The sequence below is a fragment of the Achroia grisella genome, unplaced genomic scaffold (genome assembly GCF_030625045.1).
Source record: "Achroia grisella isolate CSIRO2021 unplaced genomic scaffold, CSIRO_AGI_Agris_v1 utg971, whole genome shotgun sequence".
Taxonomy (NCBI): Eukaryota; Metazoa; Arthropoda; class Insecta; order Lepidoptera; family Pyralidae; genus Achroia; species Achroia grisella.
In genome coordinates this window covers 213,836-285,924 of record NW_026713077.1, presented here as the reverse complement: position 1 = coordinate 285,924, position 72,089 = coordinate 213,836, and the positions used below count along the sequence as shown (strand labels likewise).

Genomic DNA, 72,089 nt, shown 5'->3' with positions numbered 1-72,089 from the left:
TGTTTTAACAGGTATTTCACTAATTAGCTAGGCAGCCGTGTTTGCAGAGATGCTGACTAGTACCTGGTGTGAAAAATTAAGTGATACAACTTAAGGCGGAAAAATATAACAAAGACTGAAGTCATGATGTTGAAATGTAATGTGTAGTTGTCAGTGGCAACTTTCATATTTTAAGTATGTAAAGTATCTCAAACTAAATTTTATATGATTTTAATTTTATTATATTACCCGATGTTAACTGTTATGATAATATCGAATGAGGCCCTTCGATAACGTTGGATGGCCGAAGTGGCTACGAATACCATCGATAAAATATAAAGTGAATAGTAGGCTTACTAAACTCACGTTCGTTTGACGAAAGTTAGTAATTCGTTTTATGGAAATTGCGCAAGGTTTTACAACAAACTCCCAGAGTCTGTACTCAATTTGCTAGAAAAAGAAATCAAAAGTGTCATAAAATATTTTCTTTGTAAAAAAAAAAAAAGCTTATTATAAAATTGAAAAATTTATAAATGTCATCATTTATAAATCAGTGTTTTTTTTTTAGAAAATATCTAACTTGAAATTCATAGCGCTGTCAATGTTGTCTGATTGAACGGAGATTAAGTGCGTAGCGGTTTTTATGTTGATTGCCGCACGCCTAATCCTTGTTGTTAATTAAATATAAGTAAATCAATATTTATTTAAAAGAGCAACACACAGGTTTCTTGTTTATTCTTCTTGTGATAAATCTGCGTTCCGAATAAGCGATAGATTCAAAAATCTTGACTGCTCAAAAGTGCTTATGTTAAGTTTGTTTGAATAAAGATTATTTCTATTTCACATTAATCTGGAACAGTGGGTTTTTGTTTATGTTAAACTGGTGTTGTAAAGAAAATTGATATCAGTATCTACAATCATTTATAGTTCCCTAAATGTACAGGGTTCAAAGGGTGCAATAGATTACTTGACCAGCGAGCTGATGGTATTGTTAAGTAAATCATAACTGAAATTCAATGAATTATGTTATATTAAAATAATTCTCTGGTAAATCAAGAGTATCGTCGAAGTAAAATAGTAGTAGTAGTATTCAGGGTATTAGAACCACTTGAATAATATTGACCTGTTATTTTCTATTGGTTAGGTGAAGGCAGGCAGCGATTTTGTTCTAATTTTATGTCACGAGAATAATACTTTCTCTTTATATTTTTTTCTCTATATATGTAGGTAATTAAGTTTTACCTTTTGTAATGTGATATGTTAAATTTATCCGTTAAAATATTCATGATGAGAAATGTCAAGTTCTATTTTGGAGGTATAAAAAAAAATGCAATGTTCATAAGATCGGAAACTTACATTGTGATGGTGATATGTTACAGTCTGACTCATAGAAGTCAATCACCGCCAAATAATTGTTTGTTACTCTAAAAGGTTGTTCATGTTTTTGGGTGATTTGGATTATGTAAATTAATATATGTTATGTTATATTTTGTGCATTCTGAATGCATGCCGAAACTTAGCTCTGTTAGTATTGATTTTAGATTGTAAACCTTTGACAGTATACTAAGATAGTCAATGTTATGAAAGTAATGTGTATCTTTAGTTTATTTAGTTAAGTATTTGTTATATGATCCTGTAGACACTATATCCTTTGATAAGCATGACTACGCTCATCAGTTACCTATGTGTCTGGGCCAGACACTATTGCAGGATGGCCGACTGTTAACTATCGTGTGACGCACCATTAATTAAAAATGGTAAAGTCAATAATCATGTAACCTGAAACGGAACGTCAGAGGCCAGAGCCAAAGTAATCTATGTGACATTGACAAGTGGATGACGGACGATTGAACGTAGGCAGCGGGAGTTTTGGAGCGAAAGTGTTGATATTATTATAAAAACAAATAAGAGATAGATAATTGTGAATATTGTAGGCATTGAGGTGTTTCTTTCCCTGACTAACCGGCATTACGCCTAAGTCGTCAGGATACTAGTGATTTTAAAAATATACATTATTTAATATCTGAAACTTCGTATTGACACGTTATAGTTCGTAAAGACGATTATGTAACAAATTGACTGTTATCTATTGAATTCTCAAGAAAACAATTTGTTACCAATGAGTTCTCATTCTCGAGTTAACTATACATTCCTACTTATAACTATACTAAAATTGTTATTAATTTTTGGTTTAAACTATTGTCTATACCATACGTATTTACTAAAATAATGTAATAATAATATAACCACAAATATATAAGTATAATTTAAGAAAGCTATAAATTTCGTAGCATAAATCGCAACCTTATAGGTTAGATATCGAGAAACAAAACATTGAGACATATGAGGGCGGCTGCCATTCGCTCGGACAGGTTCGCGTCAACGTTTTATCGCACCGCTCCCACACGGCGCCGCCGCGGCGCCCTATACCGAAATGTCTATTATTTAATAATTATTTATAAAAATAATGATTTTACACTATCGATGTGCGCTAAATATTGAAATAATAATTAATACCAAATCTCAGTTAATAACATAATAAATACGAAATTCGACTATACTCCTAGTTATAAGTACGAGTATATTTTAGACAGAATCTAAATTATAGCAACTAGTGTTTACCGCTCAATGCAATATTTGAAGTTTGCTAGTTATCGACACTGATGTGAAGGGGTCAACGTAAATTGGTAATGATCGACGTTTTCATACAATATTACTTTCCGTCCAGTACAAGATGAAATTTTTCGCCAGGGATCAATGTCAATTGGTGGCTATCGACGTTTTCATAGAATTTTAGTAATCGTCCAGTATAAGTTGAAATATAATCAATTAAAGTGAAAAATTGTAGTAAAATGATAACAATTTACCAGTTTCAGATTTTTTCCTTTATATTCACCTAATTACCTATCTGCATGCCAAATTTGAACTTCCTAGGTCATCTGGAAGTGGGTTATAATTTTGATCTATAGTTGATCAGTGATAAAAATGACGATTTTTGGACATTAATATCTAAATAACCGTTTGAGATATGTTTATGAAATTTGGAACACATATTTATCTAGTAAGTCTCAATATATGAACCAAATTTGACAGGTTTATGTGAAAGAGTTTTTGAGTTATGCGGGGGTCAAAAGTGGCTCCAAATGGTTCGTGTAAATATACACACGGTGCTGCAGGCCAGGTCTCTTACTTGAAACTCGGCTTGACACGCTACCACGTGTCTAGATATGATAGAGATACTGGGAACTCATAAAGTCATGGAGGCGAACTGTATGTTAGCAATCAATTAGTAACTTAAGCCTAAAGGACGTATGGAGCTAATTTTCATTAGCGACAGCCCTTCTGTAACGAGCCTTTGTTACGAGTTTAATGGATGCCAAAAGTGACGCTTTAATTTTATTAAGTACAAACTTACTTTACGACTGTTTTACATGTGGGATGGCCAGAAAGGTATAGTACATATGCCTACTGTATTTTTTTAAATTTTATAGTTATATCTGCCGATTTTTTTTGGAGCGACATCCTTTAGGCCTATTTTTTTTATTCATATATTTAAATAATATGTGCCTACTTTTATGTGGTAACCATTTTATAAAAGTTTTCTTTAAATGCACCTAGTCATCAGGAATACTAGTGATCCGTCCCGGCTTCGCGCGGATGAATTGCAAATCTTTGAATTTCTCGGCTAGTTCTATTGTATTACACACATGTATTATACATATAAACCTCCCTCTTGAAATTCTGAAATCACTCTATCTATTGCTGAAAACTGCATTAAGATCAGTTGCGTAATTTAAAAGATATCAACAGCATCGTCGACTTTGCTTTATAGTATATCTATACTAATATTATAAAGTTGAAGAGTTTGTTTATTTGTTTGTTTGAATGCGCTAATCTCAGGAACTACTGGTTCGAATTGAAAAAAATATTTTGTGTTGGATAGTCCATTTGTCGAGGAAGGCATTAAACTATATAACATTACACTACGGCCAATATGAGCGGAACTGCAATGAAAGATATTGCAAATATATTGCGCGAGTCAGCTAGTGAAATATAATATCTCAGTATAATTCACACAGCGTTGTTTTCATGGGTATCATATCGGTCTCGGTGTTTTCTATGTATAATAATATCCATAACACAAGGTCTGCTTAGCTTGGGCTAACTAGATGGCGCTGTGTGAATTGTCTAGGAATATTATTATTACTTAAGGTAGGGCATATATTATTTCTGTATACATATACTGAAATAAAATATGGCCTACTTTTAAGCCGAATTTAATGACACTCGGGCAAAGAGAATACAGCTATCCGTAAATAAACCGTATCGCCCGAGCACAATGTAAGATTCGACTGAGACCAACTAAAATGGAAAGTACATAAAATTTTCCGCAAATTCCCATCCGTCTTTACGATATAAGACGACAATAAAACCAAGCATAAAATACTTTATCGTAACCATTGAAAAACACATTAAACTGCAGACAAAGCAACGCATTGCGAACATAACAAAAAGAAAATGCACATGTCGAGATGAAACAAAGATGATTTACAAATGTGACTCTATTGTTGTTAGCATAGCATTTAAAATAGCTTATATCGATATGGTATTCAATTTTGATGTATTACAAGCTAGCAAAGAAGATCACATTGTAGATAAAAGTCATTTAGAGCCAAGAAATTACGAATCAAATATATTTAGTGAAGATCATGACAATCATATGCTATTTGGCGAGCCAGTGCCAGAGCAAGATCACGGATATGATAGTAAAGAAGATATAAAAACAATATTAGAAGAGAAATATAGATTTCAGAATGATGAAACTTCCACTAGATTTAAGATATCTCACGATGATGGGGAATATCCAGGTGCTAAACAAATTTATGCTTCACTAAATATTATGTACGAGTATATAGTTAATAATTTTATTGTAAATGATTTGTTAAAATATTGTAAGAAAATAATAATACGTTAATCATTTTTAAAGGCTAAGTTCTTAAAGATTGTATATCAATTTTACGAGAAGAAAAACGAGCCTTATCAGCACCGCCGTCTTAAACTAGGCTGAGGCCCTTGGGCACACAAGAATTCAGGGCCCTTTTGGAAAGTAAAAAAAAAGCTCATTAGGTACTTATACCTAATGAGCTTTTTTAGGTACGCCTATTCCTATGTTCTTAAACATAGGAATAGGCGAAGTAATCGGTATAATGGCGTAGTATATGCCTTGTAAATACCTTCTGATAACATTACTGATTTGTGAAAAAAGTGTAGTAGTGTGCCCGACAAAAATCTTTTGAGAATAAATGTTTGAGAAAAATTAACAGTCTTTCGGGGGCCCCCTGAGAGGGGCACGGGTCTCGTGTGCCCTTATAGTAAAGACGGTATTGCTATCAGCATTGATATTTAAGCTTACTCATTCAATAACAACTTCTTAACATTCCTTGATGTAGCAGACGTGTAGGTTTAAGGGGCCCCTTGACGTACGTACCTACTCGTACGTACGTACTCACCATCACCGCTCCGCGTTTCTCTCCCTGCCCAGACAAATCTGAAATCTGGTACCGCGGTTTGCCTGCTTTAGATACACGTTCTAGTATAAAACTTACTGCAGTTCTAGTCGGGCCATGATCTTTTAGAAGATTGTAGAGATCTCTGCTATACTTCTCACTTTCAATTCAACCTCGAAAATTAACCATATAGCCATTTTTTTTAATTTATTTCAGTATTCAAAGAAGGTTCTAATGATCGCCATATTGCTTGGGCATTCCGTTCCTACGCTGCACGGAGGATAGTTGGCGGTATGGAGACCAGTATCAGCATGTACCCCTACAACGTGGCCATATCCAGGAATGGGAAGCACTGGTGCGGGGGTTCCATCATCGATGAACAGTGGGTGCTGACTGCCGGTCACTGTTTTGAATCGTGAGTAAATAAGATCTCTCATAAGTACTATTTACGGTTAAAGTTACGCAAAAAATATGTATGACGGAATTGTTCTCCTCTAAATTTCTAAAAAATAGTCCGGGACAATATGTGTCTAACTTTTATGGTTAACCTAACCTAACTTAAGGTCACTATAACCTTTTTTTTGGTAATGAATTTTGTTCTAAAAGTAATACATTATTTGAAAAGATGTTCCAGTATGTCCCTGGGCATTGTCCGAAAAGCTATCCCGGCAAACGGTGTTTTGCCTTAAAATAAAAAAAAAATTAGGGGTGGACTACCCCTAACATTTAGGGGGATGAAAAATAGATGTTGGCCGATTCTCAGACCTACTCAATACGTTAATTTTAAACTTTCGTGTTTAATACGCTCACAAAATTTCATGAGAATCGGTCAAGCCGTTTCGGAGGAGTATGGGAACGAAAACTGTGACACGAGAATTTTATATATAAGATAAATAGCAACATATATATATATATATACTGTACATAAATACATATCTCATAATCTGACAATGAAAAATCGGGTACAGCCACAAATTATGGTAGAAAAAAAAAAATAGAAAGACGTGGCACAGAAGAAAGGTCAATTAAGTCCAGATAATATTCCAATAATTTACGTTAGAAGGAAAATCTACTCGTAGCGTATTTGATATGATATACCTACGAGTTAAAGAGTGCAAACGTCTTTCAGTAATAGAATTTAGGAAACCTACCGAAATTACTGAAAAAATATATTAAACAAATAGAAATTACAACTTTTTTCAGAGCATTTGACGGGAACAAAAAGAAACTGCAACCGTACGTAGTAAGAGCTGGGAGTTCGTTCCACAACCGCGGGGGATATCAAGCACGTGTAAATAAGGTAAAAAATAACATACCGAGATATTTAGAAGATTTTTGACTATATCTTTGTCGCAAGTTAAGCAGAGTTTATGTTATGGGTACTAGACAACTGATAGATATACTTAGATAAACATGTGTTTGTAAATACGTACATAATATACATAGAAAACACCCAAAACAATACATACAATCATAATCATGAATACAAATGTTTGCACCGTGCGAGGAATCAAAACCGCGACCATCGGCAGTAAAACGGTATGTTACCGCTAGATATAGCAGCTAGTATATTTTTTATAGCATAGGGTCCAAACGAGCCTGCAACCTACCTGATGGTAAGTAATTACCGCCGCCCATGAGCTGCGGGTGCTACGTACGCCAGGGGAATTACAAGTGCGTTGCCGGCCTTTTAAGAAGGAATAAGCTCTTTGAAGTTTTCTATATCGTATCTGTTCGGAAATACAATTTCTGGTTATATTACTTCATTTAAATTCTTTCCTGTAGGTTTTCTTTCCAGAAAACTATTCTCCGGGTAGCGCAGACTTCGACTATTGTTTATTGAGATTGGACCGGCCGATGCCCGTCGGTCGGAACATAGCTGTTCTCAATCTACCCTCCAAGGGTTACGTGATGAAGGAAGGCGATATACTGATCGTCACAGGCTGGGGAAGTATTGATGTAAGTTGGTATTTGTTTATTTTACATACTTGTAATGATAAACAAGCTGACAGCACAGCTATTTCTATTTCTCACACACATACACATTTACACAAACCCACAGATATGCTCACCACTCTCACCCGTATTCTGCCATTATCCTTCCCCTATAATATATTTACAAACTTATTATTTTTTGTCTAACTCTAAACATTATGATTATAGTTTATTAGGAGAACCTAGTTCAGGCATTGTAATTTATTTAAAGTACATATCACATGTGCCTGCGGTTGTACCTATTTCAGACACCAGCTTCTCACAATAATTGATTGTAATAGTAAAATGCAATGTACCATCAAAAATACATGTATTTGTTGCCAATGTATTGTTGTACAATGTTTGTGAGGAGAAATAAATAACATTATTATTATTATATTTCTATTTATATTCCTAGGAGTCAGGATATGGCCACATCCCAGATAGGATGCGGTTCGTGCCCGTGCCGGTGATGGGGCTGACCGACTGCCAGAAGTCCTACAGATTCTACATCACCCCCAGGATGCTGTGCGCCGGATACGCAACTGGTGGAAAGGATGCTTGTAATGTATGGATTTATTCTTCCTAGAACAAAATAGACGAGGAAAAATGTTAGGACACTTGATACACGACACTTGAGGCACGATGATTTCATGAAAATTATTATTGAGGGGAAAATAAAAGGAAAGAGGGGGAGGGGAAGACCAAGGAATAGCTACATCAAACAAACTGAGGACAAAATGGGAGTCGTGTCGTATCAAGAATTAAAGAGCATGATGGAAGATCGCGGAAAGTGGCAAGAGCTCCACCGACAAGAGCGTAGCTCTTAAATTATGAATGAATGAAGAACAAAATAAATACTTTAGTTTTAAATCTACAATATAATAGTATAATAATGAAATATTGTTTTAACTGTGATAATGAATAACTAGTAGTCACTCAGTGGTCGAAATCCGGGACATAATTAATTTAAATTAATATTTGCACATTATTAAGATTCTATTGTCAAAGACTATATACCCTACTTCTATAATCATCTGCACTGGCAGTTGCGCAGGCAATGATAAAAGAGTAATGTTTTTCATTGATTTTTATGCATACTTTTATAAAAAATATTAGTACTCTGCACTTCTTATATAAACAATAAGTGTGCTAAATTTCTACTGTTACGTCTGCGCGTCGTCTATCTTCAAAAAAGGTGTACAAAGTATTTGCTTTAATAGTTAATATAATGACTTCTAAGATACAGATTTCCTCTCTACTTTAGGGTTCAGTCTCCTACAAATTTATAAATAAACAAAAATGAATTTAAAGAAATATTTTACAAATAACTCTGCACAATTCACACGTCGCCCTCTAGTCCCAAGCTAAGCAGAGCTTGCATTATGGGTACTAGACTTTAAATACTGATATAAACTAAAAAAGGACGCAGGCTACTTTTTAATGTGAACCAAATGCCGTACCGTAAGGGTTTGAAAGTTGAAGCTTGAAACTTATTTTTCAGTCTGTAGGGTAAAATTTTAACAAATTAAATGTAAAACCAAATAGGGGATGAAAGTTTGTGTAAAAATTCGTCATTCGTCGTCAATTCCACGTGGAGAAAGTCGCGGGTACAGCTAGTTAAACTGACTACAAAAGGTGGTCTTATCGCTAACATAATTTCTTACAGCCTTTATGTTTTATAACCTTTTTTTTAAATATAGCATGACTCCGGGGGGCCGGCAGTCCGCGACGGGGTACTATTGGGTATAGTCTCGTTTGGTGGCAAAAAGTGCGGGGACCCGAGGTCCCCCGGCGTCTACAGTCGGGTCTCGCAAATTACAGACTGGGTTGAAAGAACTATAACCTCCAACGAGGCCTATAAAGAACCTGAACTGGTGCCGAAGATCAAGAAGGCACGGCAAAGAGAGAAGGAGCTACAGAAGTAAGTTTATTTGTAGAATTCACGACGGTATATACATGTATATTATACATATAAACCTTTCTCTTGAATCACACTGTCTATAGCTGAAAACTGCATTAAAATCCGTTGCGTAGTTTAAAAGATCTAAGCGAACAAACTTATTTTTATACTATGTAAAGATTATTATTAGCTTAACTAAAGTAAGTAGTTTGGCTAAAGTTAGTAATTCGTTTTATGGCAATTGCGTAAGGTTTTACAATAAAATACCAGAGTCTGTTATAAATCTGCCAGAAAAAAGATTTAAATGTCAAATAAAACACTTCCTTTGCAAAAAAGCTTACTATAAAATTGAAGAATTCGTTAACGATAATAATGTTTTTATAGAAAAACTTTAAATCCATAGCACTGACAATTTTATCTGATTACACTAATACTGAGTGCGTAGCGATTTCTATGTTGATTATCGCATGCCTCTTACTTGTTATACTGTACATCTATTAAAAAGAGCAACACACAAGTTTCTTGCTCATTCTTCTTGTGATGATGAGTGGTATAAAAATGACTATTCAAAAGTGCTTGTAATGGTTTATTTGAATAAAGATTATTTCTATTTCTATTTCCACGACTTCGTCCACGTGGAATTTTACTTTTTCTAAAATAAAATTAGCCTTAGTAACTCCTTATAACATTATTTTTACTGCAAGTGTAAGTCCCTCGCCATAGCCAGGTCAGAACAAGAACAAACAAAAAAAAATAACATTATTCTTCATATTTTTGTGCATTTAGTGACAAGTGGTTAATATTACAAACAGACACTTTAATTTTATATATTTGTATAGATTTATTATAAAATTAGATTTGTATTAATTTATGTATTGTGTATATCATCTATACATATAAATATTTTTTGTTGGAGTGTCTGTTTGTAACATTGAAAAAACCGTTAAAATACAAATATGGTACCTACATACACTAATATAACATTTTCTTCAATTTTTGTCTGTCTGTGTGTTTGTTCTGGCTAATCTCTGAAATGACTAGACCGATTTTGACGAGACTTTTATTGGCAGGTAGCCGATGTAATAAGGAGTAACTTCGGTTACTTTTATTTTAGAAAAATAAAGTTAAATTCCACGCGGAAGAAGTCGCGGGAACAGCTAGTGTAAGATAGTTTGTAAATGGATATATTTGTATCCATTCTATTTCAGATTTAAAGCACGGGTAGAGGATAAAAAGAATAAAATAAAGGGTTGGCTCAGGGAGACGCTAAAGTCACAATCCTTCATAGAACTAGCCAAGAAGAAGCTTAAAGAAGCTGGATTTGATACACGCAGGTTAATCCATTGCTTACTTGTAACAGGAGTTCATGAATACACAACAAGCAAATGGTTTTGTATTGTTTTCTATAGATCCCCCGTCAAATTCAAACGGGGATCGAAATTACGACGGTCTGAGCTGAGTTTCAAAATCCTAGCTGTACCCTCAGACTAAAGTTTTATCCATCAGACATGAGTTAGTCTTCAACCGCTCCATAAGTAGATCTGCGGGTTTGGAGTACCATCTGTACTCGCCCACTACAGTTCGATGAAGCTATAAAGACCAGCTGCGGCCAACAGCATCAGAATAGTTATAAAAAAAATATAAGCTGTGTTTCAATAGATATTTTCTGCTGCATTTTTCCACTTCTGGTTGTCTGTAAGACATTACTTTAAGCATAAAGAGTTATACATTTTATATGTTCCTATTACAGGACTTTACCTGCCCCTGAAATCAACGCTAGTATCTTAGACGACAAGACTATAGATGAAATTAATTTAACTAATCTGTTATACGAAAGAATTTTCGAGGTAGATGACAATAATGAATCTGACAAAATGTTGCGGATGCTGGCTATGCAGGAGGTGATGTTAAACGATGCTCCTAGTACAAAACGCGGTCACAGTGACGAGGAGATCAGCAAGAGTGTGGAGGCATTTTTTGTTTATGTCAGTAACGTTTAAATATCATATATTATGTAGTATATAAATTAGTATTGAGATCAAAATTGTTTTATTTTATCAATAGATTTTTGTTTTAATATAAGTGCGCTATCTGGAGATTTTTTTTAGAAACTGCTTACTAAATACTTTTGAATACAAAAATAAATAAAATTATTTATTCTTGATTGTGTTTCATAAGAACTTTATAAAAGTGCATTGGATTGAAAATAACTTTGGGATAACATTCAAACTAGGTCTGCAAAAACTTGTAGATAAATTTCTAGTAACGTCTATTACAAGATATCGAATATTATACATATATTACTGCCATCTCTGTAACACAAAATGAACTACAATATGTAGTACAGAACAACTAATTAGCTAAAAGTAATTCTAACAATCGAAAATTAAATAAATAATAATTATTATAATAATAACAAACAATATTATTAATACTTCGATTTAACAAAAGTTTGTTCTAATTACAAAATTGTTTAAAACATATTTTATGAATGTGTTTAGCATTCTCACTATTCAACGCTAGATGGCGATAGTAATAATTTCACCAAGGTAAACTAGATGGCGCTGTATTTAGTACAACAATTAATTTTATAATTTAGATTCAAATTAAACACAAATTTTTAAATTACTCTCTTATTAGAAAAATAAACTCCTTAATAGTTTACTGTTTTGTATAAATACAATGATTTATCTTATTGTGAGATACCAGTTTTATCGTTATGGTTTCTTAAATAAAACTACCTACTAGATATTTTCAATAATAGAAAATAAATATATGAAAGCCTCAACCCTTAGGCCGTAGTCTTACTAATATTGTTCCCGGATTCGATTCCTCGTAATCCTTAATAAGTTTGAAATCGGCATAGAGAATATGTCAAGTAAATAAATAACTTCTTAATGCAACGGTACTAACGCCTCTAGCGGTGAGTTGTCAAACTATTTTATCATAATTATGTTTCATATCTATCGTGGTATGGACATGTAATGCGTAGGAATGAAGATCATATCCTAAGGACGGTGTTACATATGAATGTGGATGGTTATAAGGGTAGAGGAAGGCCGAAAAAGAGATGGATGGACTGTGTGAAAGATGATATGGTGAGAAAGGGAGTAAATAACGGGATGACTGCGAACAGAGATGAATGGAAGAGAAAAACATATTACGACGACCACAAATAAATGGGATAAGGAAGAAGCAGGTGATGATGATGTTTCATGTTTACAATTTTAAAATGGTTTGCTTTCATGACTTAATGGAAGCTCACCATTTTTGTCAAACAGACAACTAAATCATATTGATTAATTCTATAATTTGTTAATTTGTACATATCTGTATTTATTATAATATTACGTGATTTCATGTAACAATAATAATTGATATCATTACAAGCATTCCTTGTATAGTATGAGCTCCTGGTATGTAAGTACAATGTTACTATTTCAGTTATGCATACAACAAAGTTATTTTATTTAAACCACCATATCTAGTTTATATTTAAACGGTTAAAAACGCTTTTGTTAACTTTAGCCACTTCAAGATATTTTCTCACACTTTAAAAATATTGTTAGTTTATTATTCATTAAACTTAAGAACTAATAAGTATGCGTCAATCACTAGTCAATGATAGGATTTGAGTGATGAGTCATTTTGTCGTAAATGAAGAGGTATAACATTTTTCAAGTGACAATGATATTAGGAAGATATTAGGAATTCCAGAATGGAATCCTAACAAATGACGGGCAACGATGGGCATTATAGTATTTATACTAATACTAGCTGACGCGGCAAACGTTGTTTTGACATATAAATTAATAACGCTATAAAAAAATAGGGGTTGTGATAGAGGGGTGAAAATTTAGGGTTGTATGTATTTTTTAATGACACATAAAAAATTTGAAATAAAAAGTTTTGCCTAAAAAATAAAAAATAATGTTAGGTATGAAAAATAGATAGTAGCCGATTCTCAGAACTATTGAATATGCATATAAAATTTCATAAAAACCGGTCAAGCCGTTTCGGAGGAGTATGGTACCTAACATTGTGATACGAGAATTTTATATATAAGATTATAAAAGGATGATTTTTTTTTTTAATGATAATGAGCATGCTGGCGGGGCACCGGATGATAAGATGAGCATGAGGTCAGGTCAGTTAGCACATCGTAACAAATTCACCAGGCATTTATTACGATGGTTTCCGGGGGGAACCACGTGGAGGTCAACCTGACGTAGTACATTGCTAGCAATGGGGTCATCAATCCACAACCCCCCCCCCCCGGGGTGTACCATGTCAATTGATATCCACGTGATTCCCCCCCATCCTGGTAAATGCCTGTGAATTTGTCATGTTGGGCTAACTGACCAGACCTCATCTTCTCATCCTCCACTGGTGTCACGCCAGCGTAAACTGTTAACGCAGCGGGGGCACTACTCCATTAACAACCAATTAAAAAAAATACTAGCGACTTCATTCGACAAGAATAATAATAATAATAATCTCAGGACAATTCACACAGCGCCATCTAGACCCAAGTTAAGCTAGCTAAAGCTTGTGTTATGGGTACTAGACAACTGATACATATACATAGATATTTTTTTTTGTAAATACATACATATTATACATAGAAAACACCCAGACCGACAATCATACTCATGAATACAATTGTGTGTGCCGTGCGAGGAATCGAACCCGCGACCATCGGTCGTAAAGCGGTGTACTAGACCGCTAGACCACCGAGGTCGTCATCAAGAATAGGGACCGTAGATACCATTTTTAATGTTTTAATTTAATTATTTTAAAAATAAGACACATACGTATAAATACTTACTTTAATAAGGTAGGTATTTGAAGCGAACTGCAAATAGCTTCTTGAAATGAAATGAAATGAAATGTATTTATGAAATGAAATGTATTTATTTGCATGAAATATGGCACCTAACTAAATTCGAAAGAAATCTACTTTTGATGCATGAAATAAACAAAACAATAACCCAAATAAAGAAGAAAATGTTTAATACTCTTACTCAAGAATACCAAAGAATAAAGTTGCAACGTTCTAGCTTCATTAATGACGAATTTCTATACAAATTTTCATCCGCTTCCATTTTATTTTATCCTTACAAGAGTATTTTTTTAAAATTTTTTTACAAACGGAACGTCATATTTATTTATAGCTGCACCCGAAACTTCGTTCGCGTGGAATTTTACTTTATTTTTCTAAAATAAAAGATTTTATCTATAATAAAGGTAAGTTACTCTTTATTACATCAGCTACCTGCCAATAAAAGTACCGTCAGCCGGTCCAGCCATTTCAGAGATTAGCCGGAACAAACAGAAAGACATACAGACAGACAAAAATTGTAAAAAATGTTATTTTAGTGTATGTACCATATATATATATTCATATGCATGTAGTAAAAACGGTTTTTTTTCAATATTACAATAAGACACTCCAATTTGATTTATATGTATAGATTATTAATCAACAGCCTAAAAAATAAGTTACAAGTTTCTAGATTTAAAAACGTCGTTTCCAACAATCTTTCTCTCTTCTCCCGTTTCAACCCGTTAGATTCCTTTTTTTACAATAAATTGTGCCTATGTCCTCTGGGTATACCTGTTTCATGTAAATCGGTTCAGTAGTTTTGACGTAATGAATTCGTCATTTTCGAAGCTAGAAAATTGCAACGTTCTAGCTTAAATATTAAAATAATTAGCCTAAATATTTAGAAACCCTATCCGAGGTTACTATTCCACGCGAACGAAGTCTCGCGCACAGCTAGTATATAATATAATGGGCTGGTTTGTTTACAACGAAATGGTCAGCGGAGTGGATCATTCAAATTCCACCAAGTTACATAATTCTGTACAATGTCGCAAATAGAGTTATGTGATGGAAAAATATATAAAATCATAGACGTGTTATGAAAGAGTTTTCAGAGAAAATACTACGTAGAGGGAAGACTAAATAATGTGAATACTTATTAATATGTATTTACGTATTTACTTAGAATAGCATTTATTTAAAGAGCACACCCAAGCTCCTTGCTGATTCTTCTTGTGATGCGACTGCGATCCGAATGAGTAGTAGTATAAAAAAATATTAGAAAGAGAAATAGAAATACAAATAATCTTTAGTCAAATAAACTTAATATAAGCACTTTTGAATAGTCAAGTTTTTTTTTATTCTACCGCTTATTCGGAATGCAGATTCAACACAAGAAGAATAAGCAAGAAACTTGTAACACACAAGCTCTTTTAAATAAATATTGATTTACTTATATTTAATTAACAACAAGGATTAGGCATGCGACAATCAACATAGAAACCGCTACGCACTTAATCTCTGTTCAATCAGATAACATTGTCAGCGCTATGAATTTTAAGTTAGATATTTTCTACAAAAACATTTTTTATTTATAAATTCTTTAATTACGATTCAAAATTATATTAAGTTTATTTGAATAAAGATTATTCAAGTGCCTACTATAAATATAATATTGTTTCAAAATATTTATATGTTGCTTTCGGATATAAAAAAAATTACATATAAAGGAGTTCAAACAAGAATTGCAGGCATTTCTACTACCTGTACTAATATTTTTATATTCTAATGAGCTGTAATAATGGCATGTATAATATAAGTAGCGGTTTTTAAGAACAAGCTCTAAAATTGTACTAAGTAATGTATTTTATAATATAGTTTGAAAAAACATGTTTGTCTGTCACTTTATTCTCGTTAATATCTATAACTGTTAAACCGATTTCGATTTTTGAAAGGGGTTTTACGTTATATGATATATTTATTTTATGTTATACAGGGTTAATAACTATAACAATAGGTCAATAGCTGCTGAATTTCAAAATCGCACTACCCGCCAGAAACTAGAATAGACTATATCATAACGTTCATTTGAATGAACAGCGGTCCTTCACAGTGCAATGGTATTTCCGAACCGAGACGATATTGAAACCTTCAAAAAAAGACCTTATTCCATCTTAAAGGCCGGCAACGCACATGCAATTCCCCTAGTGTTGATTGTTATTATCTCAGGACAATTCACATAGCGCCATTTAGTCTCAAGCTAAGCAGAGATTTTGTTGTGTACTAGACAACTAATAGAGACGTTTTTGTGGTAAATGCATAAATATATGTTATATGTGCATTTACTACAAAAATACAAAATCCCCAACCGATACAAACAATCATACTCATGAGTACAAATATTTGTACTGTACGAGGAATCCGCGACCATCGGAAGTAAAGCAGCGGTGTGATAAACCGCTACACCGCCGAGGTCGTCAAATATATGCACAGCTTCGAAGAATCTAAAAGAGCCACTTTTCAAGTTACCTCGTCTTCATTGTAAATTGAACTTGTACACTGGCGTTACGATTCGCACGACCAACAAATTCATGCCAACGTCGCTGCGCTCTAGCACCAGCTTGCCATACAACAGTTTCGCATTCTCCCCAAATTAAGACCAAAATCCCCATATTCCTTGGATTATGTTGTTTTGAAGGTGAATAACAAGAGTTCAACTTTAACTGTTACTATAATAAGAGTTTAATCTACTTTACAACTGTCTCTAATATTTAATAAGCTTCATATGACACTATGTCTACAATATTAGTAAGCATAAGAATGAGAGAGGGCTGCGGAACGTATAAAAATCCTTGTTTGTACCGTTGAAAAATGTACGAGGTTTTTAGCCTTTGGTATGAACATAGTCATAAGATAATTGGGAACGTCTTTATAGAACGTCATTATTTACCTAGTAATCTCATAGAAGAATAGTACAGTAAGCTGTCACAATACGTCATGCTGCTTGTGAGCCATACTACCAGTTAATAGTTTAAAGGTATAAATTTTCTATAGTTTTATTTACGCAACGCATTTTAATTCGGCAAAAGATAGAGTGATTCAAGAGGAAGGTTTATATAATAATTAATATATGCGTGTTATAACATGGTAATCATCCGTGCAAAGCCGGGACGGCTTGCTAGTTTTCTATGTACGTTAGTTTTAAGGCAATTTCTTATAATTTAATATAGGCAAATATTCTTAAATTTATTATTTAAATATCCTTAAATTTGGGGAGAAAATCTCCAACCTGACAACACTGCGGGGTAACCACGAGCGGTTTACATAACGTATTTGTTATATAACGTTTGATTTAGGAGAACGTGTCACGGTTAACAGGAAAGTGATCGGTTTTACTCCACTTAAAAATACAAAAAGCATTAGACATCATACCAGAGAACGCTCGTCATTTTACTTACGTAATAACAGTTCTCATGGAATCATTCATGATGATTTTAATAGATATGGGTGACCTTTGTAGTTTTTATATAATTGAAAACTAACTGACGGCTCACCTTATGGTAAGTGGTAACCGTCGCTTATATATGTTACACTAGCTATGTCCGCGGTGTTAGCCGCGTGAAACTTGCAGCCTAAGTGTTATTCTGATGTATAAGCTATTTTATTGTAAAGTTTCATTAAAATCCATTCACTAGTCTTTCCGTGAAAGAGTAACAAACCACCATCCATGCATACTCACATACTTTCGCGTTTATAATATTAGTAAGATGTATAACACTACGGATCATTTCTGCCCTTCTTTCGTTGACACTTCGAAATACTACGACTTCTAACTTCCATATCTGGCAATTTCACTCCTTTATCTCACATTGTAACCGAAACTCATCGTAAAAAGCAAGACTGTAACAATAAGACTTGAATAGGTGAGATTGAGGTAGAGTTGGCAACTGTCCTGTTTCTCAGGAGATATCTGTTTTTTTATAGTCCTAGGACGTCCTCAATAGTTTTAAACGGCATCCTAGGTATTCAAAATAAAAATTTAGTTTTAAATACAGAAAATAAAACAAATATGATTATTTGAATTACTTTAATTTCATGACTATTATTGCTGTTTTTAAAATAAATTGTCATCTTTTTTCCAACATTAATTCCTATTTTATTTAAATTATAGCGTTGGCAAACCTAGGCTGAGATACCCGCGATGTCAACTTTTCACTAAATCTACTTCCGCTGAAATGGATATTGTAATTTTTTTCCTTCTCGCGCGCTTTCATGCGAAAAGTACTTGACCGCTTGAAATGAAATTTAGTACACAGATAGATAGATAGATAAAAATTTTATTCACGTTAAAAGCACACACACACACACAATAGGAACTGTAATAATAAGAACAAAAATAAAACAGATATACACATTACATTAGTGAAGTCAAACAAAATACAATACACAACAATTATACAGATAAAATAAAATGCAATACAGATAACAAAAAACGGTATGAGTAACGTAGATAGTCTAGACCCTGGGAAAGGATATAGGCTACTTTTTAATTCGAAAAAAGAGCATTAAGGGGTTAAAAGGTTGAAAGAAGTATCGTCCTGCTGGAAACCAGTTTGCAGGTTTTCAGGGCTAAACTGGGCATTCATGATCATTTTATAATTCTGTATCCATGCCCTGCCAGCGTAAACCGTTAGCGTAGGCGGACTACCATAAAAAACATGCGACCCCCGTGAGACGGTATGCTATACCGTTAGAACACCGAAGCCGTCAAATAAGTTCATATAGGTTTATTATATAGGTTAATTATAACCAAATGGATGTCCAACTGAACTATGTATACATTAAAGACAGTGGGTTATGTATCATTGACCCACTAACTTTTATACATTGAGTCGCCGTAAAAATGCAAGCGTTTGTTTACATTTACAAAGTGTATTTATATATATAAACAGTTTGGGCAATTCGTCGTTAATTACTATGCAAACTTTGTTAATGTTTTTATTAGTTTTATGCGTAACAGTTCGCGGAGCGATCAAGTTAGTTTATCTCATGGGATGTAGTTATTTTAGTTCGTTCGTTGTCCATCTCTACTAAGGCTAAAGGTGTTTTTTATGTTCTCAATATGAATGCATTTCTTTAGGTCTCAAATACTGGATTTAAAGAGCAACACACAAGTTTCTTGCTCGTTTTTCTTGTGATCAGTCTGCGTTTTGTATGAGTGGTAGAATAGACAAAATATGACTATTCAAAAGTGTTCATATTATGTTTATTGGATTAAAGTTTATGTCTATTCTTTCATTTTTGCTTTTAATAAAGACAAAATACTATACATATACTCGTACGTGAAGTTGGATAGGTTAATGATAGACTTAGAGAAAGAGAAATAGGAAGCAAGCGGCAAAAACAAAAGAAGGAAGTAGAACGAAAAGCAAGAGGATAAAGATGGAGAAATAAATGTATAAGAGCAGACTATAGTGAAAACTATTATTCTCCCACTATATGCATAACACTACGTACACGAATATTAGGTAGATTTGTATGTTTGAATGTTCGGGGTAATATCCGGTACTACTAATACGATGTAGAAAATTGTTATAGGTTTTCGAGAATGCCTTTTCGCTATATTGAATGAAAAATGTTGCAAAAATATGGCCTGTCGAAGTTGTCAGTTTGTATATAATAATTATTATAAATAGAGACATACAAATACATATTAATAAGTATATATAGTACCTACATTATAATATATTTACCATTGTGTGTTGTATACATTTCTAATTGACATAACTTTGTCCAGTAAACATTTTTGATTCTCCTTTTTCTTTCTGCTTTAAAAAAAAGTCACTAACAAATGTTTTATTGTATTGTACTTCCCTAGCCTATCAAGTGAACTGGCTAACTGATGAGCGAAAGATCTGCTAACTGGATCGTTCAGTCGTCGTTCAGAACGCTCTTCAAAACTATTTAGTGTGCGAACTATACAACACTAGATTGTTATTAGATGCTCTCATAAGATGACTTACATTTGTTGATTACTATTAGTCAATAATTACGTTTTTTTTATGTTACTATACGTATACGTTCTGTACTTCTTCATGTGACTGCAATTATTGTAGGAGTCTCTATTTTAATAATAACAATATTTATACAACGATATCTAGTCCCACGCTTAACAGAGCTTGTGTTATGGGCATTAGACAACTGATACAAATACATAGATATATTTTTTGTAAGTACATACATAATATACATATAGAAAAAAACCAGATCAATACATACAACCATAACACATCAAGAAATGAATTAGTGAAATCGACCCAACCCTTTTTGTATAGGTCAATTTTTTTTTTTGATTTGTGAAGTAACTTACTAATATTATAAACACGAGAGTTTATTAATATGGATGGATAGATTGATGTTGCTATTTCACGCAAAAACTACTGAACGGATTTTGATGAAACTTTACTGTATTATAGCTTATACATCAGAATAATATATATGCCATAAATTTCATGTAAAACCGCGGGTACAACTAGTTATAAATATATATCCACTACAAACAAATAAACAAACATACGTAAAATCAAATCAGTCCACTTAACATTTTAATATTAGTTTAAACAACAACAAAGTTATATAAAACTAATGTAACATTAGATATAATAGATTACATTAAATTATTACAGGAAAAAACAGCGTCTTCTGCGTCTGCGCACTATCAACACACACGCGCACAGTGTGCGTACACGAGACCACACATACGGTGTGTGCATGTGTGCAGCCCTATGTTGCAATCCCTTAAATAGGTCGAGCCCAGATACTAATAGAAAGAGACAGGGCCGTCGCCAGGGCGATGTCAATCTCACGTAAATAAAGAAAGGTTTACTTTCATTGTCAATTCCATATTATGCGCATAAAATTGTTGACAATAGCGATCGAAAGGATTGATTAGATTCTTGATTTTATGGTTTCCTGGTACGGTTCTGGTTATGTCGTATTATTAATTATTAATATTTTTTAAAGGAGAGTCTGCTTAGATGTGACGGCTGATTGAGATCAGTGGAAGAGAATGGCATACTGCGTCAAACCCAAATAATGGGATAGAAGCAAGGTAATGATTATTTTATTTATTGAGGGTTTTGGGCTATTTTCAGGTTCTTTAGACCAGTAGCATTGTGACCTACATAGATCTCTTGTGCTCGCTTTTTCAAAGTTCGCTACCTAGACTAGACTAAACTTTTTGCCACGCACTACCACATTGTGGAATCACCTTCCAGCAATGGTATTTCCGAACTGATACGATATTGAAACCTTAATAGAAAAGAGCTTATTCCTTTTTAAAAGGCCGACATCGTACTTGCAGTTCCCCTGGTGATGCGGGTGCTCATGGGCTGCGGTAATCACTTACCATCAGGTGAGCCGCATCCTCGTTTGTCCCCTGTGTTATAAAAAAAACATAGACCCGTCAGGTACAAGAATTGAAGGGTATTCTTAGGAGTGATGGTTTTTACCCTTCTATTCTAAGAGTACATATTATTCAAAGAAGATATTAAGTTTATGCTTGAATGGGCTACAGCCACATAGAATGACATGTGTAGTTATGTAGGAACAATGGCGAAGGGAGGGAAAAGGCGTTACTTTATTGGCGAATAGCCCAACGAGCAGGCTGGAACAGACAAAGGGTCAGGATGGGGACCGTCCCAGTCGTCTTAGGTCACGTAGGTGGCCTGCTCCTGCTGTGACCCTGCCTGTTGTAGCTCTGGCTGCCTGAGAACTGCAAGTCTACCGATCACACAGAGCCGCGCCGCACGTGTCTCTACAACAGGCAGAATCATGACAGAAACCGAGATGAGGGAAAGCGCATTTCGACGCATTTCCCTATGGTGGGCGATGGCGGGAAAACTGGCAGTTCTCCCCACGCGTTGAGGAGGGCTCGCTTGCAACCGTTGCTAGGATCGCGGTAGAATGCGAACTCATTCCCGGAACCCTGGCACTATGGCGGCGACGAGGAATCCCATAAGGTTTTTAGTGAGTAGGAATCTCATATCACCGTCCAACCCTTGAGGTCGGTCTCCATGAGGGATTTCCCCACCCAAAAAGAAGTGCAAACATCTCTTATATATATATATATACGAACAGCATCACAGAGATTATGTCATTGTGCTCGTGATACTGCTTATGTATCCAAGTTTAAAATAACTATACGTTGCCATTCCGTAGGACTAAGATATCGTAGCTTTACTGTCATATTATCAACCAAAACAGGTTCTAAAGCAAACAGCTTAAAATCTAAAATAGGTGAGCCAGAGGCTCACGCAGACGACTTGTACAAAGTCTGTTCGTACCATACGGTACGTTACGGTAATACGATAATGTGACATTTTAATTATTATGTCAAAAGGTCGATAATAAATAAACGACAAGTACTTAAATAAAGCAGTAAAGTCATAGGTTAACGAGCCTACTAAGAGTTTTGATCGGTCGTAATAGTTTATTGTACAGAAAAAATACTTATAACGAAAGGATACAACGATCTAATAAATAAATTATACAATGGCGGACTTATTACAAATATGTCTTTTTGTATATATATGATAATGGAATGGTGTGATAATGGGCGGGTGGTGCCCGCGCTAACAGCTTAGCTGGCGGGGCACCAGTGGAGGTTGATAAAATGAGTACGAGGTCAGATCAGTTAGCCCGTCTTAACACGTTCACAAGAAATTTAGGACGATGATTTCCAGGGGAAACCGCGTGGACCTGACACCTAGTCAGGTTGCTAGCGATTGAGTAATTAATTCACATGACTAATAATCCATTTCCCCCTAAATGAGGGATTTCTTTACAAACCATCGTGATAAATTTGCATACTGGTAAATTTTCTACGATGGGCTGACTGACCTAACCTCATTGTTTGTCTTATCATCATCCAATGGTGCCCCGCCAGCGTAAACCATTTGCGCAGGCGGGTGCACCAATCCTTTACCACCTATTAAAACAAATAGACTCACTTTCGAATTGGTATTGTTGTTGTAGGGTAACCAAACAAAGTCCGTCCCTGGTATCAGAACTTAAAAAGATTGTTTGCATCTTTTAGTTAACAATTTTAGGTCACATACCCTTCCCGCCTATGTGTGCGTACGTCCTATGCGTTGATAACTTTATCACACACTAATAAATACGGTAGCTCATTTTAAACCATCACTATGTAGGTAGCGAATGGTTTATAAGAGATCTTTCTGTATATACTGCTGTATTAATATGATTAGGTATGTTTAAATTATGTTACAAAAATAACATAATGTAATGTAATCTAAGTTGGACGGATTTAGCCTCTCATTTGGGCCATAGTATATATAGAGCCGAGACTACTAAAGTAGCCAGCCAGGCTGCTCCCAGAAGCGCAGAGCCTCTGGTGTCTTCACAGGTTTCACGGAACGACCTCATCGTTCCGAGTATTTGTCTTCATTGTGTGGTCACTCATCCACTCCAGGATTACGTGACCTGCCGTTCCTTTGGTTACAAAGCAGCCCCAACAAAGAAGACTGTCTGCTGTGTACAATACAAGTCTAAGGAACCGTGACCCGTTATTGTCGTATCATTATTATAAGGTTTTCCCTAATTAAGTTTAGTAGACGTTTTATAAATCGTTAATGATCTCTCATTTTTTTTTAGTAAATGCATACATTTTGTACATAAAAACATTCAGACTGATACAAATAATCAGACTCATGAATACAAATGTGTGTACCGTGCGAGGAATCAAACCCGCGACCATCGAAAGCTAGGCGGTGTCCTAACCCGCTAGATCATCAAAGTGTTGGTTTGTTTTTGGACGAAGCCCGATATAGAGCGATCTACAAAAGTATATCAATATAAGTTTATTTGAATAAATGATTTTCTATTCTTCTTTTTCCTCCCCCAAGATTAGTCACAGCTAATGATGATCTAATGATGAGAGCACCTTCTCCTAAGTGAGTGTGTGCGAGCGTTTCTTTTTTATTCTTAGACTATGCAAAAAAAAATATTCTGCTATGAGCATAGTCCTCCGTCTTTACAACCATTAATGACTCGTATATCGGAATTAGGTATACCTATTAGAAAACATTAAATTCCAAGTAAACTAGATAATGTCTAATTAACATACAATGTATTGCCGGGTTATAGAAATTTGTTGGTCAATGAAGTGACCCATCGGCCTGCGCCGGCATTGAGACGGCCTTGCGCCTGTTCGAGTTAGAACGCAGTTTTGGAGGAGTAACGATAATTCTTTAAATTTATGATAACCTAGTCCATCATATGTTTAACTAATAAATAATCTGTATCAACTAGTGACAACCGATGTTAATTGACCGTCTATGTAAGTCTGAATAGACCTATATAAATAACGATAATTCTTTAAATTTATGATGACTTAGTATATCTTAGATTTGACTCATTCTACTTTTATTTATTGTCAAATCTACCATCTTTTCTAGCTAAGAAAAACTGACAAGAAACTCAGCTCTTTCTTTTGAAATGAGCTTATACATGAGTAGAGAAATACAGATTATTCAATAAGGGAAAATAAAGTGATTATAACCAATTTTTTTAGGCTTTCCTTAATATGATCGGAATAGTAAACAAGTTGAAGGGCTAGTGACAACCTGAAGGTGAGGGATAACCGTCGACTATACATATGAAGCACTTTAAGTAATTTTGATAAATTCCACCTCTAAGGGGATAAATTAAGCTAGTTAATTCATATATTAGAAACAAACTAAACGTGTAATACTGGTAAAGCTCACTGTATCATGGGAAACAAAGACAATGCAATAAATATTACTCACTGATAAATGAATTAATGAAAAATGGTTTTGTGGTTCATTTATATGCGGTCGAAGTGGGAGCGAGAGTTATACCAGCGATATATCTCTACAATCTTCTATAAGCCAGGACTTCAGTAAGATTAATACTAGGACCTGATCTAGCAGGCTCCTACCAGATTTGTCTGGGCAGGGAAATACGAGCGGTGAAGGTCAGTGTTGACGTATATCGGCAAGGGGTCCCTTAAACCTACACCCGGGTCACAAGTCCCGGGAACTGCTCGGAGTTTCCCTCTTTGCCACACGATGGACCCGGCACCCGCACGGTGAATGCATGGTATGATAAGAAGTTCTTCTTTCTTTCCGTAACAAAGTTTTAAGAGGCGATACAAGATATTCACTGATAATATCGTAAGGTGATTACAGATAATGATTGTAACAGTTATCTTAAAAGTATTCGGAAGTTGTATTGTCTAGTTTGATTGATAGACTTCCGTTTGTAAATGATTCACTGATATTTTATCTGTATTTTCACGCTGAGTATCAACACACTCACAGCTAACCGTTTCACTTTTATTTCTTTACTGTTTATTATATTTACGGTTCAAAGTTTAAAAAAGTGCTGGAAAGCAGCGCTGCAGCGACACAAGTGCTGCAGCGATGTATTAAGCGTTTGATGGAAAAGAGATTTTGTATTATAAAAAAAAATCTCTAGCTCTTTACAATTTATGATTTGATTTTTTATATTTAATTCATATTTGATTTAATTAATTTATCAATTACTTTTAATATAATATTAATAATATTATAAACCCAGAAGTTTCCGAGTATGGATGTTAGTTACTCTTTCAATCAAAAACTACTGAACGGATTTTTATGAAACTTTACAGTAATATGCATGTTTTATTATGCATCAGAATAACATATAGGCTGTATTTTTTTATTGAAACATTACGCGGGTGAAACCAAGGTCACAGCCTGTATACAAAACTGCATTAAAATCCGTTGCGTAGTTTAAAAGATCTCATTTTATACATGTAACGATTAATATAAAAGGAGTGGTTTTATATTCAGTCATAGCTCCGTCATTAACATTTCGATTGATATTCTTTTTTTTAATAAAATAGTAAAAAAATATCATTAAATGGTATCAGGACATCTATTACACAGTAATCATAATACTTTTTGAGCATTACTTAGAGTTACATGTGCGGCATATTCATGGTTATTTATTGTAATATTCATAAATTACACCATATGAATTCAGAAAGCATCACTTTATAAAGCGTACCTCTTCAAGTCGTGACTGGTGACGCTACGGAAAATACCACTTCCCTCATTCTGCTGTACGCCGCGTAGCTCTGAGTCGGCGACACACTTTCGCTAAAGTCGAATCACGCACTCGTGTACGTATAATATATAAATAAACGTAGTACAATATAGTATACTATGTTGGAGTAAGCATATAAGGGGAGGGGGATGATGATGATGATGATGGAATGGTGCACCCGTCTGCACTAAAAGTCTACGCGGACAGTGTAGGGTACAATAACAGGGTGAAAATGAATTAGGGTTAGTTAGCCAATCGTGATGAATTCATAAGAATCACGTGGAGGTCGACCTGACAAACTGGTCTGACCAAAAAAAATTGTGTTAAATCCCTTGGGATTAAAAGTACGGAAATTCGAGGAGAGAAAAGGATGGTCCATCAATAATTTAGTTGCCTGGGGCACTTACCGTCCCTGATATTTTTTAACTTAGTGGCAAATGACGCTCACCTCCCATTATTTATTTAAAAGGTCATTGCAGTTACATAAAAAATAGATTTAGTTGTTATTATGAATTGTAAAAATAAATATATTAATTAAAAATTGTAATGAATTTAATTTTGCAATGTTCACGTGTTTATTATTTAACAACATATTATAATTCCATTAAAAAGTAAGTATATTAGTTTTTTTTTGTTTCTGAATGTTCATGAGCTGTACGTGTACATATATATATATTTTTATTACTTGACAAAATTATGTAAATTGTAACATTTAATTGACTTTACTTTTATCAAAAACGCTAATAAAAATTTATATTGTATACGAGACAAACCATAAATGAAATAAACACAAAGCATTTCAATAATCTATTTACAATATGGAAAAATTCAAAATTCTTTTTACATATATCTAAGACATGTCTTTATTTAATACAATTTAAAAAAAAAACATAATTTCAACAGTTTCAATCTCCTTTTTCTATCCGGCTTTTGTTTCTGACTGCTAGGTATTTCCGATACAAATTACTAGGCTACCAGCATAGATGAGTAGGTGGTACGAATGGATGATAGATATTAGATCAGCACGCCGAGCGCTAACCCGGCACAAAGCTTGTGGCGAGGCCTCCCGCTCGCGAAAGTGAGAGTGGATTCAGTTGCGTAACGACGTTCGATTCATGATGCCCTGGTACCCGGCACGTTGCCTACATTCGAATTTTATTGGATTTTCCTACGGAATTGGACTTTACAAACCCCAATTTAAACGTGATTAGCAAGATTTAAAACCTAAAATATTAATCTCTATAATTAAAACGCGAAGCAAACTTTATATAACTTTTTACGAAAATTGCGCGGATTATATAGAGAAGTACTGCAACATGCTAATATTTTTTTTAAGTATACATAAAAAATAAAAACAATCAAGTAAAAATATTACACACACTACCATGCATTTGGGACACGTACACTCTTTTGTTTATAGTTAAACTCTGTGGGCAAATTGAGAATAGATTAATATTGTTTGTCTATACTAAATGTCTTACTAAATGTTATATTAATTATGTTTGTCTATACTAATTTCCTATGTTATATTAATTATGGTCAAAAATAATGTCTTCCATATGGCGATAAAAATTTATAATAAAATACCAGATGATATAAAGTCCACTTGACATATAAATTAAATAGTTGGTTACTCGACAAATGTTTTTACTCCGTAAACGAGTTTTTAAATTAATAATAATATAATAATAAGAATATGTATTTATAATTCTCTGTTGACAATTGATTTAATAATTAAATAATATTTAATATTTATATATTTTGCATGGAAAACATAATGTTATATTACAATAACAAAATCTTATTTAGATAGTTGTCAGAATAATAATACTCATAGTATTGATATCGCGCATACTGCCATGACGCGCTCGTCATCCTACTGCATCTGCGCACCGTGCAACAATTATGCATATATGGTGAGTTACGTTTGCCCGGGAAACTGACTAAAATATGTCTTCTTCTGCAGACATTCTTATAAACTGTTGTACTAATTGCTGATTATTTTATACTCTTCTATATAACTATATATGTCTGAAATTTACTTTCATTTTAATAAACTATACTTTAATAACTTTCATTATAATATATATACAACTAACCTGCATATAAATACAGCCCCTATTAAACATATGCGCGGCGAGATATTGTATCTCTGTGCATTTTCTTCCGCATATACCACGGGGAGTGTTCGGATTAATACCAGCTGCTGAGTTTCACCACCGTACCACCCGCCAGAAACTGAAATACCATCCTGATCATCTGGATGAATGGCGGTCTTCCACAGTGCGGTTTTCTAGAAACTTTATGCCACGCACAACCACATTGTGGAATGCAATGGTATTTCCGTACCGATACAATATTGAAACCTTCAAGAAAAGAGCTTATTCCTTTTTAAAAGGCCGACAACGTACTTGCAATTCCCCTGGTGTTGCGGGTGCTCATGGGCGGCGGTAATCACTTACCATCAGGTGAGCCGCATGCTCGTTTGTCCCCTGTGTTATAAAAAAAATACGCTACTATTCTGGGGTGAAGAAGATCGTTGTTGATGTGGACTAATAACCCCATTGCTAGAAATGTACCATAACTGATTGACCTCCACGTTCCCCTGGAAACGATCGTGTCACTTCACACATCACTGTATTCGGCGTCAGTTATGACCTGGCCTCACCTTCATTTTATCATCCTCTGGTGCCCCGCCAACGTTCCACCATTCCATATTAACCATAAGAAACACATTCCTATTCTTAATATCTAGATGATCTTTCACAGAGAAAAACTATATATATAGTAATAGCAACACATGAGTGAGCACGGTCGTTACAATGCATGTTATGTTGCTATTCAGGTACAGCTTATTTGCCATACCAGTTATATATAAAAAAAGTTGGAAACTTGGCGGCCTCGGCCTTGGCGGCCACACCGCTTTACTATCGATGGTCGCGGGTTCGATTCCTCGAACGGTGCAGGCATTTGTATTCATGCGTCTGACTGTTTGTATCGATTTAGGTGTTTTCTATGTATCTATATATACAAAAAAGTATCTAAATATTAAACCAGTTGTCTAGTACTCATAACACAAGCTGTGCTTAACTTGGGACTAGATGTAGCAATGTAAATTATCTTGGGTTATAAAAAAAAATATATAGTATGGTATATGGTATGGTTATTATAAACTATAGTACAACCGGAAGTGGTGCCTTTTATAAATTAGAGATTTCAATGATTAAATGTATTAACATCCAAATTTAAACAAGCTTTCCGTAAAAGTCATTACGGTCATATTATAATCAATTTTTTGGCGTTAATTATAGTTCTAACCAAAAACTTTAATCAATTGTATAATCTGTGGTCTTTATATGATGACGGAGTAGGTAGTACAGTGTGTCACCCACTCCTTTTTTACCGATTTCCAAAAGGACTGTTTGCCACACACAAGTCTATATCTACAGCAAAATATATTTAAAAGTTTAATATTCCAAACTGATTAATAAAATCGATTAGCATGTGTCAAAAATCGTGTTTCTAAAAAAAATAGTGACCTGATGTGAGTACATCAGTTACCTATTTCAGCCGCCAAAACTTGCTTCGTAAGCTGTGTTTGGGTTGAAAGATATATTGAAATAAATATAAAAAGCAGACCACAATAAACATCTTCATCGTTCTTCACCAGTCTTCATTAGTCAATCTCTAACTATAAAATGTTGTCCGCTTGTGTACCTCAGTTTCACTTATTTCAGTATTTAAGCCACTAGGCAGCAACTAGTAACTTGTAAGGTGCAAATTAGGCTTCGAATGGGTGTACATGTAAACCTTCCTTCAATCACTACATCTACTACTAAAAACTGCATTAAAATCCGTTACGTAGTTTAAAAGATCTAAGCGAACAGACAGCGAAAACGACTTCATTTTAGAAAATTTACATGCGAAGATATACAAGTATATATATTTCAAACAGACTTTATTTTCTTCGAACATCAGTACGAACTTACGGGCATCTCCAGTTTGTAATATTAGTATACATATATAATGTGTTTATGATTGCCTTTACGTATAATGCACGTATCAGGGTTTCCAACACTAAAATATAATGTATTAGCCTAATTTGGCTCTCTAACCTCGAATTTATACTAACATTACAAATGATAAAGATTTTATTTTTTGTTTGTTTTTATTGAATTAGCTCCGAAACTACTGTTATGAAAAACTGTTTTACTATTAGAATTATACATTGTACCTGATGTACATAGGCACAGAGTGTTTTCAAAATCGTTATAGATCCAGCGCCAACCGTTACCAGCGCCAGCGTAAACCGTTAGCGCAGGCGGGTGCATCATTACATTATCATCCGTAAAAAAAAATAGCACAAAAGGCGGACTATTGCAGAATTCAATAAAAGTTAGATAAATAAAGTGCCCTACAACAAAAATAAACTTTACATGCGTTTATATATTAAACAATTATGATTCTCAACCAGAATATTTTCCTCTAAAACAGACGCATAGTAAATCAGTCGCGACAGCCATACAAGTAAAATAAAAGTACCTGCAATAAATCTCTAACAAAAAAGAGTCCTTTTGTATAGATACAAATATTTAATAAGTCGTATCCATCTCTGGAAAAAAAAGCGGCTCCATGAGTTTGTCCGTATGTTTTGGAATATTAAAATAATAAATTGTTCCTCATCCATTTATATACAAATTGACATCTCATTCAATAATGAAAAATTATATAAACAATTGATAATTTAATTAACTAAAAATTTGTACTATATAAGCAGATTTTGCAAGGGCATGTTTTTGTATAACATCATATATGTATGTACAAACCCAATATATATATATAATAGATATTGAATTATAATTAGGTTCGTAGATAGGGCATCAATAAAAGAGGAAAGTAAAATATGTTATATTCACAGTTATATTTCACGATGAAGTCTAAATTTACAGTCCTTATTTTCTATTGTTCTAACGATGACAAGGAATGTACAATTTTCAAATTTATATTTTCTTTATATAAACTAAAGAGTTTTTTTTTTTGCGGGATTGATAACGACGCATAGTCTGTCGCGAGCCCGAATTCTTAAATCTCTAGCGATGCCCTAACGGTTTACCATCAGGCGGCTCCATGACCATGTTTTGGAGGATCTGCATAAGATGAGCATGAGGTACTAATATTGGGCAGTTAGCCCATATATATATATATATATAATAGATATTGAATTATAATTAGGTTCAGATGGTTTCAATAAAAGGGAAAGTAAAATATGTTACATTCACAGTTATATTTCACGATAAAGTCTAAATTTACAATCTTTATTTTCTATTGTTCTAACGATGACACAATACAATTACACAGTAGTACAATTTTCAAATTTATATTTTCTTTATATAAACTAAAGAGTTATTAACAGCTACCTAGTTGTAAATGCATTAGAATAGTTCGAAAAAAACAGTTGGCATCCCTGGCACGTACAGTGTTCGGGGTCGATAAATAGAGTTAAGCAACGCGATCATCTCGTCGATGGAATGGATTGCCTTCGATTTGCATCGTCCTGGTTGCGATATTACATATAATTAGCTGGTTTAGAATCACATTAGCCTAACTACCTGTGTGATGTAGCGAGTTAACACACTTCAGTATTTGATGGTCGATGATTTTTGGATTGGATTGGATTTGGATTGGATTTTTTATGTACATGTACATACAAAAAATTTAACTGATCTCTATATGAAAGATACCTCTACCTGCGAATTCGTCTGCGTGGAATTTAACTTTATTTTTCTAAAATATAAGACTTTTCTAATAATAGTAGCCAGTAAAAGACCCGTCTAAATCGGCCCAGCCATTTCAGAGATTAACCGGAACAAACAGACCGACAGACAGACACAAAAATTGTAAAAAATGATATTTTGGTGTATGTACCGTATTTATATTCATGTGCATGTAGTAAAAAACGGTTATTTCAATATTACAAACAGATACTCCAACTTTTTTTTATATGTATAGATAGGACACTAACTAGATACTATTATTTGGGGACTTTATGGACGTAAAGGAACAAAAAACAATAATTCTTAGAACTTTTATCGGTTTCCAAATGCACAGAGTATGTGTCTGCTCTAATCTCAGAAGTAACTTAAGAGATTTGGCTGTAGATTTCACTACTGTATTATGGTAAGTTTCACTTACAACTTAGTGTTTATTATGTTTATTGTTTCAATTACAAATAACAATAGTTTATAACTATTTCTTTGTTGTCCTGATTACCATTACGCACGTGTATGAACTTGATGGCTCAGACAGATAAGTAAATATATAAAAAAAAATACGAATATCTCAGCTAGTAAGTAGTACTAGGTGAGATATAATATCAGTACTTAAAGTTATGCATGGATTAAAACTAGATGGTGCAGTGTAGGGATATTATTATTAGTATTATTTTAAGTTTTTAAATATAAACAAACTTCTCGTATTTAAAATGGCTGTGATAACGATGTGAGAACCTATAATCATAGAATATCTTATACCCTACAAACTGTAAAGTAATATATTTCGAGGCGATATTTTTACAAACTTTTAAATGGAAATGCATTTCAAATCTTGTAAGTATGGTCTGCTTACAATTCTCTTTACCTACATAAAAAAGGGATCGTTCCAAGATAAAAACAACACAGTGAAAGTGGCCACAAAACTGTCCTACCATTTATGGAGATTCACATCTTTTGCATCATGTTCATCATACGAATGAACCGACAGACAAACTAAATATTTTATTAATATGTAACCAACATAGATTTTGTAGTACGTCTTCTGTTTTCGAATCGAAATGCGGTTGGCTGTAACTAGCCTTTACAGCTTCACCGAATGCAGATGGCATTCCAAACTTACGGAAGAACTTGGAGCGGCTGTAGGCCAACTCCCGCCTGACAGATATGACTATAAGCTAGAGGTTCGAACCTCGGTTCAGGCCGTCGTAATTTCGATCTCCGTTTAACTCTCTCACTTAGCCAACAAGAAGCTTGCTTTGAAATGTATTTCGATTCAAGTATGAGATAAGGCAGTGAATTTGAATGGTACGGAAGCATGAGATGTTTGTTCTTCGGAATATCAACGAATGAGCGTTACAGGACGACGTTTTTTCTTATAATATACTAGTGAACCCTTCCGGTTTCGTTCGGATGTATATCAAATCTTTCAGTTTCTCGACTTGTTATCTTCTATAACACGCATGTATTATACATATAAATCTTTCTCTTTAATCACTCTATCTATTGCTAAAAAAGGCATTAAAATCCGTTGCGAAGTTTATAAGATCTAAGCGAACAGATAGCGGAAGCGACTTTATTTTGTACTGTTTAAAGATGATAATGGAATGACATACCCGCCTGCGTTAATGGTATGCGCTGAAGGCTGTTAGTCCATCGTGACAAATTCGACAGGAATTTATTAGGATGGTTTCCAAGGAGAGCGCGTGGAGGTTGACCTGGTACATTGCTAGGAATGGGTTCATTAGTCCACACTACTAACAATCTCATTTCCCCCACTTTCGAGGATTAGAGCGTCATAAAAGATCGGAGTGCTGAATAGAGATAGCTCATAAATTTGTTTGCAATCGTAGTATAAAAAAAATCTAAAGGTTGCTATGACTCCCTTGTAATCGTTAGTGGGGCACGAGTTGTGGATGATAAGATGAGTATGTGATCGGAACTGTTAGCCCATCGTGATTTTTTCGGACTACTCTAATTCTGTTACCCGCAGCTGACCTTTACAGCTTCACTGGACGATAGGGGACGAGAGCAGATGGCCTTCTAAACCTGCGGAAGGACTTATGGAGCGGCTGAAGGCTAACTCCCGCCTGACGGATACAACTTTAGTCTGATTGCACCGCTAGGGTTGGAACCTGGGCTCAGGCCGTCGTAATTTCGATCTCCGTTTGAATTGGACGGGGATCGAAATTCAACTGGAATTTATCATGATGCCTCTCAGATGGTACCACGTGGAGGTCAACCTGACATGGTTTATTAGTCCACATTACTACCAATCCTTTTCCCCCCTTATGCGTTGCCACTCTCGAGGACTAGGGTGTCATGACTCCCTACCATGCCATTTCGCAGAGTGGTAGGTGGAAGGTTGGCCGGCGACCAGCCCGCGTCTGGTACGGCACAGTGACTAGGTTACCGGCGCGGTTGCGTCACAAACCACTTTCTGCACTGTCGCTCGCCTACTTACCCACTCACTGAGACATCAGCCCGCTACGTATTGGCCCGTGTAGAATATTATTTTTCGATATTTATTTTTAAAATAATATTTATACCCCTGGATAATTCACACAGTGCCATCTAGTCCCAAGCTAAGCAGACCTCGTGTTATGGGTGTTAGGAAACTGATAGAAATACATTTTTTTTGTAAATACTTACATAATTATATGTATGTATTTACGAAAAAAAATTATCTACGTATTTGTATCAGTAATCTAGTACCCATAACACAAGCTTTAGCTAGCTTAACTTGGGTCTAGATGGCGCTGTGTGAATTGTCCTGAGATTATAATTATTATTATTATATACAAAGAATACACAGATGGAATCTTTATATTTCTATTTTATATAAATGTTTGTAAATTCACCGAGATTGATACAGTCATATTCATTAATACTAATATTTGCTACCATGCCAGGAGTTGAACCCGCGAACATCGAAAGCAAAGCGCTGTCTTAAACCGCTAGACCACCGAGGTCGTCGGATGGATATAGTCTGTCTGTATATCCAGATAGATATATCCACACAGATTGTTGCCATTCGCCTGTTACATTTCGGAAACTACTGACTTGAAATTAAGAATAGTCTTTCCATATCATTGGCCCACTCATAAAAAATGAAAATTAGGTTTTTTTCTTTTAATGCTGTTAGGGTCAGTTCAGTACTAGGTAAGGGAGGGGAAGTAAAAGCGCGGGAACAGAAACTAACGGACTCTAATATAATAATCTGTGCTTAAGATGATACAGGGTAGATTTTGAACAAATACTACATAACAAAATGCAAAGTTAGCCCTCGCAATATTTATAAAATTATATATGCTTGAGTGAGTTATATATATGGAATATTTTTTTTAGAATATGTGGTATATAAAAGTATTAGAAATAATATTTACTTCTTTAGTACAAAACAAAGACTGCCGCTGCCGTCGCTGCCACTGCTGTTTGTTCGCTTATATCTTTTAAATTACGCAACAGATTTTAATGCAGTATTTACATCAATAGATAGAGTAATTCGAGAGGAAGTATATAAATGTGTAATACATGCATGTTGTAGAGTAGAACAAGCAGAGAAATTCAAAGATTTGGAATGCATTCGTGCGAAGTCAGTACGGGTCGTTAGTATATTATAATTTCAATCGTAATAAAATTTTGTAATTTAATCAAATTATATATTTTTCGTATTCTAGTAGTAATAATTAGTTTTAAAAATAATAGCATAATAGTTACATTGAAGTAATTGCAGGACAGTTAGCCCAGAAGGGTTAGTCAGAGGCATTGCCAAATGTCGAGATCGTTACGTATGTATGTTCTTTGCCTCGTTGTATTAAAATATACAGTGTAATATACGGGCATATTAAGTACTGGCTGTTCCCGCGACTTCGTCCGCGTGGAATTTAACTTTATATTTCTAATTTAAAAGATTTTTTCTAAAATAAAAGTAGCCTAAGCTACTCCTTAGCATCAGTTACTCAGCTACCTGCCAAAAAGAGTCCCTTCATAATCGGTCCAGCCATTTCAGAGATTAGCCGGAACAAACAGACAAAAATTGTAAAAAATGTTACTTTGATGTATGTACCGTATTCATATGCATGTAGTAAAAAACGGTTATTTCAATATTACAAACAGACACTCCAATTTTATTTATATGTATAGATTGCGTTACTGTCTACCCCATCTGAGATAATAGTCTTGAAGACGTGTACTTATATATACAAGAATAAACTAATTCCATTTTATAAGATTACGATGGAAATAAATACAAAACTGACCAATTCAAGCAATCACGAGTACATTGCGCTGGCGCAAGTTGCGTCACCGCAGCCGGGCCGCTCACCGCACACCCCACCACAGGGGGAGGGAGGGGGACTGTTACTAGTGCTTCAGTATTTACTAGGAGTCTATGAACTGAGTAAAGTATCAACAAATACATAGTCAGAAGATATTAGCGCCATATCATCCCAAACTAAGCAGAACTTGTGCCCTAGTAGTGAGTCTCTTCTAACAACTACTAGGAGTCTATGAACCGAGTAAAGTATCAACAAGTAAATAGGAATTATTAGCCATCTCATAAGCAAAACTTGTGTGCACTTAGTACTGAGTGTCTAATGACAAGTGAAGCATTTACTAGGAGAATATGAACTGAGTAAATTTTCAATATCTAACTCCGAATCAATCGATACCAAGGGGTGGGGATGGAGGGGGCTGTTCCTAGAGCTTCAGTATGTACTAGGGGCATATAAACTGATTAAAGTACCAACAAATAAATGGGAAATATTGGCGGCATCACATTAAGTAAGCAATACTTGCCTTAATAGTTAGTACCGTGTGTCAAGTGACAACGGAAGCATTTACTAGGAGACTATGAAGAGAAACAATTTTCAATAGCTAACTCCCAATCAATAGATAACAAGGGGTAAGGATGGAGGGGGCTGTTCCTAGTATTTCAGTATTTACTAGGAGCATATGAACTACATAAGTAAAGTATACAAAAATAAATATGTAGTCAGGTAATGTGATGACATAAATAGTCAGGTTATATGATCCCAAAGTAAGCAGAACTTAGTAGTGATTGTCGAGTGACAACTCAAGTATTTACTAGGAGTCTATGAATTGAGTAAACTTTCAATAGCAATCGATCGATAATAGGGGTTGGGCGGACGAGGCGGGGGGGGGGGGGACGTAAGGGGCTTTTCCTAGTGTCTCAGTATTTACTAGGAGCATATAAACTCAGTAAACTCTCAATAGACAACTTGGACACTGACGAGGGTTGTTACTAGTCCTACAGAAATTACTAGGAGGTTATAAATTGACTGAAGTATCAATAAACTAATTAATAATGTGACGATATCAGCGCTACCTAATATCAAAGCGCCATCTAGTCTCAAATTCGGCAGAACATCTGTTATAACAATCACAGCACAAGTAAGTTGTAGTCTAGAGACAAATAAATTGTAGTTAAGAACCATATACAGTTGAGTTAGTTTCCAAACAAAAAAAAACCGCATCAAAATCGGTCCATTCATTTAGGAGCTATGATGATGCCGCAGACATACTCAAATATCAAACTTATAAACCCCTCCTTTGCGTGGGGGAATAATAGTGCCAATGTAGGTGATTCAACCATTTTTTTATTAAACATAAAACGTTATTATTATATTGCTGTGTTAATTAATGTTATTGTACAGAAATATGCTTACTACCTAAAAAATGTACCGTACTAATGTAATTGAATACAGAAAATAAATGTTATAAACATATACACGTGCACGACATATCGCAAATGTAGCAATAAAATGGCCTACCCACCACTTTTAGCTGGCAAGATAAAACAATAATTTCTAGTTATTATAAATATACTAGTTACGACGCCGACATTACACAAATGCATTTTATTCTTTTCTTAATAGATTTTTTATAGCACTGGAGACAAACGAATCTACGACTCACCTGATGGTACATAAGTAATTACCGCTTCCCATGAACAGCAGCAACACCAGGCAATTGTAAGTCCAAGTCCTTTGCCGGCCTTTTAAGAAGGAATAAGCTCTTTTCTTGAAGGTTTCAATATCGTATCGGTTCGGAAATGCCATTGCTGTAAGGTGATTCCACAATGTAGTTGTGCGTGGCAAAAAGTTTCTAGAAAACTGCACTGTGGAGGACCGCCATTCATCCAGATGACCAGGATGGTATTTTAGTTTCTGGCGGGCGGCTGGTGAAACTCAGCTGCTGGTATTAGAATAACAATTTCTTTGACGAAAATAATATCGATGTGATGATAAAATCACCACTTATGTGAAAAATTATTTTAAAATTCATCACTAGGAAGCTATCACAAAGGGAACCGCGTGGTGATAGTGTAAAGTAATAGGTAATACAGCCAGGAAAACAAATCTAAATTGTAATTTTATATAACACATTGTAATAGCTGTCCCGGCAAACGTTGTTTTGCCTTAAAATAAAAAAAAATTTAGAGGTGGACTACCCCTAACATTTAGGGGGATGAAAAATAGATGTTGGCCGAATTCAATACGCTCACAAAATTTCATGAGAATCGGTCAAGCCGTTTCGGAGGAGTATGGGAACGAAAACTATGACACGAGAATTTTATATATAAGATAAAAACATTAAACAGCCCAGGCTCGCTACTGTATTAGCTTATTTTGTTTATTATCTTTCCCAGGCCCAGACCTGGGTCTAATCGTGACGCGTTCTGTAATTATGTTATTATGATATAATTAAAATATTTTTTAATTTACTTTAATAAGATTTATTTTGTTAGTAAAGTAGCTATCTATTTATACCAACTTTGCTTTTTAGCAATTTTTTAACAATATTTATTTCAAAGATCAAAACGTGATTTTTTATTTGAAGAATTATTTCTATATCTATTTATCTCGATAATGAATCATTTCTTTATTAGATATTATACATTAAATTTGCAGTTACAATCAAATACAATCAAAATAAATATTATAACCAAATGTATTAGTTTGTATTCACACAGAATCCTTAATAAAATTTATTAAAAACAGCAAAATGCACGTTTCTTACACATTCTTCTTGCGATGAGTCTGCGTTCCGAATGATTCGTAGAATAAAAAATTGTTTTATTTACCTCAAGAAATTGGACTATAAAATAGATTTTTTATTAGAAATTCAACTTTGCTAGTTGCTAGTACAGTCAATTTTGGTAGTTTGTATTTACACAAATTCTTAAAAATATATCTAATTCTGAACAACATTGAATAAATTCACACGAACAAAACGCAAAATTATTTCAATAAACATAATGTCTATATATCTTAAGAAAGAAGATGAAAAAATAGTTATTTTTTTTTTTATTAGAAATTAAGAAATCGTGTAGATAATATAATTTCGTCACTGTATATGTATTGATAGTACACGTTTGGAAGGCCGTGTCACATCTCGATGTTTGCAATCGATTACATTTTAATCGATATGGCCGATTACTTTGATAGTTCAGTTCGTGACGATAGCCATGTTTTGTGTATAGCTGGATAAGGCCACGGCTATGTCACGTGTATGTACCCTATTTGTCACATGTATGAGAAATCCTTCGCATACGAGAAATAATCACCAAAAAATAGTAACATTTAAATATATATTTAATAATAAAAAAGTAAAATTTAATAATAAAAAAAAGTACATAGCGTATTTATAATAGAAGATTTTTTATTTTATATTTTTAATAATTAATATGTTTAGCGTCATTATTATTATAGGATAAAGTCACAGATATGTCACATACATGTGACATATCTGTGACTTTATCCTATTTGTCATATGCTTGAGAAATCCTTCGCATACGCTAACTAAATAATAAAAAAAATAGTAATAATCACAATTATACATTGACTATATTATATTTAATATATAATATATTCTAAGATATTCCGTATTCATTCAAAAACAAGAATGTATTGTAAAATAATAAGTATTGTGAATAAAAGTTATAATTAGAATTTTTTTATATGAATTACTTAATTCAATATAAATAGAGTATAAATTTATTGCGTTTTCTTTAATATTTTTGTTTTATTTAATTTAGTTATTAGTAATGTGTATTTTAAATTAAATAAAATATTACAAGTATTTATAAATAATGACTTTTAAGTGTGTATATGTAGATGTAAGATTAATTTATATTATTTTTTATATTGTGTTAATATTAAAAACAAATATAAAGATTATTATTTATACACAGACCTTTAATACAAAAAAACATCCTCTGTGACTGAATTAAGTAAGAATGAGGTAGGTATACACCCACGCAGACATCTTGTTACGAGTTATTTCGGTAGAAATATCAAAATGTTCATAAATGTTTAAAAAACTATCAATTTATTCTCTTTAAAAAATAATTGCAAGGAATTAATAGTATACTTAATATAAATATATATAATTCAAAGGTGACTGACGTAGTGATCTATCAACGCACAGCCCAAACCCCTGGACGGATCGGGCTGAAATTTGGCATGCAGGTAGATGTTAGGACGTAGACATCCGCTAAGAAAGGATTTTGATTAATTCTACCTCCAAAGGGGATGAAAGTTTGTATGAAACTTTGTCAATTTTAAACCGATCGGGCTGAGACTTTGCATGCATAAAGCTACTATGACGTAGGCATCCCCTAAGAAAGGAAACAAAAGTAAAGCCGCAAAAACTATACCTAATTAATAATAATACTTCTTAACGCGAGCAAAGTCGCGGGAAAAAGCTAGTAATGTATAAAACTAGCAGTTTTCAATGATGGCAGGATAAAATATTAGAGGTTCTACTTATACATATGTTGCATTGAATATAATTATAATTTAGATTTGATTTTAATTTAGATTTTTTTCTATATCTACCAAGTATCGATAAAATCTAAATTATTATTATATTCCAATGCAACATTGTAAATATACAAAACTTAAATAATCAATAAATATATAGAAATACATATGTGGTATAATAATATAGCTTATTAATAATTTGTACGATATCTATAAGGGTTATAGATATCGTACAAATTAAAACGTGAAAATATCACGGACGCGAAAATGAAGTGGGCGAGATGCCGTACAAAGTGATCACCCCCAAACTTTTACTGAGAACTTTCAGCGCGGCGCACTTCCTTCCGCGCAACCTTGCGTTAGCAGTGGGCCGGCGCCCGCGCCAGTCCGCGCCCGACTCTCGTAGCGCTCGCACGCGCTACTTCACGCTCCTCCAGTGTCAACACGTGACAAACACGCGACTACAACAAACAATATTCGGATTGACGGACGGTGCATGTGTACAAGTGGCTGCCACTCAGTGCTTTGAAGTGGAGGCTCGAGCCGCCGGCGCCGCTGGGCCCGCCACCGGCCCGGCCGGCGGCATGGAGTCCCCGCAGATGTACGACGCGGCGGCAGCGCCCCCGCCGCCACCGCAGCCCGACCTCAAGAAGACGGTGGACGACAAGAGAACACCCTTCCCTCCTCCCGACCTAGACGAGCTCAATGGACAGGAAATCAGCTTGGATTTGCAACACCTCATCGAGGACCAGTTCCGGGGGGAGGAGACCATGGCCCTCTTCCAGGAGATACTTCCCGGTGGCCGCTCTCCGCAGCCCAGACAGAGTTTTGCTAGAACGACGTTAGCGTATATGCCCCAGCCAGTGCACTCGGGAGCCTCGTACGCTGCTCCAGTCCAGCCCAACTCGGGACATGAACAAGCGCCGCCGATCAAGGAGGAACCACCAGAGCCTCATGATTTTAGGAGATCAGTGACATGTGCACAGTATACTGGCCAGTATAACCCTCAGCCACCGGTTGGTGTGAGTGGTCCGTACGGTGGAGGATTTACACCTTTGCCACCTTTAGGCGCACCGTTACTCCCTCCTCTCCTGAAACACAAGCCTGCACCAGCGCGACGCTCGTCAGGTAAAGTGATAGACAAAGGCACAGACGAGTACAGGAGGCGGCGTGAGCGCAACAATATAGCTGTGAGGAAATCCCGTGAAAAAGCAAAAGTGCGTTCCAGAGAAGTGGAGGAAAAAGTGAAAACGTTGCTTAGAGAGAAAGAGGCGCTGCTAAAGAGGCTGGAGGCTGTGTCGGGAGAGTTGAGCCTACACAAACAGATGTACGTGCATCTAATCAATCTGAATCATCCAGAGATCACGGAGCTTTGCCGATCGATGCTGCAACTTGGTGCCCCTCATGCGCCAGATCATACGCTTTGACCATAGGTGAGTGTTAGTTTTGAACTGCGCTTCTCTTGTGTGTGACATGTACTAAAATGTGCTACTGATTGTGGAAAGTCATAAATCATATAGTGTAAAGAAAATTTTATGGGAGTATTGCGCAATGTGTTTTCGCTTGCAACAAGTCTACAATCAGCTATTACATTTTTCTTCAATTCACAATTATCTCATTAAGTGATTGAGCATTACAGTTTCCTTTAATAACAACAATTATTTCGAGGAAATCCCTATTAAATTCTTGTTAAGGGCGACATAATTGTTTTAAATTAAGTAATGCAACTGACATCAGTGTTGCTAATTGCACATGATTGGAAATGACGGGGACAATATTGCGCTTTCTATAATCACGTTTTTTGAATAAGCATGTGTCACTATCAGGCCATTTATATAACATTGTTTGTAATTGCGTTATGTTAATGATTCAATACACGTGATTATGTTATAACACGGTCACGTGTATTTGAAAAGCTTTTGTAAGCATCCAGGAGAACAGAACGTGTTGAGAAAATCTGAAAAATTTTATAAAGAAATCTTGTTATTGATAGAAAAAATGTCGTGAAGCGATAATATGTTAATAGTTCGTATAATCGTAACTCGGTTACTGTATCAGAATGTAATTAAATGACATAATAGTATTTTATAGTATAAAAATATACTACACAACCCGGCAAATGTTTTGTCCAATCCATATTCATCAAAATCAAATTACTACGAGTCACTCATAGGCGTATGTACTTTAAAATGAACAAAATTACTACTTAATAGTCTAATGTAATAAAACTTGGTTGCGTAGATATGTACTTTAGTGCGGGACCGAATATCATGAAGGGGATTTTTATTTATATAAGGATATAGACTATTTTATATAAGTAACACTTGAAAATGTTAATAATAATAAAAATAACAAGACAATTCTCATAGCGCCATCTAGTCGCAAGCTAAGCAGAACTTGTGTTATGGGTACTAAACGATTGATACACCTACATTATATACATAGAAAATATGCAGACGTATAAAAACAATCATACTCATAAATACAATGTTTGCACAACAAACACGAGACCACCGATGCCTTCGCATGCAATTCCTAAGATATGAGCTGTATTTTGATATATTTTAAGGTACTAATACTTTAAATAGTATAAAATGAAGTCCCTTTCCCTTAGATCTTTTTAATGCAGTTTAGAACAGATTTTAATGCAGTTTTTAGCAGTATATAGTGATTCAAGAGGAATGTTTATATGTATAATACATATACACCCGTGCAAAGCCGGGGCGGGTAGCTAGTGAAATTATATAATGCAATCATGTCCACAATGGTTTGATTCAGAATTTGGAGTCAATATATTGGTACGCGACCCGCGATCAAACGAGTTACTGTCACTTTCGAAGACACGGATGGTCCAACGAATGTGATTAGATTACATTACAAAGCCAAACTTGTTTTGTTATTGTGATTTTTATCAATAGAGAGTTGGTTAGGTGGTTTCTAAAATTTATATTGTATGATTGATTTATCTGTTTTCAAAAGCACAATCGATATAACTACAGCCACACAAGTTTCTTGCTCATTGTGCTTGAGTGGTATAATCAAAGAAATATGACTATCCCAAAGTGGTTGGTTATATTAAGTTTATATATATTTCTACTAATTTATGTCAACTGACGCAGCACTAATGCATAATTAAAATGAATTGCAATCAAGTAATGAACGATAAAAATATATATACATACATATATTACTACAACAATAGAATGCATGTTTTTTTAATAAAGTGATAATATAAATATTGATAACGTTAAGTGACTGCAATCAAGTGAACCCATGATCAGATTAAACAATGGTGTGTCATAAAACATAGACAAATAGAGACTGAAGATGAGGTTACCAGGAAAACATATACGGAAGGCATTGGACCGTCATTAATACCCGAAATCTATGAAAAAATATAACATGTTCGTTTGTAAGACCTCCAAGCATCGAATTTTATTACAGATTTGTCTTCTTCTTTTTTTCTTGCAGTCAATGTTTTTATATGTTGTAAAACTTTTTTGTTAAGTTACAATAAAGTTATTTATTACATACACAACAATAAAGTATGAGTCTATATAAAGTTAAATTAAGAAACAAAATTTCTTATTGATGTCATTATTACAGATTATCTAGTTCTAAAAGTATCATCCATATTAAAATAAAGAATTGAATTAGCATGAAAGCAATAAAATTAGTTTTTACAAATTCAGGTTGATAATGCATTTTTGTTGTTTGGTTTCATAAGGGGAACATGACCTTGTGATTCAAAATCAAGCCCATTGTATGTACAAATGAATGTAGAAAACAATAATATACTTCTATTAACTAATCTATAATTAAAAAATCTTCAATATCTTAGATTTATAGTAAGAAGTAAAAACAAACCGATTTACATTTGTAAAATTTATTTTCTATGTTTTAGGGCTCTAGACACGAGTATACTAAATCACAATTATGTACATAAGCAATAAGGTTGACCACTATCTGTTACGATAAATATCTTTTTGATTGTGTCGAAATTGCTAAGGATTAAAGGGGAATATGGCATGACATGATCTTCACCCAGAGTAACTGTTACACTAAATAGATATAGCCCGGTGAAGTCCAGTCCAGGACTATTCGAGGTGATGTACGATAGAAACATCTGAAGGGATGGTAGTAATCTGTCTCCAGCAGTAGGATAGGCTTTATTACATTAGTAATAGTATTAAATAGAATATTATATGACTATTATTGAACTAAGTTACGTAATTGATGATTCAGGTTACTTATATAACTTGACCTTTACCTGGAAATGTTCCGAGTATGTAATACATAGTTTTTTAATTAATAATGTCTTAAATATTTTACTCTTTTCTATTACAGCCAAGTAAAAAATACAATTAAGTTAATAGTTCTCTTTGAAGTCGGTTAAAATACATAATATGTTTGGGTTAATTTACTTAGGTGGCTCAGCTGAAAAGCAATTCGAAGATACCAGGGCAACAGATTCCATAAAGAGCAAAGTCATAACTCTTGAACGCCGGATTGAGAATTCGGTATTCAAATTCGTTTGTGCAAAATGTTGTCTGCTCGCAACTTTCATTTTCACCGCAAAACTTAACTGCACGAAAATGGACCATAAACGAATTGTTATAAGTTAGCGTTTCCGCTGCAGCAATCGAAATTTTCGATTCTCGTGCCCTACTTAACGGCTTCCGTCGGTTTGACTTGTTGATTTTAACTATTTTATGTTTGCCCGCTCACGGAACAATGGTTCGGGTGGTTTTTAGTTTCAGTTAAATGCAGGAAAGTGTAAAATCGACAGTAGGTATTTGGAGATTTAGAGGTTACATGAATAGCTAATTATTTAGTATTTTCTTGTTGTCAACTCTCACACGGATGTGTTTCTGAATAATTTTAACGGACTTTTCTTGTATGCATATTTATTTCAAATCATAATTACTTAGTATTTGGGGCGACGTGTCTTCCTTCTTCTACTAGGTCTTATAAAGATAAGTCTTATGAGGTCTCATCATAGGAGAGTCTGATTTTACTCTACTATTATGCATATCATGGTTCAGACAGGCCATCCATCTTTTCTTTTGTGTTCATGCACTTTCTTTAATCCTCTTAGTTCCTTCTCTTTATGTGCTAAGTCTCTTTCTTCTTTGTCAAATGTCTATTTTTCAATGTTACTCGCTACTTTCTTAATGTTGTAAACACAAAAACTATTTTTTTAATAAAAAATAAAAACATTTTTTTAAAGTCAAGGTTTTACTGGATTATATGAAACTTAAAATTTTTGTCATGTCCTTATCTCTGACACGACTGAACCGATTTTGACTTTCATTCGCATTACAAGGAGTAACTTAGACTACTTTTGTTTTAGACATTTTTTTATCGCGGGCAACATGTAGTCAAAAATACTTGTACTTAATCTTGCTCACTAAATATATCCAGGTGGGGTTGGTCATTGGGCTTCACAAAATTAGTGATAGCTGGTATACAAATGGTTAAAAATACTTATAATTTGATCTAAATTAAGGATATTCCTTGTTATTTTGACGGCCACGTTGGTCGAGCAGTTTAGCACACCGCCTTACTTCCAATGGTCGCGGGTTCATTTTCTCGCAGACTACAAATATTTGTTTACTAGCTGTACCCGCGACTTCGTCCGCGTAAAATAGTGACTTTGACCAAATAATAAAAAATATATATTAATAATCTATACAATAAAAAAGTTTCGTCGTTCTAGCTTCAATAATGAAAATTTTCTTACATAATTCCATACAATTCAATCAACAGCCAAAAACTAAGTTTCAAACTACTATCTTTAAAATGAAGATACTTCCATACATACCATACATACATTACATCTCCCCTTTCAACCCCTTATAACCCTTTTTCTTGTTTTTTTTAATGCTACTTATATTAGTGTCATCATGTACCAATGATAAGATGTCGCTATACTGTAACCATTTATGGCTGAGTCCTGTGGCGGTAGGTACTGATATTTTCTCAACAGCCTAAAAAGTGGATTTCAAGTTTCTAGCTTTAAAAAATGACAATACATACATACAGCATTTTAACTCCCCTTTTGACCCTTACAACCCATTTTCGTTAATTATATTTAATCAATACGCAAAAAAATAAGATTGAAGCTTAAACTTTTAAAAATTCCTCTTTCAGTCTCTTATAACCCTTTTTAGCATTAAAAAGTAACCTATGTCCTATCTCAAGATCTAGACTTTAAATTTCATTTAAATCAGTTCAGAAGTTTTGGCTTTTAAGACAGACAGACAGAGTCACTTTCACTTTCATAATAAGCGTAAGAAAAAAGCTTCATCGTTCTAGCTTCAAATATGACGAATTTCCATAAAAACTTTTATCTGCTATTTTATTTTACCCCTTGAATGGTGACAATGTGATATTTACAAATTTAAATGTCATATTTATTTATATTTAATAAACAGTTTAAACATTTCTTTAAATTCTTTTGAAAATTGGTGGTCCAGTTGGCCAATAACATAATAAAATTTTGTTAAATCAAAATAATAGATGTGATATTCTAAATTGCAAACTATCCCTCTACTTGCGCGAACCATATCTCTGACTCTACTGGCCAGAATGAAGAAACGCGTATTCCGAACCTGAATAGCTCGGATGGAACGGTAGATGTTGTTTCTTCCAAGGAAATGTTGTTCATATGTATTGACAACATTTTTAATATTATATGTTGTTTTATTCTTCAAAAATATTAATAATATGTTCTTACGCTCTTGTCCAAGAGCAGGGTCATCAGTTATAGGCTATACCAGGATTATATTTATGTATTTATCAAATAAAATTGCAGAGCAAACGTTTATTCATTTAAATTCATAAGGAGACAACGGATTGACAATAATCAGTTGCGCGCGCAACATATACAAAAGACATATATGTTTATTTATGACATATGAGCGTTAATAAGTCGCATATCTAGTACAATACTGGTGTAATTCAGAAATTAAAAATTTTTGAAAATAGACTTAATAACACAATTATAAAGTAGACTTTCCAAAATATCTAATTTTTTAGTTAAGCCATTATTATAATAAGTGTGTATTCAACCGCATAAAGATAACCTTGCATTACCATTTTCAACCCCTTACAACCCTTTTTTCGCATTAAAAAGTAGCCTATGTCCTTCCTCGGCGTCTAGACTATATGGGTACCAAATTTCATTTAAATCAGTTCAGTAGTTTTGGCGTGAAAGCGAGACAGACAGACAGACAGACAGACAGAGTTACTTTCGCATTTATAATATTAGTAAGGATTCATGAATATCATTATTTGTATGGATTTGTCGAATAGTATGTATTAAAAAAAAACCTATGTATTTATATCAATTGTCTGCATAGTTTGAAACTAGATGTCGCTGTGAATTGTCCTGAGATATTATTATTATATCATTTCTACTTCATTATTTCTATTTCAAACTTCTATTTCTATTAGTAGCGAATATAAATCTATTTTATAGATTATCGATACTAATTTCTCACGCACTTTTCCACCCATTAACAACACCAACACGAATTTACATACGAACAACCAGGACTGCATAAGTAGGAGTAGCTCGCCCACTGACGATGATTCAACTTAAGTGTGTACACACGGGTCGACACCGAGGTCGGAGCGACAGATACACGGCACTTTCTAAATCCAATTAGATCTTTTTTTTAAAGCGAGGAAATATTTTCCAAAGAACGTCACCCCGCCGGAGGGATGGCGCGACGGTGTGTAGGATTACAAAAAAACTACAGGGTGTACTCGGAGGTACCTTTGTCGATGTCGGGAATTAATAATAAGCATACGTATTCTACCTCGAGAAAGTCAAGTTAACCTCCAGTAAACAACATATTTAAAAAGTTTGCAAGTAAATAAATTCTCTTAAGTGTTTATTACTGTAAAAAACATAAAAAAATACGCGATTAATATCGAAGAATTGAAGTATATGGAACACGAACTATCTGGAAAATGTAAAGTAAACTAAAACCATCTCTAACCATTCTAAGGATATAATGTCGCTCTGATGTTAATAGAAATATCGGGATCTCAATAAAAAGATCCTGTGATTTTTCCTAATTATACTTACAAATAATTACCGCATTAAATTTACAATAGTATATGAGAATAACGTATTTTATTATGTTCTGAAAATGCAGCTTACAGTTTTTATAAACCAACTAGCTGTTTCCGCGACTTCTTCCGCGTGGAATTTAACTTTATTTTTCTAAAATAAAAGATTTTTTCTAATATAAAATTAGCCTAAGTTACTCCTTATTACATCAATTACCTGCCAAAAAAATTCCCGTCAAAATCGGTCCAGCCATTTCAGAGATTAGCCGGAACAAACAGACAGACAAAAATCGTAAAAAATATTATTTTGGTGTATGTACCATATTTATTTTCATATGCATGTAGTAAAAAACGGTTTTTTCAATATTACAAACAGACACCCCAATTTTATTTATATGTATAGATGTATAGATGAATAAATGCATAAAATTTACGTTCATAAGTGCCTAAAATGTCCTACATTAATTAATGATTTTTGATTCGATTTGAAGTATATGATTACAAAATTCTATAGCCATGTTGAGTGTGTAATACATAATTGCATTTTCCACCCTGTGTGAACACGCGCGTCAGTTGCGCCCGCGCTTGTGTGAACACGGTTTAGATTTAATAATTTACACGCGTGTGCGTGAGCGTACGTACAGTGTGCGTGTGTGCGTCACACGGTGCCTCGCCTCACTTTCACTTTTTTCGTTAATATGCCTTTTGTGTTTTTTGGATGAGTTTATGTACAATGTGTATGAGTTTCATTTTATTTTTTAATCGATATTGTAAAATATGAAAGATACAAAATATTGAAAGTTACACTAATTTCAAATGCTCATTTTTTACTAATATATCATATTCTAGCGAACCGTTCCAGCTTCGCACCAGGAAGTATTATAAATCATTAAATTTCTCGGCTTGTTCTGTACACGCATATATCTAGGTATACATATAAATAAAATGGGAGTGTCTGTTTGTAATATATGCATATGAAAATAAATATGGTACATATACCAAAATAACATTTTTTACGATTTTTGCCTGTCTGTCTGTTTGTTCCCGCTAATCTCTGAAATGGCTGGACCGATTTTGACGGGACTTTTATTAGCAGGTAGCTGATGTAATAAGGAGTAACTTAGGCTTCTTTTTGGACCGATTTTGACGAGACTTTTATTATCAGGTAGCTAATAAGGAGTAACTTCTTTTATTTTAGAAATATAAAATTTATTTCCACGCGAATGATGTCGCGGCTAACACAACAGCTAGTCTATATAAGCAAATAAACTACGGAGGCCACTTTGTTTTATACTGTGTAGAGATACGGAAATTTGGAAGAAGTCGAAACAAATGTCGTGAAAGACGAAAAAGTTCTTTAAAAAACTTTATCCTTTAAATTGTAGTTTTTTTTTAAACGTAATAATAATATATATAGACTACAATAAATTCGTAGTTTCTTATGCCTTGTTCTCGCTTAAATCTCTCGTTGAATGTGCAATGGAATATAAAAACGTCATAAAGTGTCTAAATAGCATCGATTCACAAGATTAAGCAGACTAAATAAGTAGTACTCGGCTAACAAAATAAATAAATCTCTCGCTTATGAGCATTAAAGCAATTTCGTCTGCTGGATATTTTCCCGTTTTTGTAACATTTTTCATTTCAACTACGCTCCTATTGGTTGTAGCGTGATATTATGTACCCGATAGTCTTCCTCGATAAATGGACTATACAATATTGAAATATTATTTAAAATTAGAATCAATAGTTTCTGTCATAAATAAACAAATAAACTAATAATATATTAGTACAGATAATAATTACTTCTGTCCTTTCCATAGGCTTTCAACCGTACAGTTTGTCAGGTCAGTATAGGGTTATCAATCCTTTGAACACGTAATATCTTAAGAATACTTTGACGACCTCCGTGGTCTAGCGGTCTAGCACACCGCTTTATGTCCGATGGTCGCGGGTTCGATTCCTTGCACGGCACAAACATTTGTACTCATGAGTATGATTGTTTGTATCAGTCTGGGTGTTTTCTATGTATAATATGTATGTACTTACGAAAAACAAAATTATCTATGTACTTGTATCAGTTATCTAGTACCCATAACACAAGCTTTAGCTAGCTTAACTTGGGACTAGATGGCGCTGTGTGAATTGTCCTGAGATTATATATTATAATATGATACACACATTACACTTTTATTATGATAAAATCTACTACATTAGCGTCGAAAATCTTGAAACTCGTAAAAATTATTGTACGATTTTCATCAGATCAAGTCAAAATATCGTACACCATTTTTTTATAGTACAATGATGGCAAACAACCATATAGCCTATCTGATACTAAAGGGTTACCGTAGCCTATTGACCCCTAAACACCAGGGGTGTCACGTGGACGTTGCCTACAACGAATCCTTAATATACCCTTCTTGAACAACCCCATGCTGTAGTTTAGTCTCGAGAGAAAACCTCGGCAGTTCATTTAACAATATAAGCGTACACAGGAGGACTCTACTCCTAAATTTAATACTACGATGAAAATATCTTAATACCAAAGGCCAATTCTCGTACATGTACGAGAATATTCGTACGCTGCTTTCTTGTTTATAGTTGCAAAACAATATGAAATATTAATAGGCCGATATCGGAAATTGAAAAAAAGTGAATCGGCAATGGAGGAGCGACCGCAGTGCCAGACGGCGCGCGCGCAGATGTTTCGCAACCAACTAGTATGTGTGTCAAACGAGCGCCTTATGTCACGCAGGGGAATGTTTGCCACTTACCATCGGCGTACAACTTGGACTTTATAATATACTAGCTGTACTCGCGACTTCGTCCGCGTGGAATTTAACTTTATTTATCTAATAAAAGTAGCCTAAGTTACTCCTTATTACATCAGGTACCTGCCAAAATAAGTCCCGTCAAAATCGGTCCAGCCATTTCAGAGATTAGCCGGAACAAACAGACAGATAGACAAAAATTGTAAAAAATGTTATTTTGGTGTATGTACCGTATTTATATTCAATTGCATGTAGTAAAAAATGGTTATTTCAATATTACAGACACTCCAATTTTATTTATATGTATAGATGTATAGACTATAACCAGCAAACGTTGTTTTGCTATATAAATTGAATATCGCTATTAATATATAATATATTAATAGCGATATTAATCAATATCGGCATAATTTTTAAATTTTAGGTCATATGTATTTTTTAATTACGAAAAAAAATTGTCAGGAAGTAACCACCTGATAAAGGTTAATTACTGGTAAAGTGATAATAACTTTTTTTTTTACTAGATGTATAACAAATAGCTTACTTCCCAGACGTACTGAATAAATAAGAAAAACAAGAATTGCTCAAGCCGTTTCGGTGGAGTTTTGTTACAAACACACTGACACAAAAATTTCATAGGACGAATAGGTATTTGACGCCTCGGTGGTATACCACATACATGTATATAGTTTAGCATGCTGCCTTACTCAGATGCTCGCGGGTTCGATTCCTCGCACGGTCGAATTAACAAAAAATGTATCTATGTATTTACATCAATTGTTTCGTACCCATAACATATTCTCTGTTTAGCGTGGGACTGGATGGATGCTAAAGTAAAAATACTATAGTTTAGCATGCTGCCTTACTCAGATGCTCGCGGGTTCGATTCCTCGCACGGTCGAATTTACAAAAAAATGTATCTATGTATTTACAGCAATTGTTTCGTACCCATAACATATTCTCTGTTTAGCGTGGGACTGGATGGATGCTAAAGTAAAAATACTATAGTTTAGCATGCTGCCTTACTCAGATGCTCGCGGGTTCGATTCCTCGCACGGTCGAATTTACAAAAAAATGTATCTATGCGTGAGACTAGATGGATGCTAAATTATTAATTGATGATAATGGAATGGAAGCTCATAAAGCAGGAGTATATTTTTATCAAAATTTATTAATCAAAGCGATGCCTGCCTCTAACATAATAACTTTAATTATCAGTAAAATTACGTGTACTTTGTTTGACTCAATAATAATATTTGATTCCTGTGATACAAGTCTTGAGCTTAGCAATCCCTGCATTGCTGTTAAAATATTTTTTTTCTATAATAATTAATATAAAGTGTAATAAATAAATAAATTTCAAGATGGCGGCCATTTTCATATATTATTACTATATATATTTTACTAACAACGTATATTCGATACAATTGTTAGTGGGTGACAAAAAAATACATTAACGCGATAATTAGGTCAAGCATTGTAGCCACTTGAGGTTAGTATGCGCATGCGCTGCATTATTTGTCGTTACTCAGCCCTTTAATGACGCATGAGGCATTCAAATTATTCTTGTAGTAAACATTTGCTGCGTGAAATTATATTAGTTGGTATTTGTTATTTTTGTATGGATCTTATTGGAATGGTGCAGCCGCATGCGTTTAGTGTAAACCGTTAGAAAAAAATCGATTTACACTGGCGGGACACTAGCGTAGGATGAGACTAATTTTATGGAATAATAGGGTAAAAATAGTTTCTTTAAATAAAGTAATCTCTTGATAAAATTTGGTAATCAAATTAACGTCATTGTTGGTTAAGAATTAAACAAAAAGTCATTTCTTGATATATTTTTTAAATCTATCTTTTATATCTTTTTTAACTCTTCCGGTTAAAATAGGAATCATAAAATCTAATCTTGAATTGGAAACGATAAGAGCGCGTGACATAAAATTCATATAATACCTAATAATATAATATATTAATCAAATTTACTTAAATGGAACTTATATATTTAAAATAAAAAAACATATCACACATATGTATAATATCGACAAATCTTGATCAAATTTATATAGAACCAAACGAGAAGTAACTAGGAAATAAAAAAGATTAATCAAAATCGGTTTTTAATGTAACATACAAAAAAAGTCTAATCTAGTTGTAGGAGCTGATTTTTTGTAGTCAGAACTTGCTTTTTACAATGCAGTTAACAGCAGCAGTGAGTCTGTTTTCGGCGCACTGATTTCCCCGGCCACCGTCTAAACTTTCCAACATGGCGCCCACCTGCGCCTGGGCAGGCAAGCATTATGCAATACTGAACAATAACATTTTTTAAACTACTCCGTAAACTTAGTATATATCCTAGGTCTTATTTAATAATTGGTGTTGTTGTCTTCAATATCAAAATTCAAATTCAAATTCAAAATATCTTTATTCATGTAAGTCTATTAGAGACTCTTATGATATGTCAAATCTACGGTCAGTTCGGAATGATTTCGAGATGAGAAGAACTGACAAGAAACTCAGCTCGTATTTTTTTTTAATGTTGTACATATTTATATAGTGACTGTTAATTAAATAAAGCGCCACTTTAGTAATATATGTTTTCAATGTGTAATGGGAGCTGTCTGAAACCAGCGATTTAGCGGTTTTGCACACCGCTTTATGTCCGATAGTCTCGGGTTCGGTTCTTCGCAAGGTACAAACATTTGTATTTATGAGTATTATTGCATCAGTCTGGATGTTTTCTATATACATATATTAAGTATGTTTTTACAAAAAAGTATATATGTATTTATATCTATTGCCTGATACCCATAACACAAGCTCTGCTTCATGTCCCACTACTAATGGGACTAGTGGGACTAGATAACGCTGTGTGAATTGTCCAGGAGTATTATTATTATTATTATTTTTATTAATCGACTGCTTTTGTGGTCTGGCATCCAGGAGTATTATTATTATTATTTTTTTTTTCCCAAAAATTCTCATCTCCCCTCTTTAAGGAGAGGAGATGGCAACATATCCCCGGCAGAAGCACAGTCGGCCGGGGTTCAGGGCCCCAGGGACAGAAACCGGCGTACAATGCGGGCAGAATCTAACTTATTATTATTATTAATCGACTCCTTTTGTGGTTTAGCACAACGCCTTACTTCCAATGGTCGTGATTTCATTCCTGGCGTAACACAAACATTTTTATTCATGAGCAAACCTTTTTTTAGGGTTTTCTACGTATAATATGTATGTAATTTATAGTCAGTGGTCAAATTGAGTGTATAGTTTCAATGTTAATTTAATTATGGTCGAATTTTGACCACTAGGTGACCACTAGTAGCTCATAGGTTTTACTGTCCCCTGACAACCGTCATATGAATATAATTGTTGAGAGAATCCAGTACTGATAATCCCCCTTATCAAATATGACATTGAGGATTCATTTAAAACATATCCTGTTTCCTGTACGCTTCCTTATTTAAAATGTCTATTTTTAATTTTATATCGACTCGTCTTTGAAGAACTAGAGCTTGTCTAATTAACAACTGATATACATAAGTACTTGAATACTTAGGCTTTATAGTATAAACTAGCTGTACCCGCGATTTCGTCCGCGCGGAATTTAACTTTATTTTATAAAATAAAAATAGCCTAAGTTACTCCTTATTACATCAGCAACCTGCCAAAAAAGTTCCGTCAAAATCGGTACAGCCATTTCAGAGATTAGCCGGAACAAACAGACCGATAGACAGACAGACAAAAATTGTAAAAAATGTTATTTTGGTGTATGTACCGTATTTATATTCATATACATGTAGTAAAAAACGGTTATTTCAATATTACAAACAGACACTCCAATTTTATTTATATGTATAGATTAGAAAAAGGGGGAAGGTATTTTTAAGAGTTAGTAATGGTCTAATTACCATGTGAACTCGTCCTCCACGCGGGAGCGTTACAAACAATAAGTATAGATATACAATAATAGGTAAAATAAATATGTATCTATTATTATTATAGAGGTCCTCAGTGTATATTGTAAACCCTAATGTAGACCGAATAGATAAAAATAGAAACTTAATGAACGCACTCCATTCATTAATTTATCAATGGTCCGTTGGAATCACATGGCGATACGTTACAGGAAGACCGCGATATTCATGTAAGCTGCGGTTATCATCGTAATTGTTTCATATTTCATTTATTATTTAATTCATATAATTCACACTGATATTTACTGTAACCATGGCAACTGCGAACGTAAGGAGGTCATGTACAAAGTCATGTACAAGCATACCTCAGTCTAACCTATTTCAGTCGCTGCCAAGCAGCTTCCCTCACTTCTCTCTTTCTCTCTTCCTAGCTAAATATCCGACATGGAGTTAGGGTCAGATTTCCTTATTTTTCTCCGGCACTTTACCCTGTACCTGACATCGTCCTCACACTCTATCATGTCCCTAGCAAGTACATCCTCCCTTTCCTTGGTCTGCCTCTGCTTCAACAGGGGAAGTTGCAGCACCAAATTACCGACGTAGTCAGATGGCCAAGCAACTTACCTTATCTGATGTATAAAATTCTCGTGTCAGTCCTTGTAATAAAACTTCGAAACGGATTGGCCGATTCTTATGGAACGTTGCGTGTATAGAGAGACGAAGTTATTAGCATCTATGGATTAATCGTGCTGAACCCAGCATCCAACGTGTAGCAGAGAGGGAAACTCCAAGCAGTTCCCAGGTGTACGTTTAAGAGTCCATTTTCACTCAACACTCACCGTCTCCGCTCGTGTTTCTCTCCCTGCCCAAGCAAATGTGGTAGGAGCCTGCTAGGGCCGCTTTAGATACACGTTCCAATATAGGACGTACTGAAGTTCTAGCAAGGCCAAGATCTTTAAGTATTTGTTTTCTATGTTAGTGATACCATGACATATAGTCCTCCACTGGTGCCCCACCAGCGTATACCGTTAGCTCAGGGAGTAGCAACATTCCATTATCATCTATTAAAAAATATAGTACGGATATTAATAGTATTTAAACTAATTAAAGATATAGGAGTATATCTCAATTGTAACATTGTAACATGCCTTGTAATGTGTAACCTTGAACGTTTAAAAATATACCTACGACGTTTATGTCATTAACCTGCTATAGGTTATTGACACCGCACAGCTGTTCATGTCATTGTCATTGCGATACGATTATTTATCGCTTTTAAATGACAACGTCGTGCCCTAGTGGTTGACTACCTGAATTCCATCGATCAGTCTTAAGTTCAAATCTGGCCGGAACCGAAAAAAATTGTTTGTCAATATATATTTTTGGCTAAAATTTGGTTAAATTCCGATGGATTAAGTCACATTTTGGGGATTAGAAAAATTAAGGGTTGATGGTAGAAGGGTAAAAATTTAAGGTTGTTGTATGTTTTTAATGTCGAATCATAAAAAAATTAAACATAAAATTGTATCGGAAAATAAAAAAATTCTGTCTCTTTCCATTTAGGGGTATGAAAAATTGTTTTCGTACTATTCTCAGATCTTGGACAGAGAGAGAAACACGAGTGCTGAAGGTGAGTGTTTGACGTACGTCGCCAAGGGGCTCCTTAAACCTACACCCGGGTACTGCTCGGAGTTTCCCTCTCTGCCACGATGGACCCGGCGCCCGCACCGTGAATCCATGGAATGCTAAGAATCCTCGCTCTACACTTTTAAAGTTACAATATTAGTATGGCTTTTAGTTTATCAAGTTTCAATCAAAAATATATGTAAGCGGGATAAAGTTGCATTAAATAAAATTGTAAGATCTAGAAAGTCACGTGTACATAAAAGTTTTAAGTAAATAAAACACTTTTGGGGAAATAAGGGCAATAATATAAGCAGGGTGGTAGCCACGTGCTAAGGTTTACAAATTCAGGGTCCATGTTGAAATATAAACACGAATTTCCTCGTATGTCGAAACAATCACGTTATTTAGATTACGCTGTCATTGGCTTTTTTCTTCAATTAAAGAGGAATACTATTTTTTTTTTAATTTACGCCTATTTATTTTATATAAAATACTTTAAGACAATACAAAAAAAGCATTACAGACGCTCCAAGTATTTGACACACCCATACGCATATATACTCATTTGTTAATTGTTAAAGTTTGTGGCCAAATTGAGAACATTATTGGTCTTAAAAATATTTGTTTATAATCTTACTGAATGTAAATTAATTATGGTCGATTTCGACCACTGGGCGACCACTATTTATAATAATTATAACACATGTCCAAAGTTCACAACTTGAAGAAGGGCGGTCTCATCCTAATATTTTTATATAAACTAAATAGGAAATTCTTCTATTTAGTTTACACTCTCTCACACACTTTATACATAAAGGAAGTGGAAGTGAACTATTTTTTTGGTACCGGCCAGCGTATACATGTATACAATTATTGCAGGACGAATCACTAGAACATTTTTCATCCGCCCCTCAAAAAAAAACAAATTAAAAAGTACTGAACTTTCAGCGTGGAAATACTTTCGCATTTCATTGTCTGTCCCTGTATCACTTTGGTCCACATGTTTTTCCTTGCCGCAAACAACGTGACTCGAAGCGGTGTAACTTTAAAACTTCCGATTCTAATTTCGTCATTTTTCAAACGCTTGCACGTGCTTTATTTACATTTTAACTTTTTCTATGAAATAGAAATATATTTTTTTTATTCAAAATAATCTTAAATTGGATCACTTAATGAGTTAGAGAAAGTAGTCTGTGTTAATTCCACTTGCCTACTTCTGTCGCCAAGACATTTGTTTTATAAAGTATATTTCGGTTTAAAGTTTTAAATATGCATTTTGGCCCATTTCAGAGGGTTAACAAAATAGGAATTATAAATATCAAACATAAATAATTTAATCAAAATGAAATTATGTAGTGAAATAAGTCAATTGTAATTAGTTCACGAGTATCACGGATTATCCAGCCACTATTGTATTCTTATAAAAATAGGTCAGTCTAAAAAACAACTAGAAAAGACTCCTGATACACCAGGGTTGTCATGTGCGCGTTGCTGACCCTTAAGAAACCTTAATAGAGAACCTCTAGAGACTACAGCATGAGGATTTTCAATAAGGGTTATTGAAAATCCTCATGCTGTAGTCTCTAGAGAATAACTTTGTAAAAAGACTGACCCACGCAGACTTTTTAGAAAGTCTCCAAATATATATTTAATTTAATTAATAACCTTGGATAATTAACTCAGCGCCATCTAGTCCTACGGTAAGTAGAGCTTGTGTTATGGGCACTAGAAAACTGATATAAATACATAAATATTTTTTTGTAAATACATACATAATATACATATGTATGTACATAGAAAATATCCAGACCGATACTAACAATCATACTCATGAATACAAATATGTGCAACGTGCTAAGAATCGAACCTGCGACCATCGGAAGTAAAGCGGTGTGCTAAACATATAGACCACCGAAGACGTCAAAATAAATTAAGATTATAAAGATTTTAGTAGAATAAAGATTATCTATTTATATTTACTTAAAAATCCCACAATCAAACTATCTAATATCAGATACGAGAGTGTGTTTGTTTGTTCAACACGATAGCGTATTTGTGTCATTGTTATCGTCCGTGCCCTAAATACTGCGCGCAAGTGGTCAGTCGTCGATGGATTTTTTTTCTTCTCCATATCTTAACACTTCAAAGTCGATAGGTTGATCGGAATTAATTATCTAATACCTGGCCGACCGAGCTTGCCTCGTCTATTTTACTTATAGTTTCTAAAAATAATAGTTTTTTTCGGATACGACACTTCTTTACAAACATTTGAGAAGTTAAATTTAATTGAGTATGTATGTATATATACAAATATGTAGTTATTATATTTATAAATTATAGATATTGTGTATATGTGTAATATATGATTATGGACTCGTTTAATTGGAATCATAGGTTTTTTTAAACTGTTATTTTAAAATAGATATATATATATGTATATATATTAAATGCTCTGTCCACATAAATATCTGCTTGCCCTATGGTTGTCTGGGAGAAAATGCCTTAGTGTTAAGTGAGGTCGTCTTAATGATTTTCTCTTCCATTCCTCCCTGTTCGAATTCATCTCGTTATTCACTTCCTTTCTTACCATATTATCTTTTACACAGTCCATCCATCTCTTGTCGGCCTTCCTCTGCCGTTATAACCATCCACATTCATATGTAATACTTTCTTTAAGATATTTTCTTCATATATATAATTTTTATTGTATTTTATTTTAGTAGTTTAAGTCTGAAAGTGTAACAAACATTCTTCTATCTATCCATCCATACTCTCAAACTTTCGCGTTTATTATATTATTAAGTTATTTGATGACATACAATATAGATATAGATGAATCCTGAATTCATCTATATATTAAGCTATTATTAATTTAGTAGTCTTAAATTGCCTGAAACATTGCTAAAACAAAAAAAAAGTTCTTTTCATGTAAAAACTTGACATTCATAAGCGGCTAAAATGTCCTACATGAATAAATGATTTTTCAATTTGAATTTTAATTTAACAATTCAGTTATTTTAAGTAATTTTTCAATAAATCTTTTTCCTAGTTAACTAGTAACTTTGTTAATAAAGCATACATTTGCATAACAAATATATAAAAAATCGTATTTTATATATTTGTTATGCAAACATTATGCTTTATTAGGAAAGTTAGCTATGTAGTTAACTAGGAAAAAGATTTGTTGAAAAGCAAAAGCACATTTAAATACAAAATTTCAATACTTAGATCCGTGTCCGATATACACTAAATAAATATATATACATACATACAAGAATATATACCACTTTAGATAGCGCGATTAGAATTGCGATTAGAATTATATATTTCTAATGAGTAGTTATTAATAATAATGTATTCAATGCCATTAATTTATAATATCAGCTTACTATATATCTATATATACGAGTATATATAACTCAAAGGTGACTGAAATAGTGATCTACCAACGCACAGCCCAAACCACTGGACGGATCGGGCTGAAATTTGGCATGTAAGTAGATGTTATGACATAGGCTTCCGCTAAGAAAGGATTTTGATTAATTCTACCCCCAAGGGGATCAAATAGGAGATGAAAGTTTGTATGAAACTTTGTCAATTTTAAACCGATCGGGCTGAGAGTTTGCACGCATAAAGCTACTATGAGGCGATTTTGATAAATTCCACCCCTAAGGGGATAAATTAACGCGAGCGAAGCCGCGGGCAAAAGCTTGTGTATATATATTATTGTCGTTTGTATATATATTTTAATGCATGTATATTACCGATGCACCGGGTGCACGGTGCATCTGTAATATTACAGAAGTTTACACTAGTGGGGCATCAGTGGATGATAAGATGAACATGAGGTCAGATCAGTTAATAATCTCCACTCCCTGTAATCTTCACCCCCTAACTATAATCTCCACCCTCTCTCTCTAATATTAGTTTACAAAAGAGCTTTCCAACGTGGGTGCCATGTAACATTCTGGTTGTTTCGAAAAACGTGGCAGCCATATTCCACGTATTGTCATAATACGAAGCCACACAATCTGCGAAGTTTTTTAAAACTTATTCTTATATTTACATCAATTAAATTGGCAAAACATTTTCTAATATTTTTATTTACATCTTGAATTTTTCCTGCCTTTTCGGGTTCACTCTCCGTTTGACTATTTTCGTTTTATCTTATTTACATATAATCTATACTAATATTATAAAGAGTTAAAGTTTGTGAGTTAGGTTGTTCGGGGTAAACTCGGTTAGTATGAGGATATAGACTGTATAACTTCATGCTACGACCAATACGAGCGGAGTTGCAATACAAAATGTTATAAAACAGGGAAAACGTGATGTGGACAAAGTTGTGAGGCTGACCCTCAGTAGTAAAATAATAAAATCGTATCCAAAACCTGTCTGCTTGTGTATTAAGATTTTACGTAAAAATGGCTAGAGCAATGAGGATGAAAATTTCATGTTAAATATGAGTCAGACTTATAAGTTACAGAAAGTAGATAAAATTCCCTTAAAAATTATATGTGTTGGACCATATTTATAACATATTCTGTGACATATAGAAGAGCTTCTTTCTTCTCAAGGTCGGCAGCGCACTTGCAATTTTACTAGCATTGGGAGCTCATGGGCCGTGGTAATCACATACGGTGAGCCGCAAGCAAGCATGATGAACAAAGGAAGATGTAAAGAAGTAAATCAAGTTACTTTATTGTTGTTTAATAAGTTAAATTATGAACATCTTTTGTTTTGTGTTGAAAAATTCAGTTATCATAAATTGGGTTTCAGAAATTTCTATCTTCATCGAGCGATAAAATTCTACAGGAAATTGATTTATCTCAGTTGTTTAACCTATATCTAACATGTCACCAGATAAACTATGGGTACAGAGGAACACGTAACAGTATACCTTCATAACAGTTGTGGCCGTTATAGGGGCATTTTGTGTTTTCTTTTAAAAGATTCATCCATCATCCATTATTTATATTTTATACTTTTGATTTGGCATTAAAATACATACTCATCGTTAGAGAACGTATTTAATGTCAAATCAAAACAATATGTATTTTATAAATATTTAATAAAGTTTTGTTTTGTAGGCCATCCTTATCACTAAAAGGTATAAAATATAAATAGAGGCTATGAATAGAAACCTTATCTCAGGCCTATCGAGTATACATATAAAAATTCATCAATATCTGAACCGATTTTGATGAAATTTTATAAGACATGTCATTAAAGTCTACCACGTAAGTTAAAAATAAATAAATATATGTTGTAAAATAAATGTAATATGTGCAAATAACTGTATATTTTCAACGAGACGATAACAAAAGAATTTTCCCACACTATTTATCTTCCTAACACTTACACCAGTCATATTAAAATTATCAACATACAGGTGATTCAACATACAAAAATTTTCGTTTGTATTCAATGATTTCTTATCTGATTTTTAATATTGAGTGGCGTTTTCGATATCACTGATAAAGTGGCGGCGGATATGCTTTTCTCAATGAAGTAAAAAGGAAGAAAGAATGTACATGTAACTTACAAACAACAAGATAACAAGATAACCGAGGTGGACTTTGAACAAAGTGGTTTGCGGGTACCTCAGTCTCACCTATTTCAGCCGCCAAGAAGCTTTGTAAGCTGTATTTTGGTCTTAGGGCGAGATAGAATACGGAGGTCTAACATCTTAGTACTCCAGATGGAAAGGGTGTTATATGCCAGTAGAATTACAAAATAGTAGGGATTACATCTCAGTTCTCCATATAACCAACGTATGGTGGTACTACGGGCGTCACATGATAACATGTTCATATTCTAAAAGCAATTATGAATCAACAACAAATATATACATATAATCGTCATATACATGAATATGAATACATATAAATACGGTACATACACCTACATAAGATGTTTTACAATTTTTGTCTGTGTGTCTGTTTGTTCCAGCTGATAAATACGACGGGACTTTTAGACATCAGTCTAAAAGTCCTCAAAATCGGAAGGCTACTTTTATTTTAGAAAAATAAACTTAAATTGAGCAGCCAATTAAACATAAATTGTCACCATTTGCCATCAGGTAGTCCGTTAGTTTTATATACTTACGGGTTATATCAGGCTTATACCTGTGTGTATATTAAATAAAATTGCAGAGTAAACGTTTATATAATATAATTATTTTTTCTAGGAGACAACTGATTGACATTTATGAGTTGCGCGCGCATGCTCGTTTGAGCACTGCTTATACAATGTGTTTTTATACATATACAACCACATTCTTATATTTTATTAGCAAAATAAGATTACATCTTAAACGCTGATTATATGCAACAATACAAATTTATTGAGCCTATAATTGGTTTGCAGCTTAGAAACATTATGACTAATTACATGAAATTATTACATGAAATAATTACATTTTCCATGAAATATTTTTTACTCATTGGTAGTAGGTGCAGTAACTGACTTCTGAAGTTTCTTTTTCTTCAATTACAATTTTCTTCAAAAACCATCAATTACAATTATTTGTTTAAAAAACTGTATCTATTTTTCTCTAAATTGCAGCAATCTTTAAAAAAATATATACAATCATATATGACAATAGACGTGCTGCCACCAGCACGCGCGGTCAACGAATGACAACTGTTGAGTTGAACCAACTCTACGGCAGGGTTGCCAACCTCAAGAAATCAAAAGTCTAATAAAATCTAGATACTTAAGCCCTATTTGGCACTATAATCTTTACATCATACTATTTAGATTGATTTTCGAACGTCGACAATCGTAAATTACGAGGATGAAAATGTCCTCGTACAAAAGGGCAAATCTCGCAAGGTTGGCATCCCTGCGCAGGCGCCTCTGTCTACGCACTTTCACTGCGCGTGCACACCGGTGGGTGGGGCTTCTTTTTTTATTGTTTTGGCCCACTTTTGGGATTGTTACGTCATCGCATCATGCATCGCACTTGCATTGATCTGGTTGTAGGAGACGTCACGCGATGCGCGCGCACCAATGTCATTAATAAACATTGTTAACATCCGATTCTGTATCTGTGTTACCAGAGATGAACTAAACACTCGTTTGCTTTTTTTAATGATTATGGAATGGTGCTCCCGCTTGCGGTAACAGTTTACGCTGGCGGGGCACTAGTGGAGGATGATAGGATGACTATGAAGTCAGTTGGTATATCGTGACAAATTCACCGGGAAATTGTCACTATGGTTTCCAGGAACCATGTGGATGTCAACCTGCATACCATAAATAAAATCGTATGTTACAAAATATTGAGAATAACTTTTAAATAAAACTAAATTGTCTGTCTTATCTACGGGAAACAAACACTGTCATTGTTTTCTATTACAGCACACTGTGCCTTTAATTACTTTCATGCTTTCTTTCATGTGGCATGTATGTGTTGTATTTTTGATGATGAAGAACCTAAAATATGGTCGAGTGTAGTAATGGCTGCATGGCTCATCCGTCATACTTGTGAACGAGTGCTACTTGTAGGGACTAGTCTGCTCTAATCGACGTCTACGAGTCATTTACTCATATTGTACATTTCATATTTTGACTCTAATAAATTAGTACTAATTAGTAATTTGTATTCACTCATTTTATGTTAAAAATCTAAAATAACAACATTTATTTAAAAGGCCACACGCAAGATTCTTGTTTGTTCTTCTTGTTATCACAGCATTCCGAATGAGAGGAATATTAATAAATTACTATGACTATTTAAAAATGCTTAAATATATTTGAATAAAGGATTTTCTGTTCTATAGGCTGTTTCATCGTTAACCGTAGTCAATATATGTCAGTTATGGTCACATAGACAAAATCACGGGCAGGAGCTGGTATTTTCTAAACATAGAACATTTTTTGCTGGTATTCTTTTAAAAACAAACCTATATTATTACTTGCAGGCTTCGAAACTAATCAAGATTATTTGGTCTTATTAAAAAAAATCTTCCTGATCTCTACATCAATATATAAAAGAAAAACAACTAACGCAATTGTCTATGATGTATTTGTTGCAATTTTTTTATTCGTATTGTATAAATTAGACATCGTTTGGTAGCGAATTTTGTTTTTAATTTTTTTAACCATTTAATTGGTCATCTGAAATAAAAGATCGTGACCATTTTATTCACATATATGTATGTAGGTATGTAGTTTATGTCACATAAAAAAATAAGAATTGAAAACCTCGTTCTTTTGACGTCGGTTAAGACTAAACATTTTTTTTGCGGAAGTCTCACATGGAGCATCTTAATTTTGTTTTATTACGATAAAATAAAACAAGTGGCGATTGGTGATTAAAAAAAAAAAATAAAAACAATGAATTATTTGTAATTTATTGCGATGACTTGGCTATGATGATATCATGAGGATAATATAGTTAGAATATTATAGGTATATTGTTTTTGATGACATCATGCTCCAAGTCTTCGGGCTATCATTCCACCAGATTTCATTCATATCGACGCAGTAGTTTTGGTACTTTGAAGTGACAAATTTATACAAATATATAAAATTGAAGTTTCTGTCTGTAATATAAAATTAACAGATTTTCACGAAATTCAATGCAATATAATAATATGATATGAATGCATAAAAAATAATTCAAACGAAATTATTTATCTGTTAGTTCGTTCTTACTAGTGTGCTGATTTTATTTATTCATTTATTCTTTATCTATATAAAATAAATTTACAATTGGTGAGCTTAATGCCATATGTCATACCAGCTGACCATTGGGTAAAAACAGAAAGCGGTTTTAGAGCAGTAATCGGATAAGGCATACTATTGTTATTTACCTAACTTAGATAAATGTGTCAAAACTAATCTGCTTACATAACAATCTTATATATAAAATTCACGTGTCACAGTTTTCGTTCCCGTACTCCTCCGAAACGGCTTGACCGATTGTCATGAAATTTTGTGAGCGTATTGAGTAGGTCTGAGAATCGGCCAACATATATTTTTCATCCCCCTAAATGTTAGGGATAGTCCACCCCTAATTTTTTTTTTATTTTAAGGCAAAACGTTTGCCGGGACAGCTAGTAATGATATAAATAAATACTTTGTATAATAGATAATTTTATGTTGTAATTTATGTAAAATATTGTACGACGCCATTTTATTTAAGAAAATAATCGTCTTTAGATTTTCTCAAACCTTAGGTCTTTTAAAAAAAGAACAAAGAACAACCGTAACCAAAAATTGTCTCCGGTGCTGTGCACAGCACTAATGTACCGTATGAAATATAAACAATACTATTTGGTGTTCTTTTTAAAAGAAAAAATATTTACTTTTGTGTCACCGTCTTGCATCTATTTATTATTCCCGTCATAATCAACGTTTTTTCTACGAGATGCGTCTGCGCAGCGCCCGAGTGCAATGCCCATAGTGTTTCGGGTACCGACCGGTCGTTGACCCGGGTGCATGTGATTTTTTTATGATTACTCTCTAGTTTGGGACTCGTTCGTAGTGAGTGTTGACCTTCATTTTTTTTATCGTGTCATTACCCGAATGCGCTTAGAGGTTAATGACTTTTAGTGCATAGTATTTTTTTGTAATCTAATGTTGATAAATATTAATATGCATGTGAAAGTGAGTTTGTTTGTCACCAATGAAACGGAACTCCAACAGTATTTTTTATTATGGACAATTATAACAGCATCATCTAGTGCCAATATAAGCAAAACTTGTTTTATGGCTATAGATTACTCATAGAAATACATAATTACGGTTCATCTTGTAAATACATAATATCCAAAAAACATCCAAACTAATAGAATAGAATAGAAAATCATTTATTCAAATAAACTTAATTTAAGCACTTTTGAATAGTCAACATTTTTTTCAAATCTACCGCTTATTCGGAAAGCTGTCTCATCACAAGAAGAATAAGCAAGAAACTTGTGTGTTGCACTTTTAAACAATCCTTGTAAGTTCACATTTTACAAGTCGAAACGTGTGAATACAAACTACCAACCAGTACTAATTTATTTAGGCTCAAATACAAACAATCATACTCATGAATACAAATCGTGGCCGGAATTGAACCCATAACCATCGCAAGTGGTGTGGTAAACCGCCAGATTATGAGGTATAATGAGTCATAATTATTTATTTATTTATTTAACTTCAATGCACACAATATATAATATATAGTACAGTACATTTGGCGGACTTAACACCATGCGGCATTTTCGACCAGTCAACCATAGGTGGTGCAGAGAATAAATGTTATATAGTAAACTCACACTAGATATGTTTAATGACACAAAGTTGTCATGCAATTAAAAAAGGCGCCAGGAAACGTTGTGCTAAATATTAATAGACTTTAACTAACAACCAGTTTTGATGTATACAAATACTGGAGGCTCTGCACGGATGCGTTACAAATCTTTCTTTTCTCAGCTTATTCTATACTATAACACGAATGTATTATACATATAAACCTACATCTTGAATCGCTGTAGTTATTGCTGAAATCAGCATTTAAAAGATATATCTGATAGCGGCAGTAACTTTGTTTTATACTATGTAAAGATATATGGTTGTACTATTTGTTTGGCTGAACACACTAATCTCCAGGACTACTGGTTTGATTTTTTTGTGTTGGATCACCCATTTATAGAGTAAGACTATAGACAATATGACATCACGCTACAACCGCAGTAGGTAGGTCGCAGTGTTACAGGTCTGAAGCATCTGGTAATAATCCAAACGTAAACAAAGTAAAACTTTGTACCCCTTTTTACGAAAGATGCGCAGAGAGATGTGCATGAATGAGGTGATTAACTTATATGAGATGAGAGAGAGGTGCATTAACTTATAACCGGCAAAACAGCGTTTGTTGACAAATTGCTATTGAAAACGTAATTCAAATAAAAAAATCATTTATTCTAAAAGGAATATTAATTTTTTTACCCTAGCGTCCAGTTTACTATACAGATTAAATTAAGAACTTGCAAAGAACTCAACTGAACTGCTTTCTTTTTTAAAGTCATTGTATACTTATGATGTCTATGTCTAACACTAAATGAAAATCTCGTGCATGAACAACTATTGCCATGCATGTTTGACACTTTCAGCATACGCTACAAATGATGAACTTTGGCACTGTGTCTTCGACTAGATCAATTAGAAGTACATTTTCCTTGCGCCCGCCATACAAATCGCAGTTGAAAACGTAATTGATTTCAGCAAACTCTCATCTGAACCTGAACAAAAGATGAACTATCGCGCTGCGCCGTACGACTAGATCAATTAGATGCATTGACATTTCACACGTCCCACTTTCTATTATAACATTCAAAACCTCAACCGTCAAAATTATTATAATGGTGACGTAACAACGTCAGTGGGACATTAGGTTTGTGGAACGTTGCGCAAACAGATTTCGGCATTGCGCAACTAGTAAAAGTCGGCCGGTTTGCTTCCGCAGTTGTGACGTAACGACTCTTAACTGGCACACTTTTGTGGTAGACCATGAATTTTTAAGAAGCGAATAGCTTTGCCTCGTTGCATTTTGCTTTAATGGCGTGGATGCTCTGTTTTTGTGGTTTCTTATATAATTTGTACTAGTTGTGCAAATATAGTAGATATTTTTACTTGATCAATTCAAAATATCTCCATTTTCTATAGATCTGTTACAGACAGGATATCAGACAAGAAACTCAGCTCTTATTCTTATTAAATGAGCTTGTACATGATTACAACATTACATTTGCAGATGCATTTTTGTCAAAAGGAACGAAGAAAGAAAGGAAGGACCTGACCTCATGGTTAGATCAGTTAGCCCATAAATAGCCCAATAAGGCTCAACAACAACAACAATCCTTAGAATTAAAAATACCTGTCTGATTTTTTAACTTATTTCATCTAATCTAAGAAGTCTAATATTATGTTAGCGAGTCCTTCGTTAGGATACATCTAGCTAGTACATTATAAAATGACATAAGCACAGAAAGTAATGCTGTGATGACAGTTTACGTCTTTTTTATATTCTTTTTCATTTTTGTTTCAGACGGAGTCAAGATGGCGGCGCGGTACCTTCGTGTCACGTGTGCATTAACTAAAATTAATTTATAAGTGACTCCCTTTTGAAAAACTTTTAGTTAGCGAAATTATTTTGTGATTTTTACCGTTTACTTTTTATATAAATATACCAGGATAGCATAGTTTGTAAGGTAGTTTGCAAAAGATTAAAAAATGACGCAGAAACGGAACTTCTTTGTCATTTTTTGACGTTCAGGGATCGTGTTTGGTTCGTTACTTATTTTAAGAAGTGGCGTTTCTCAATTAGTTATTATTTAATCTTTTGATATTGAACTTATTCTGACAATGGCGCGTCCTAGCTACCTAGTAGTGATCTCAAATAATGTGGCGAGGATTCGCGCAAGCTCACACAATCACTGCCATTGAGCCTCGAAAATGTTCTTTAAAACAACATCGGTTAAGTCTGATTTAATTTGCGAAGGCTGCTGTAGTTTTATTTTAATTGGACAGTCATTTTTTTTATTCATTAATTGTGTCTATCTCCAGAAGTTTGGAACCGAATGTTGGTTGTGTCGTGAAATCAATTTGAAGCCAATTTTAATGCTTAAACAATCTATTTGTATATCTTCCATATAGAGTAGCCAAGAATTGACGATTAAGTAATTTTACTATACCTACATAGAATTTATACGATTTTATACGGTTTAGTAAAACAAGTATTGTAAACAACATCTAAATAAACAGCGAAATAAAAAATATATCTATTGGCATGAAATCTGCATTCACGTTGCAATTTACAAATCCCATACTTAATAATAAACAGCAGTGTCTCTTAAATTAGAAATTTTGGAAATTCGACCTTAAACCAAAAAGATTGTAGTCGATATTCTGATACATGATATAGAGAGTTAATGCAGTTTGATATTGAGTGTGCGAAATGTTGGTTCCATTATTGGTGATAGGCAGATGACGTCATGCGGTGCATCTTTGAATTAATCTTTGTCAGATTAACCATTATAGATGTCGCTAGTTTCATTGTTAAAGTAAATATTCATACTAAATATATATTTTTGGATGACTGATCATGAAAAATGAAATTTATCGTATCCATTCAATTTACAAGTTAGATATATTTTAAGATAATGTAATATATAGTTTAATGAAATAGTTTTAATGTTACTACAATGTAAATTGGTTGTAAATAATTTTGAATCTATAAATAATCGAATGTTTAATTATAAATATTGACTATCCTTGTTTAATTATTCTGTTTTAAAATTACTAAAAGTTTATTTAACAATTAAAGAAACGGTGAGACGGTTTATTATTTTGTTACAACAACTTTATGACACTATTCTACTTCCTGTTAAAAGCTATTTTCTTTCTTGTCTTCCAAAAGAATGTTATTTTTTATTGAATCATATCACTATATTTGTTTTCTTAATAATTTAATTTTTTATGTAAATATGAGCTATTTTTAACTGTACCGCTAAGCGATTAGTTCTTACTGTGGGTTAAAATTGTTGATTTCTAAAATGTTTTATTCCTAATGATGTACCTTTAAATAATTTGTTAGTTATTTCCTTGTCTACGTTACGTTATTTTTAAGCGAGGAATTATAAATTAAATATATGATGAAATCATGGTTTTGTCGAATGGGAAGTACAAGGAGTTATTTATATTAAATATATAATTGCTGTATTATTTTAAGTGCTACTTAATTGCGTGAAACGGTAGCTACAAGCACGGGTTATAGGCTGCTTATACACGGTAATATATTAAATAAAAGTATCAACACTGAGTGCCTACCCTAATGTAGGGGTTAGTAATATTTTAATAGGGTCGGCAATCATTGCAAACGGGTCTCGAAACTTATAGTTACCAGAATGGATCCTACTTTTTAATAATTAATATCTAAAAGCAGACAACTACACACCGATTACATTTGTATTATTAATAATAGAAATAATTATACAATTTATACAATAACAGATTAAGAATTTATTTAATAATTAAGTTTTTTTCTGAGAAATATATTGTAATTACATTGAAAAGTTTATTTTATTTATTCTTTCAGCTTGGTGTGTAGAAGTCTAATATTTACAAATAGTTAATACTACTCCGTCCCGTTCATACCTGCGTTTTCATAGAGAAAACTGTTTTTTACTAATAAGAGAGAAACTATATAATTATATCACTAACGTTCCCACAAAACAGATATGTATATATAGAAGTCTGTAAAATGTATTTTCGAAAACTTTTTTAGAGAGAAAGTGTACAATGTGTCTAAAAGGCTCACGTAGGCGGCCTTGATCATAAAATGTATTCTTTTTTTATTGTTGTTTTTATGTTTAAATGATTTATATATATATTTTGTTTATGTTTGGTCGTCCAGATGGTGCTAAGAGATCAAATCTTTTCCTTTTTTTCTGAGCCAAAGACTTTTATGCTCTGTTACAGTTTTACTATTTAGCCAGAGTATATACATGTATATATATTAAAACAATCATATAATTATAGAAATAATGAGTTCTAGATATTAATATATACACATTAATTGACAACTTCGGTGGTCTAGTGATTTAGCACACCGCTTCACTTATGGTTGCGGGTTCGATTCCTCGCACGTTGCAAGTATTTGTATTAATGAGTACGATTGTCTGTATAGGTCTGGGTATGTTCTATATATATTATGTATGTATTTATAAAAAATAAGTATCATCTATGTATTTATATCAGTTGTCTAATACCTATAACACAAGCTCTGATTTAACTTGGGACAAGATGGCGCT

General features: G+C 33.8%; 2 protein-coding genes across 2 annotated transcripts; both read left to right on the top strand.

Moving 5' to 3' along the window:
• Window positions 1-4,522: 4,522 nt before the first annotated feature.
• Window positions 4,523-11,363, top strand: LOC131854193 (transmembrane protease serine 11E-like). Its single transcript, XM_059205322.1, has 8 exons — window positions 4,523-4,847; window positions 5,703-5,901; window positions 6,690-6,786; window positions 7,272-7,445; window positions 7,879-8,028; window positions 9,164-9,384; window positions 10,572-10,697; window positions 11,114-11,363. The coding sequence occupies exons 1-8, from the start codon at window positions 4,523-4,525 to the stop codon at window positions 11,361-11,363; spliced, it is 1,542 nt and encodes a 513-aa protein (XP_059061305.1).
• A 30,101-nt stretch (window positions 11,364-41,464) lies between these two features.
• Window positions 41,465-70,020, top strand: LOC131854227 (CCAAT/enhancer-binding protein). Its single transcript, XM_059205360.1, has 2 exons — window positions 41,465-42,313; window positions 69,326-70,020. Exon 1 carries the CDS (start codon window positions 41,465-41,467, stop codon window positions 42,305-42,307), a length of 843 nt encoding a protein of 280 aa, XP_059061343.1. The 3' UTR covers window positions 42,308-42,313; window positions 69,326-70,020.
• Window positions 70,021-72,089: the final 2,069 nt, after the last annotated feature.

Coding starts and splice junctions, on each gene's coding strand:
- LOC131854227 (XM_059205360.1), top strand. CDS start 41,465: ATGGAGTCCCCGCAGATGTACGACGCGGCGGCAGCGCCCCCGCCGCCA.
- LOC131854193 (XM_059205322.1), top strand. CDS start 4,523: ATGATTTACAAATGTGACTCTATTGTTGTTAGCATAGCATTTAAAATA. Junction 9,385..10,571: donor AGAGAGAAGGAGCTACAGAA/GTAAGTTTATTT, acceptor ATTCTATTTCAG/ATTTAAAGCACGGGTAGAGG. Junction 10,698..11,113: donor GCTGGATTTGATACACGCAG/GTTAATCCATTG, acceptor TTCCTATTACAG/GACTTTACCTGCCCCTGAAA.